The following is a 72,089-nucleotide window of genomic DNA, read 5'->3' as shown; positions in this document are numbered from 1 at the left end:
TACCCCCATGAGCTCCGTGTGCCAGCGCTCCGAGTCCGCGGACATGTCCTCGAGGAGGCGCAGCTCTTCGGCGTTGACCGTCTCCGGACTGGAGGCCGGACTCTCCCTCTGGGGAGAATGCCGCCGAGCTGCCCGACCCTTCCTGCGTTGCTGGACGCCGCTGGGCCCAGCAATTGGACTCCCCTCCGACCCTTCCCCCCTCTGGGGAGAAGGCCGCTGAGCTTCCACCCCCCTCCCGCGTTTCTGCAGGCCGCTGGTCCCAGGAGCTACACTCCCCTCCGACACTTCCCCCAGGCTCCCCTCCAGGGAAGACGTGTCCCCTACATTGGCATGGCATGTCACGGCTGAGGGTTCCCCTGATGGGCCGCCTTCCTCTTCGTCCTCCTCCTCCTCCTCTTCTGAGGGGCTGTCACTGGCAACTTCAGGGACCTCCTCCTCACCGTCTGAAAGCAGGAAGGCACAAGAGTAGCTTTAGAGTGAGGAGAGGGCATCAGCGAGGGATGCATGAGTGGTGGCATTCAGTGCATTGGTCGGACAGTGGCAAAGGATGTAGATCTGATGCGCAAGTGGGACGAGAGAGGTTCAGAAGGTGATGTCCTTACCATTGGTGCCCAGAACAGGGTCGCCATCTCCAGATGCAACGGGGCCAATCACCTGGGCACCCATGATGCGCTCCACGCGCTGTTGCAGCTCGGTGAGCTGCTGGATCTGGGGTCCGCCTCCCCCGGTCTCAGTCCGGCTCCTCTTATTATTGGCCAGCTTGGCCTGCAAGAGAAAGGACGGCCTCTAAGTACAGTTTGTAGCCCTGATCTTGTGTTCACTGCCTCCCATGGTGGAATAGCCTGGCCAGTGTGTAGCCCTGATCTTGTGTGCACTGCCTCCCATGGTGGAATAGCCTGGCCAGTGTGTAGCCCTGATCTTGTGCGCACTGCCTCCCATGGTCGAATAGCCTGGCCAGTGTGTTAAGTGCAGAATGTGCAATTGATGTTCATGACCGTCCCATAGATGCTGCATGAGGGCTGGCCATTACGGCTTTCAGGTCCCTTTGCCCATAATGTGAGGTGCACATGCAAGGATGAGGCGGACACTGGCAAGGGTACTCACCCTGACAGTCCTGGCGAGGTCATTTAGCATTTTGCAGCATTGTACAGAGCTCCTGGGGACCTCACTGTTGGATGTCACCCTGGTGGCGACATGCCTCCAGGCTTTCCGGTAGACGCGGTCCACCGGCTTCTTCCCATTGTCTGGAAACAAAATATGGGGTCTCTTCTCCACAGCGCCAACCAGCACACTCAGATCATGCTCTGAGAAGCGCTGCACTCGTTCTCGGGCCTTCTCCATCCTTTCAGGCGCTATTTGGGTCCAGCAGCAGCGTTCAGGCCTAGCTGGAGGGCTGCAGTGTCCAGGGCGTGGCAGCAGACCAACTCGACACTTCCCCCTTAAGAGCTGGCCGGCGCCAGGGTGTCTGCTGTCAATCAAGAAATGACCGCACCTGCACTGCGCCCAGCCTCGGCGGTATCGCTCAGCACCGCCGGCTTAGCACCTAAAGAGAGCCGTGCATCGCCAGTTTTAGTGCTCGAGCAAACTCTTAGGGTGAAGCTAATGAATATCGGCGAAGTTCCCTCGAATTTGCGCCAGGCGCAAACTTTAGCGGCCGCCCGACTTTTCCACCCCAAAAGTGGCTATAATGAATTTCTAGGCCCTAGTGTTTTGGAATTTGTGGTCAACGGCGAAGGGATGGTACTCGCCACTGAACTTGAAGTAAGCTGCCCACAAAGATCTAGTGATAACTGTGGCGTGAATTTCACCTTTCCTGATGTTACTTTGAATCCGCCGCCAAATCAATGGAATCCACAGCGTCCAGTAACAGAGATAGCATCAAGAGCCTAAGCAGCCAATCTTATTGAAGAATTCTCAAAGATGGAAATCCAGCAGGTAAAATGCAGAGATTATAAATTACAATAAGGTCGTGACAGACACATAGGATTGAGAGAGAATCTGAAATATCATTAAAAAAATCTTTCATAAAATTATTACCTTAAAAACAATGTTATGCTTAAAATATTAATGTTATAAATTGACATTCCACTATTATGAAATTATTTTTTCAGGCTCAGAAAGGTTGTTCAGTTGTCACTACGACGTTAAAAAGCCAATATTTTTGTATTATATTTAAAAAGCGATATTCCAGCCGAATTGGGTAAGTGTTCGCAAGGAACTAGATTTCAGTGTGATTTGAATTGATCGTCGGCTTCGGGGAGTTCCACAGCGCGACCTGTGGAGAAGCCTAGAATCACTGACAGCAGTTTCTGTATTTCCGCGTCGATTTACGCATGCGCTGAATTTAGCAGTTGCTGTCACTTTCAGAGGAGGACTGGCGGTGAACGCTGAGAGTTTCGCCGTCATTACCATCACAAAATCTGGCTGGGCCGATGCGTTTTTGTAGAAGGCGATCAGCTATGATATTCTCGATAACTGATACCTTCTCGACACTCACACTCTAGGCCTATGAGTGTTAAACACGTAAGAGCATAAGAAATTGGAGCAGGAGTCGGCCACAAGGCCCCTCGAGCCTGCTCCACCATTCAATAAGATCATGGCTGATCATCGACCTCAACTCCACTTTCCTGCCTGATCTCCATATCACTTGATTCCCCTAGAGGTAAAAATCTATCTATCGCAGACTTGAATACACTCAAAGGCTTTGCATCCGCAACTTACTGGGAAAGACAATTCCAAAGATTCACAACCCTCTGAGTGAAGAACTTACTTCTCACCTCGGTGTTAAATGGCCTACCCCTTATCCAGAGAGTATGCCCCTAGTTCTAGACACGCCATCCAGGGGAAACAAGCTCTCAGCATCTACCCTGCCAATCCCCTTCAGAATCTTGTATGTTTCAATGAGATCACCTCTCATTCCTCTGAACTGCAGAGTCTCGGCCCATTCTACACAATCTCACATCATAGGACAGCCCTCTCATCCAGAGAAGCAATCTAGAGAACCTTCGGTGCAACGCCTCCAAGGCAAGTATATTCTTCCTTAGATATGTGCACCAAAACTGTGCACAATGCTCCGAGTGTGGTCTCACCAAGGCCCTGTATAATTGACTGCAATAGAACTGAATATCAGGCGCTGCGTACAACGGGCGGCCAAACTGATACCACCCGCTTTGCACCATGGCCCGAGAAGAATTTCTAGCCCTCTAGACGGTATTAAGCTTTGAAGCAGGAAACAGTCGATTAATTTCCGGTAAACTACTGGACATACAAAATTGGCATGTGTACTTGAAGCTGCTGGAAGACAGATAGCACGATTTCCGGGTTTCAATATGGCAGATCTCATGCTTAGCCTTCAGTAAGGTATTTCCAAAGCAAGGTGCTGACATTCCGTACCTTCATCTATTAATCATAAAAGCACAAATACACTTCCAATAGTGTTCAATGGATAATAATTTGGAAGCATATCCCGGGCTGATTTTCAGTCTTCCCAGCTTGCGGGCTGTCAAGTAATTTCATCAGCCCCACCTTCACTATGCGGACAGCTCAGCTAACCCAGCACGCTTGAGACCGAATCTGGGCTTGAGATCCACTCTAAGATATTGCTTAATATTGCTTAAAAATATCTTCCGTAAATCACCTGTGAATTTGATTTACGGAAGGAACGACACAAAAATTTAAAGACATGTATTTCCTATCTTTCCCAAATATCCAGGATAATAAACTTTACCAACATTCAATTGCATTGCAAATTTAGAATAAAACAACACGATCGGTTTGTTTGTGCAACCAGGGGAACTAATATCACTCTGATTCTGGTTGTGTGACCTACATCACATCCTCTGAGATCAACGGACGGATGAAACGAGGATGAATTCTAGATTTCCATCTCTGTGTAGCTCTGTATAAGAAAAGACCTTGGGTCAGAATTAGTGGTGGGTGGTCCGCCATCATACCGCCTTTGAAATGGATCACAAGTTGCGAACTGTCAGTGTACGCATTGACAAATCATCCGTACGGCCAAAGAAAAAACAATTTCTGGCACAGAGTTGAGCTATTCGCCCCCAAACTGTCCAGCAATTGCTTCCAAAAATATTTACAGTTGATGTAAACAGGCCCAGGGCATGTTTGCATCAGTGTAAGGGGATACCTCAGACATGTTGTAATCATTTTCATCGGGGAAATCGAATAGTTTAATTGTATCTCGTTAGTTTTTCTTGTTTTTGCAAAAGATTGGAGTTTTAATGATGTCAATAATAATTATCTGCAAAATTATGTTTTTACTAACAGAACCAATATATAGTGAAGCTGGTGGAATGAAGCTAATTAGGAATTAAATTCCAATCCTGGAAAGTAATTATAATTTTAAATGATTACGGGATTCCCTTCCGTATTTATTAGAATAAATATTTCTAATCCATTTGAAACACTTATGTTTCATTTCAGAATCAGCGTTGCTTCTTCTTATGACTTCCAAATATCATGTTACCTTTGCCCAGAACATTTCAATTTTCGGTTGATTTTCAAATGTTATGATTTGAAACCTATATTTACTAGAAAGCTGTATCCATGTGGGATGCAGTAACAGGGGTAGATCTTGACTTTGAGAGTGTAAAAGGAGTGGTAATGAGTCTGCAGTCCATTTTACATCTCCCCCGATTTGTATTTCCTTTGACTTTAATGGGGAGAGATGTAACACGGGCTGCTGAATCGATATCACCCAATTAACACTGTCGCTAAAAGTCACGATCTACCCCAATTTCTGATTTGCACACATACTGTTTCTTTTCAGTAAAGTCCGCCAATAATAAACTTCCTTTCCTACCCTTCCCTACAGTTAACATGTAGGCGATTGTGATCCTGTCCCAGGGAAAGTGCGGTCTCTCCAAATACATCACTCTCTACCTGGTGGCCATGGCAGCAGCGGATCACTGGCATTATACTCAATTCGTTCATCGACATTTACTTTCCAGGAAATTATCTGTTGCTTACTTTGGTATGTCGGACCAAAACAGTCCTAGATTATGTACCCAGAGACTGTTCTGTCTGGTTAACCGTCGCCTCCACTTTTGACCGCCTTATAGTATATTTTGCGAGAAGCTGACAAACAAATATTGCACCAAGGAAAGGAACGCTGTGATTGTAGTCAAGGTGCTCACTCTGACCTGTTTAAAAAACATCCCTTGATGCTGTGTATATGAACCTCTGTATAGAATTAACAAAGTGCACAGTTATAGCCGGATACGATCCAAATTATATCCTTCACCCCGATGGAAAGCATTTTCTCCCATTATTCGCTATTTTGCTGCTCAATGCTCTGACTGTGAGATATATATTATTGGCGAGCAGAGTCCGCAGGCCATTGCGGGGCAATGCCAGCCCTGAAAATAACCCTGATCTGAGATGGAGAACCGCAGAAAATCCATAATTTTACTTTTCAGTATATCCGGCAATTTTACACAGTTATGGCTGAAGTACATGGCCCATTACCTGTGTTACCTAATTAGTAATACCTATTCATACAAAGGTTACAATAACCCGGTTTATATCCTTCAAGAAACCGGATATATGCTCCTGCTGTTGAGCTGCTGCACAAAATTGTTGCAGTGACACAGACTAAATTCAGAGAAGAGCTAAAAAAAATGATGAAATATCCATTAAATATGAATGTTGAGCTGTAGATGGTTAGAAACACCATGAATTTGCTGGTATTATAATTCAAATTAGAAGATCAGAACAAAAGGAACACAGGCAGACGTAGGCCTTACAGCCCCTGCAGCCTGCTCCAGTATTCAACAACAGCATGACTAAACATTTACATCAACTCCATCTTTCCCGCCATATTTAATTTCCTTTAATTCCCTTAGAGTCCAAAAATCTATCGATCTCAGTCTTGAATATATGCAAAGACTGAGCATCCACCGCCCCCTGGCTTACATAATTCCAAAGAGCCACAACCCTCCGTGAACTCAGTCCATAATGGCCGATACCTTATTCTGAGACTCCGCCCCATCTTTCCGATTACTGTATTTGGTCACGAGACATATGAGCTTACAGACCAGATTCACTCTCTCCAGTTACGTCGTAGTTTAACTTGCCGCTAATGTTGCAACGCCGTGCTTTTTCGCTAGGTAGTTCGTTTTAATAAAACCATGTTAATGACTATTCTACTGCTCTGCTCACCGGCTTCCAACCCTGGTACCCTCACTAAACTTGAGCTCATCCAAAATTTATGCTGTCGATATCCTGACTCACACCAGGTCCTGCTCAACCTAAAACCCTGTGCTTGCTGACTTACATGGCTCCCAGTTGGACATCGCTTCTTTTTAAAAAAATCATCAATTTGCCCTGTTCCCTCGACTTCTTCGCCCCTCCCAATCTTTGTCAGCTCCAGTAGCCCTACATCCCTCAAATTCTGGTCTCTTGGACATCCCATCTTTTCGTTGCCGAACCATTGCTGACAGTGCCTACTCTGGAATTGCCTCCCTAAAATTATCTGCCTCTATACGTCTGTCTCCTCCTTTAAGACGTTGCATAAAACCTATATCGTTGACAAAGCTGTTGGTCAACTGTGCAATTTCTTCCTATGTGGCTGCGTGTCAAATTTTGCTTGATAAATCTACCGTGAATCATCTTGGGATATGTTACGAAGTTCAATGCGTTACTTCAAGGCCATTTGTTGTTGTTATACTTGTTCTTCAGCTATAGATCTGATTCACAGCATCACAGCATCAACAATGCAGATAGAGGCCATTTCGGCCCATCGAGCCTGCACCGACACATATCCCACTCTATCCCCGTAACCCCACGTATTTAATCCCCTAACACTAAGGGTCAATTTATCATAGCCAAATCAACCTAACCTGCACATCTTTGGACTGTGGGAGGAAACCGGAGCACCCGGAGGAAACCCACGCAGACACAGGGAGAATGTGCAAACTCCACACAGACAGTCGCCCGAGGCCCAGATTTGAACCCGGGTCCCTGGCGCTGTGAGGCAACAGTGCTAACCACTATGCCACCGTGCTTTTGATTAGAACAGGCCATTATTTAACTCCTATCTGATTCCGAGAGTGAAATTGGTCTTCTGCAACAACGCAAAACGGGCGACAGCGAATCAGCGGGCTGTATTACCCACCCCCCCCTTTCTCCTTTCATGTGAATTGACTTCAAACCGCAACACATCCTGCTGATTGGCTGTGGTCACTTCGCGGTTTCATGGACTACCAATTTCATCTGCACTCGTATAATAAGGAGGTAGCATTACTGGTTAAAGAAGGGAATAACACAATTGTAATGAAGGATATTAGCTCTGATGAGGTGGAATCTGTATGGGTAGAATTGAGAAATACTAAGGGGAAAGAAACGTTAGTGGGAGTGGTTTATAGACCTCCAAACAGTAAGGCGGAGGTTGGGGATGGCATTAAATGAGAAATTAAAGAAGCGTGCAATAAGGGCACAGCAGTCATCATGGGTGACTTTAATCTACATATAGATTGGGCCAACCAAATGAGTAACAATACTGTGGAGGAGGAATTCCTGGAGTGTTTACGGGATGGTTTCCTGGACCAATATTTCGAGGAAACAACCAGAGATCAGGCCATCTTAGACTGGGTATTATGTAACGAGCACGGATTAATTAGCAATCTTGTTGTAAGAGGCCCTTTGGGTCAGAGCGATCATAATATGATCGAATTCTTCATTAAGATGGAGAATGAAGTAGTTGACTCGGAGACTAGGGTCCTCAATTTAAATAAAGGAAACTATGATGGTCTGAGGAGCGAGTGGGAAGGATTGATTGGGGAATGGCACTCAAAGGGTTGACAGTGGATAGGCAATGGCAAACATTCAAAGACCGAATGGATGAACGACAGAATTTGTTCATCCCAGTTTGGCATAAAAATAAAACAAAAAAGGTGACCCAACCGTGGCTAACAAGGGAAATTAGGGATAGCATAAGGTCCAAGGAGAGGGCATATAACTTGGCCAGAAACAGCAACAATCCTGAGGATTGGGAGCAGTTTAGGATTCAACAAAGGAGGACAAAGGGATTAATTAAGAAAGGGAAAATAGAATATGAGAGTAAGCTTGCAGAGAACATAAAATCTGACTGTAAAAGCTTTTATAGATATGTGAAGAGAAAGAGATTGGTGAAGTCAAGCATAGGTCCCTTGCAGTCAGAATCGGGGGAATTTATAATGGGGAACAAAGAAAAGGCAGACTAACTGAATACATATTTTGTTTCTGTCTTCATAAAGGAGGACAGAAATAACCTCCCATAGATGCCGGGGAACATAGGGTCTGATGAGAGGGTGGAATTGAAAGAAATCATTATTTGTAGGGAAATGGTGTTCGGAAAATTGATGGGACTGAAGGCCGATAAATCCCCAGGGCCTGATAATCTACATCCCAGGGTACTTAAGGAAGTGGCCCTAGAAATATTAGATGCATTTCTGGTCATCTTCCAGAACTCAATAGACTCTGGAACGGTACCCATGGATTGGCGGGTAGCTAATTTTACCCCACTATTCAAAAGAGGTGTTAGAGAAAAGGCGGGGAATTATAGACTGGTAAGCTTGACATCAGTGGTGGGGATAATGCTATAGTCCATTATAAAAGATGTAAAAGCAGAGCACTTGGAAAGCAGTGACTGGATCGGACAAAGTCAACATGGATTTACAAAAGATAAATCATGCTTGACTAATCCACTGGAATTTTTTGAGGATGCAACTGATAAAATTGATATGGGAGAACCAGTGGATGTGGTGTATTTGCACTTTCAGAAGGCTTTCGATAAGGTCCCACATAAGAGATTAGCGTGCAAAATTAAGGCACATGGGATTGGGGGCAAGGTATTGACTTGGATAGAGAACTGGTTGGCGGACAGAAAGCAAAGAGTTGGAATAAACGGGACGTTTTCCGAGTGGCAGGCAGTGACTAGTGGGGTACCGCAAGGATCGGTCCTAGGACCCCAGCTGTTCACAAAATATATTAATGATCTGGACGAGGGAATTGGATGTAATATCTCCAAATTTGCAGATTACGTAAAGCTGGGGGGGATGGTATGCTGTGAGGAGGATGTCGTGAATCTCCAGCACAATTTGGACAGGTTGGTTGATTAGGCAGAAACATGGCAAATGCACTATAATGTGGATAAATGTGAGGTTATCCACATTGGTGGCAAAAACAGGAAGGCAGATTATTATTTGAATGGTAATTGATTGGGAGAAGGGGAAGTGCAAAGAGACCTGGGTGTTCTTGTACACCAGTCGCTGAAGGTAAGCATGCAGGTGCAGCAGGCGTTTAAGAAGGCCTTCGTAGCAAGAGAGTTCGGGTACAAGAACAAGGATGTCTTGCTGCAGTTGTACAGGGCCTTGGTGAGTCCACACCTTGAGTATTGTGTGACGTTTTCTTCGCCTTACCTGAGGAAGGACGTTCTTGCCATGGAAGGAGTGCAGCGAAGATTCACCAGGCTGATACCTGGGATGGCAGGAATGACATATGAACATAAGAACATAAGAACATAAGAAATAGGAGCAGGAGTAGGCCAATCAGCCCCTCGAGCCTGCTCCACCATTCAATAAGATCATGGCTGATCTGATCCTAACCTCAAATCTTCTATCTCTCTGCATCCACCCGAACCCATGTGATCTCCCGGGAGAGGTGAAAAACCAGATAAAGACCCAATGGCCAATTTGGGAGAAAAAATCTGGGAAATTCCTCTCCGACCCATCTAGGCGATCGAAATTTTTCCAGGAGATCATTCTGTCCCTATATTTTCGACAGTACTTACCTTCTGTAAAGGCGATCTCCACCCCAGCCAGGAACAGGAATAAAACCATTTCCTGAAATCTAACACAGAATTAGAACACAGTAGGAGCAGAACAAGGCTACACGGCGCCTAGGCCCACTCTACTACCCACAGGGCCATGACCATTCCGAACCCAGACTCATGTCCAATTTCCTGCCCGCTCCCCGTAACCCTTAATTCCCTTTACTTCTAGGAAACTGTCTATTTCTGTTATAAATGTATTTAATGATGTAGCTTCCACAGCTTTCTGGGGCAGCAAATTCCACAAACCTTCCACCCTCTGAGTGATGAAGTTTCTCCTCATCTCAGTTTTGAATGAGCAGCCCCTTATTTTAAGATTTTGCCCCCTAGCTCTAGTTTCACCCATCATTGGGAACATCCTCACCGCATCCACCCGATCAAGCCCCTTCACAATCTTATATGTTTCAATAAGATCGCATCTCAATCTTCTGAACTCCAATGAGTAGAGTCCCAATCTACGCAACCTCTCCTCATATGACCACCCCCTCATCCCCGGGATAAACCGAGTGAACCTTCTTTGTACTGATTCGAGAGCAAGTATGACTTTTCTTAAGTATGGACACCAAAACTGTATGCAATATTCCAGGTGCGGTCTCACCAATACCTTGACCAACTGCAGCAATACCACCCTGTTTTTATATTCCATCCCCCTAGCAACAAAAGCCAACATCCATTGGCCTTCTTAATCACTTGCTGCACCTGCATACTAACTTTTTGAGTTTCGTGCACCAGGACCCCCAGATCCCTTTGTACTACAGTACTTCCAGTTTCTTGCCATTAAGATAATAACTTGCTCTATGATTTTTCCTGCCAAAGTGCATAACCTCATACTTTCCAGTATTGTATTCCATCTGCCAAATCTCTGCCCACTTATTTAGCCTGTCTATGTCCCTCTGCAGGTTTTTTATGTCCTCCTCAGTCACTACTTTCCGTCCCATCTTTGTATCATCTGCAAACTTTGATATGTTACACTCGGTCCCCTCCTCCAAATCGTTAATATAGATTGTAAAGAGTTGGGGACCCAGCACTGACTCCTGCGGAACACCACTAGTAACTGGTTGCCAATCTGAGAACGAACCATTTATCCCATCTCTCTGCTTTCTGTTAGAGAGCCAATCCTCCACCCACGCCAGAATATTACCCCCAATCCCGTGATTTTTTATCTTGAACAATAATCTTTTGTGTGGCACCTTGTCAAATGCCTTTTGGAAGTCTAAATACACTACGTCCACTGGTTCCCCTTTATCCACCCTGTATATTAATTCCTCAAAAAACTCAAGCAACTTTGTCAAACATGACTTCCCCTTCATGAAACCATGCTGAGTTTGTCCTATTAAATTATGTTTATTCAAATGTCCCGTTACTGTCTCCTTAATAATGGACTCTAACATTTTACCAACCACAGATGTTAGGCTAACGGGTCTATAGTTTCCAGCCTTCTGCCTACTACCCTTTTTAAATAAGGGTGTTACATTAGCAGTTTTCCAATCTGCCGGGACCTTTGCTGAGTCCAGTGAGTTTTTGAAAATTATTACCAATGCATCCACAATCCCTACCGCCACTTCCGTCAAGACCCTAGGATGCAAGCCATCAGGTCCAGGGGATTTATCCGCCTTGAGTCCCGTTATTTTACCAAGTACCACTTCCTTAGTGATTTTAATCGTATTTACTTCCTCCCCCCCTAGAGCCCCCTGTTTGTCCAGTGTTGGGATATTCTTAGTGTCCTCTACTGTAAAGACTGATACAAAATAATTGTTCTGTGTTTTTGCCATCTCCATGTTTCCCACCATTAATTTCCCGGTCTCATCCTCTAAGGGACCAACATTTCCTTTAGCCACCCTTTTTCTTTTTATATAACTATAGAAACTTTTACTGTCTGTTTTTATATTTTTTGCTAATTTACTTTCATAATCTATCTTCCCTTTCTTAATCAATCTTTCAGTTATTTTTTGCTATCTTTTAAAGACTTCCCAATCTTCCATCCTCCCACTAGATTTGGCTACCTTATATGCCCTTGTTTTTAGTCGGATACTATCCTTAATTACTTTACTTAGCCACGGATGGCTATCTTTTCTTTTACACCCTTTTTTCCTCAGTGGAATATATATTTTTTGGAAGTTGTAAAATAACTCCTTAAATCTACACCACTGATCATTTACCGTCTTACCCTTTAATCTATTTTCCCAGTCCACTCTAATTAATTCCGCTCTCATACCTTCATAGTCTCCTTTATTCAAGCTCAGCACGCTTGTTTGAGATCCTACCTTCTCAACCTCTAATTGAATATGGAACTCAAACATGTTATGGTCACTCATTCCAAGGGGATCCTTTAATAGGACATTTTTAATTAATCCTGTCTTATTACAAAGGACCAAATCTAAGGTTGCTTGCCCTCTGGTCGGTTCAGTTACATACTTCTCAAGAAACCCATCCCTAATACACTCAATGAACTCATCGTCAAGGCTGCTCTGCCCAATTTGATTTGACCAGTTAATATGATAATTAAAATCCCCCATAATTATAGCTGTTCCCTTATTACAAGCCTCAACTATTTCCTGATTAATACTCCATCCAACAGAGAGACTGTGTCGTTTGGGCTTATACTCACTGGTGTTTAGAAGATTGAGAGGGGATCTCATCGAAACCTATAAAATTCTGTCAGGCCTGGACAGACTAGATGCAGGAAGGATGTTTCTGATGGCCGATGAGTCCAGAGCCAGGGGTCATAGTCTAAGGATAAGGGGTAAGCCATTTAGGACTGAAATGAGGAGGAACTTCTTCACCCAGAGAGTGGTGAACCTGTAGAATTCTCTGCCACAGAGGGCGGTGAAGGCCAGTTCATTAAGTATATTCAAGAAAGAGTTGGATATATTTCTTGAGGCTAAAGGGAACATGGGATATGGGGAGAAGGCAGGGACCGGTTACTGAATTTGGATGATCAGCCATGATCTCATTGAATGGCGGAGCAGGCTCGAAGGGCCGAATGGCCTACTCCTGCTCCTCTCTTCTATGTATCTATGTATTGTATTGTTCCTTTAAAAGCCTTCATTTTTTCAGGTGCGTTAAATGAAAGGAGCAACTATCAATAATGTTTGGAGTGAATGCTGACAGCACAGTTTGCAGACAGAGCCTGAAGTCTCCCAGCACTATGTGGGCCTCAGTACCACACTGGTTGCGATCAGCTTACTGAACTCAGTCCAGGGATGGAGCCTGGGCTCTTCCAACTCTGTCTGGGGTTCAGTACCACACGGGATTAGAAGTGACCGGGAATGAAACCAGGGCCCTACCTGCTGTTCATGTTTGACCCAGTCCAGTACCATATTCATATAATCATATAAATTTACGGCGGCGAAGGAGACAATTTTGCCCATCGTATCTGTGCCAGCCGAAAAAGTGGTATTCATCCTAATCCCACATTCCAGCGCTTGGTCCGCAGCTTTGCTACGTGCCTGCATCGTCCCGCTCTTTTGTGAAAACAGACACAAAGAATTAACACACAGGTTAATGTTTGCTCTCTCATAGGCCATACTATTGCCTCAGTTATCGTCTTGCTGTTTATGTAGTTATAGAACATCTTTGGGTTTTCCTAGAGCTTGCTTGCCAATATTTTCAGGCCCTCTCTTTACTTTCCTGATTTCATCTTTAACTTCAACCATGTGCCACAGGCCTTTAATAAAGTCTGGGCCCTTCCTACTATTTGTGAGTCTCAGTAACACAGAGGGTGAGATCAGTTAATTGTTCAGGTCGTAGATAGTATTTGGGCACTTTCTGCTTGGTGTCGGGCTCAGTACCAAATTAAGCACTGGCTGGAATGAAGCTTCGGCCCTTTGTTGGCTGTGCGGGCCAGCACCGTTTGTCTGTGCTCAGTTAGTTCAGTGTAGGCTGGACCTGGCTCCTTCCTGCTCTATGCGTTTGGCCCAGTACCTAATTCAGCACAGGCCTTGGTACATCGTGCCTTCGTGCCACATCGAGTGAAATCAGCTAACAGCACAGTCTGATGGTTGGATTCTGGGGGATTCCTAGCACTGTGAGGGGCTCAGCACCACATGGTTGACTTCAGCTAACTGATCAAACATCGGGGATGGAGTCTGCTCTGTCTGGCTCAGTATCACACCGGATTAGATCAGAACATTCAGCACAGACCTGTAATAAAGCATGTGTCCACCCTACTCCGCATGCAGCGCAGTACCAATCTGGAAGAGCTCAGTTAAATCCGCAGTGGCTCTTCCAGATCTGGGAAGGAGCTCATTACTACACAGGTTAATATTAGATAACAGCAAAGGCTGCGAAAGTAACATAGTCCATTCTTAGTATTTTATCGACTCAACAACACAGCGGGTGAGATGAGCGAACAGCACAGTTACGGAGACGATCGCAGGGCAGGGAGGGCCTTAGTTTTATCCCCAGCCTGCACTGTAGGCTGATCTCAGATTTTGTGGTACTGAGAATTTCACAGAGCACAACGTGTTTAGCTTGCAACCCCGACCTGTGTTGTTATCTCATGGCAGCCCGATTGGTGCTGAGTCTCACAAAGAACAGGAAGGACCCAGGCTTCGTTAAAGATCTGTGGTGAATTTGGTACTGGGGCACACACCAGCGGGAGAGCCCCACGTGATATTCCCGATCTGTGCAAATTAAGCAGACCTCACCCGGTGTGGTGCTGACTCTCACTCAGAGCTGTGAGTCTCCACTGTCCACCCGCAGCCTGGGCTGTTAACTCATGTCAGCCGGTGTGGTGCTGGTGAGGTCAACTACCTGTCCAAGCCGGGGATCTAACTAAAAACCCTCCCTGCTCTGTGTGTGGCTCAGTAACACAGAGGGTGAGATCAGTTCACTGTACAAGCCAGGGATATAACTAAGGACCTTCTTGCTCAATGTGTCACTCAGTAACACAGAGGGCGAGGTCAGCTATTTGTCCGAGTCGGGGATCGAACTTAAGACCCTCCCCGCTTTGTGTGTGGCTTGGTAACATAGAGAGTGAGATCAGCTCACTTTACAAGCCAGGGATGGAACTGAGGTCCACCCCCCCCCGCTCTGTGATATTCTCAGTAACACAGAGGGTGAGATCAGCTACTTCTACAGGCCAGGGATGGAACATGGGCCCTCCCTGCTCTGTGAAACTCTCAGTAACACAGAGGATGAGATGAGCTACCTGTACAATCCGAGGATGGAACTCGGGTCTTCCCTGCTCTTTGCGTCTCAGAAGCACAGAGGGTGAGATCAGCTCATTTAAGACAGGCCGTATATGGAGCTTGAGTCCTTCCAGCTCTGTATCTGACTGAGTGCCACGCTGGTTAAGATGAGCCAGCAACACAGGCTGCGAGTAGCTCTAGGGCCCTTTCTGCTATGTGTGGGACTCATTATCAAAGTGGGTGAAATCAGGTAGTTCGGCGCATGACGGGGATGATGCCAGGGACCCTGCTGCTCCATGTTGGCCTAGGTAACGAGCATTTTGATCAGCTAACAGCGCAATGCAATGATGGAAACTTTGTCCTTCTGCTCTGTTTAGAGCTCAGTACCAAACTGGGTGATATCAGCTAAATCAGCACTGTCCGTGGATAGAACCCGGGCCCTTTCTCCTCTACTTTTGACTCAGTACAACACCGGGTGAGATCAGTTAATTCAGTATAGGACGGGATTGCAACCTGGGCCCATTTTTCTCCATATTGGGCTCTGTACCACATTAGGTGAAATCAGTTAATTCAGTATAGGGCGTTATTGTATGTTGGGCTTATCCTTTTCCTTGTTGGGCTCAGTACCACATCGGGTGAGATCAGTTAATTTAGTATAAGATGGGATTGTATCCTGGGCCTAAACTTCTCCATGCTGGCCTCAGTTCCACACTGGATGAGTTCAGCTAATTCAGTTTATGGCAGGCTAGAAATTCGGGCCCCCACGGGTGAGTACGCGCTGGGTACTCACGAGTAGGTCCAACGAAAGTTCCAGTTTCATGCATGCACTGAGCATGCGTGGAAAACCAGAACTTCCGTTCCCATGAAGGAAGGGGTTCACAGATCGAACGCATGTGCAGGAGAGGCAGCGCATGCGCCTGGAATTTCTGTTTCTTTTACAGGTTTCTCTGGGAGGGTAAGTCTCCACCAGCTACGCTTTTAAAAAGCAGTCACAAGGCCTGCTTTTAACAAGGTAAGTGCTGAAATAAGTAAAATTGAAACATTTTTTCCACAGGTTTATTCATTTTAAACAATTTAAAGAAAGGTAATTTTATTTTTAGCCCTGTTAAAAAGTGTAATTCTTTTTTTGACAAATTTAAATTATTGTTTAAAATAGTTATTTTATGTAATTTACAGTTATTTTTAAAATATCCTTTTTTACAATTTACTTGAAGTTTTAGTTAGGTTTTGGAGCCGATCTCTACTCAAGATTTGACAGGTCCTCCTGCGCCGGCAGTTGGAGGAGGCCCAGGATCGGAATCCTACGCGGGCTCACAGCTCAACGGCCAGCCTGCAAGGTAAGTGCAGGTCGGGGGCTTACACCCGCGGGAAGCCTCCAATCCGTATTTGTGGCTCATTATATCTTCTCCTAATTCAGTACAGATCGAGAATGGAACCTGGGTCCTTCCTGCTCTGTGTGGTCAGTAATTCAGCATGTATGGTAGAGCCAATCTGCACCTTATAATTCACTTTTTTTCATGCCTAAAACCTGTTGTTCATTTGGGGTACTCCTCCTAAATTTGGCCTCCTGATCTTTACAGTACTGAAAATATATGATGTCTTCACCGTGAGTTAGTTCATTTCTAGTGTCTGGGAGGTAATCGAGTTGTTTTCTGACGGAGAGCAGTACCGTATACGCTAAAACGATCGCCAACAGTGAGCAGTGGGGTGTAGATTTAATTGAGTTCTTCTTTTGGCACCTGGATAATCAATTCAAGCAGAGGTTGTGTCAATGGGCTCGAATTTCCAAGCCCCATGGAGGCGGGTTTGGAGGCAGGAGTGGGGGGACAATTGCAGAATCGGGGGGCACGGACCCTTCCCGCCACCAACCCGCCTCCATGCCCGTTTCCCAGGAGCCGGGTACCCGAACTGTGCTGGGAGCCACCTCCCTGAGGCGGGAGGGGAATCGTGCCAATTAACTGCCTGTTAACAGGTAGTTAACAGGCAGTTAATGGCCTAATCCCTATTTTTAGCCCTGAATTGTGGACTGCCAGACGGCGCCGAACCACGCCAAGTTAGCGAGGTGGACCGTCGGGCTGAAGGGCTTGGAGGGTTCGAGATGTCCGGTATTCAGGTGAGTGATGGGTGCATGAGTGCAAAGGTAAGGGTGTTTGGTGTGTGTATGTTGTATAAATAAGTTTTAGTTACCTTTACTTACTAATGCCAGCTTCCTTCCTTCAGGTCTTGGGAGTCCCTCATCTCACCGGCACAGAAAGCAGAATGGCCACGAGCTTTCAAAAGTTGCAGCATTCTGCTTTCTGTTCTGGAGAGATTTCGAATTGAGTCTGTGGAGAAGGACTCATAATCATAATAATAATAATCATAATCAACTTTATTGTCATTGTTAGTGCACAAGTGCAGTACAACGAAATGTAGGCTTGCGGCTCCCGAGAGTGTACATTTAGATTAAGACATTTAAACATTCAACATACATTTGGCTTGTAATACATTAACATAAACATAACCATAATAACGTGCATTGGCCGCTGCGCAGGCTTTAGAGTTAATTTGTGGAGTTCAGTAGGATGACAGCCCTGGGAAAGAAGCTGTTCCTAAATCTGGTCATACTGGTGTGAATGCATCTGTAGCTTCTCCCAGATGGCAGGAGGGCAAACAGACTGTGGCTGGGGTGGGTAGGGTCTTTGATGATGGACCGTGACCTCCGTAAACAGCGTTTCTGGTATTTGTGCTCTATGGTCGGTAGCCGGGTGCCGGTAATGCATTGGGCAGTTTTGACTACCCGCTGCAGGGCTTTCCAGTCATAGTAGCTACAGCTGCCATACCATACTGTGATACAGTTCGTCAGGATGCTCTCTATTGTGCAGCGGTAAAAGTTAGAGAGGATCAGGGGTGACAGGTTATATCCCTTCAGCCTCCTTAGGAAATATAGGCGCTGCTGGGCCTTCTTCACCAGAGAGGAGGTATTGAGGGACCAGGAGAGGTCTTCCATGATGTGGACTCCGAGGAACTTGAAGCTGTCCACTCTTTCCACCACAGCCCCATTGATGTGGATGGGGGTGTGACTTCTGCCTTTAGACTTCCTGAAGTCCACAATGATTTCTTTGGTTCTCTTGATGTTAAGGGCCAGGTTGGTATCGGTGCACCACTTCACGAGATGCTGGACCTCCTCCCTGTAGGCCCCATTGTTGTTGGTGATCTGGCCTACTACCGTGGTATCATCTGCAAACTTGATGATGGTGTTGGAACCATGAACAGCCACACAGTCGTGGGTGAAGAGGGAGTAGAGGAGGGGGCTCAGCACACATCTTTGTGGGGCTCCCGTGTTCAGGGTCAGAGGGGGGGGGTGGTTACCTAATTTGACAGACTGGGGTCTGTATGTTAGGAAGTCGATGATCCAGTTGCAGAGGGAAGTGTTCAGGCCAAGAGTGTGAAGTTTGGTGGCCAGCTTGTTGGGGACGATAGTGTTGAATGCTGAGCTGCAGTCTATGAACAGCATTTGTTTGAAGTTTGAAGTCAAATTGTCAATGTTTGACAGCTTCACAGAGCTGTCAAACGCTGATATTTCATCTGTCAAAACGTCTTGACAGATGAAATGTCAATCTCTGAATTCACCTGTAAGCGGGTGTCCCTTAGTTGGCATGCTGAGCCCGCTGGGCAATCAAGGGGAAATGGCGTGGGTTGGCCTCAAATCAATGGAGGCGGGACTACAACCAAAATTGTAGGAGTCCCGCCTCCATTACGTCCCCATTGACAAAATCCAGCCCAATGTGTCCCCAGGCTGCTTAGAGTTGGGTTAAATAATCAAGTTAGTTAATGTTTTTATCACAGAATGTTAGTGCAGAAATACCCGCCCATTGGCCCATTGTGTCTCTGCCAGGAAAGAGTAGTGTGTTCCCAGCTCGACAAAGAGCAGCGAGTTTACATGCGGACGATCTGGGTTGCTGCCATTTGTGCACAAGCAACATCCCCTCACAGCTGCGAGGGAACCTTTGCCTTGAATGTTAACCAGATAAGTAACTCGGGCCTTATGGTGTGAGGGACAATGTGAGACCAGGACAGGCAACTGTAACCTGTGTGATTCCACATGGGTCAGTAAATGTGTTTGGAAACGGTTATACATGGTGATCTGTTTACACAGATGTAGAGATCCATCAAAACAAAGCCCATCTTGTTAAACAAGGTGGAAGTTGGGTTACTGCTTTTGCAAAAGTATACTTACTTCCTATGCCCTTGATCTTCTCGTTGACACTCATAATATCCTAAATAATGTAGCCGTATCATAATAATATCTAGTTCAGGGAACTGTATCATGTTCAGCCTTGCAAATGAATAATAAGGCAATAGATAAGTCTGTTTGTTTATTTCCTGAAATCGACCTCTACCTCTGCCTTTATACTTGAGAGTCGATTTACAGGGAATTGCAAAGACTCCACTTGAAGAACCGCACATAAAACAAAGGAAACAGGCTAACATGATATGAAAGATTAATCTTCGAAACGGAGCAAGGAAGAGATCAAGGTAAAACTGGAGGGACACGGATGTGAGGTTTTATCCCAGTACCATCAGATTCAGAGACGAGAGAGCTACCACAGAACCACTGCTAAAACTTTTTTATATATAGCAACTTTCAAAAGGGAACTGGATGGATACGTAAAAAGGCAAGGGTTGCTGGGCTGTGAGGGAAAATACGGGAGTTGAACTAATTGGTTACCTAGTTCACGGAGCCGGGAGGGGCATATTAGGCCACATGTTCTCCTTATGTGCTTTCTGATGCTATGAGAGAGGCCCAGTGTCGGTAGCAGCCGGTGAGTATTCATACTCAGTTTCACAGGTTTATTTAGAGGCCCCATGTCGGGAGTAACTGGTGAGTGTTTATACTCAGTTTGTCGGGTTTTTTCAGAGGCCCAGTGTCGGGAGCAGCCGGTGAGTATTTATGTTCAGTTTTATGGGTTTGTTCAGAGGCTTACCGATCTCACAGACTGGCGGCGGCATTCCAGAGCCATGTCACGATTCAAAAAGTGATGCGGGCAAGAGGCAGCAGCTGATTGGGTGAGTACAGCCAGGTGTGTAATTATACTACTCTATAGTTTGAATGTTAAGTTTAATAGTGTATAAGGTTTAGAACGTCTATATTTTGTGGTTTATAGTTTCTAAGTTCACTGTTGTGTAGTGGGGAGTGACAGTAATGAAGAGCCCTTGAGTAATTATGGGGGCTGAAATTCAATTCCCAATAGATGTGTACGCGCTGTGTACTCATGCATTGGGACAAAGGAAGTATTAGTTTCACGCATGCGCTGCGCATGCGCTGGAAACCGGAACTTACGATCTCCTGAAGAAAGGGGTTCCAAGCTCAACTGCGTGCGCTGGAGAGGCAGTGCGTATGCATCGAACTTCCACTTTTTTCTCAGTTTGTTAAGTGCAGGTAAGTCCCTAGAAGCTGCGCATTGAAAAGCAGGTGCAAGGTCTGCTTTTAACAAGGTAAGAGATGAAGTGGGAGGATAGAAGATTGGGAAGCATTTAAAAGCCAGCAAAGAATAACTAACAGATTAATTAAGAAAGGGAAGTTAGATTATGAAAGTAAACTAGCAAAAAATGTAAAAACAGATAGCAGGAGTTTCTACAGATATATAAAAAGAAAAAGGGCGGCTAAAGTGAATGTTTGTCCCTTAGAGTGTTAAGCTAGATTAATCCCATACTGCTGTACCAATGCCTCGCAAGGCATGATGGACTACTTGACATGGGTGAATGGTTTAAATGTAAAAAAACTGATGCAGGACTGTGGGAATGCAGTACAAATAGATAAGAAAGAACAGAAACAGAATGTTTATAGAACAGAGTAGAGACAGTTTCAGGGCTGAATTTTGTTGAAAGCTAGTGAATTTTAAACAGAACTCTGTAAAAAGAAACAAATGACTTATGTAGCATGTGATCGCCTAGTTTTCTGTATTCTCATGATGACTTGCAATTTATGAAAATGTATAAATATTGTAGCCCCGTGAGTCTAAGGGCGCACTCTTTGGGAGGCATACTTGTGTGCAAATGCAATTGGGTTTCTCAGAGTGAAGTCCACTACCAGTTACCGGAATAAAACTTTACTTATTTTAAAGTTTCTGACTTCGTATATTACTGTGAAAGTGATGGACTGACCGGCATGTTTAGTCTCCTAAAGCAGCGAACCCTGACCCCCAAGTTAGGGGTAGATCCTCCTCACAGAAGCGAGGGGTTAACAATTCTGGTGATGAGGATGGGATTCCAAAGCACTTCGGTCCAAACCACAGCGGTCCAGACTGACGAGTCGCTTTCAGACTACTGAGCAACTAAGTGGCCACAGGTAAGATTTTTACCTTTTTGCTCTGTCTGTTACGAAGTGACTTGGTGCATTCGCTGATGATCCTGGCCTAGTGCTGACAGAATCCTTTAGGTAGGAATTCGGAAGATAACACTTTCTCAAAGTCAGATTACCCTAAACCGCAGAGTCAGATAAAGCATATGGTAGGTTAAAGGCCTTTGGGTGTGAGTCCCATAAAAAGGTTCAAGTCCTTTGGGTTCGTAGTCCCATAAACAGGTTAAAGGCCTTTGGGTTCATAGTCCCATAAACAGGTTAAAGGCCTTTGGGATCATAGTCCCATAAACAGGTTAAAGGCGCGTTGAAACGGTTGGATCAAGTACGTACAAAATTGGAATAAATCAAGCACGTATAAGGAAAAAATTGGAAAATGGGGGCAGGAAATATAATAATTGAACAAAATAAGAAAAAGGGGAAAAAGATGGGGGCAGCAAATAGTAAATTGATGGAGATCGGGTGTTTGAAAACTCCGTTGGATATAATAATTGAAAATAAAAGGAAAAGAAATAATAAACTTAAAGCTTTACCGACATGAAAGTTATTAACATCTGTGCCGGGACAAATAATACACAAGATTTGCTGAGTGAAAGGATCCTTAAAAAATAAGCTGGAATTTCAGTTTGTGTGAAAGTGTAACTGTTTTCCTGACTATGAATGTTTAAGATGTTATAGTATTTTTGTCTGAAAAGTCTGTCTTTAAAAGAAAGATTCTGTTATGCGTGTTTTAGCTCCACCCAATTCTCTGCGTTAAAAGCATTTTGATTTGATTTTGGAAGTTTTAAGAATGTGCGAGTAAGATTATGCCCCAAGAATTGAAAGAAACCTTTGAACTACAATTTAAATTAAGCTGGTGTGTAAAAACTGAGAAGAACAACAAAAAGGTTGTTTTCCAATAGATTAAGTTTCAGTCTAAAATTTGACCTCGGAATCGCGGTTGCTATGATGAAATCTTCTAAAGCAGTTTGATTCGTTTAAATGTGAAAAACTAAACTTTCTCCGGTTATACTCCATGTTTTTACAGTATTTTGGAAAGACATCTGAAGAAAGAACAATAAGGAAATATCAAGTAATTTACTGTTTTCTGCAAGTGTGTGCTATTTTGTTTTATTTGTCTCTTCATAGATTTACAAAAGATGGGCTTCTGCCTTAATGTTACAGTTGCCGATGTGCTTGGAAGAAAATTAATTTGAATGTTTACAAGATCTGGATTAAATTGGAGTTATGAGGTTAATTAACCTATTAAAACCAAACTTTCATTGTGGCCACGGTGAAATTCTGGTTGGTGTGAATTTGTGTAGGCCGCATTGAATAATACTTAGCTTGTGAATTTTGCTCAATCCCGTCTTTGTCCATATTACCTCCGTATTCACGTTTGGTTAAAGTGTAAAAACACAACTGTCTTTTTCGATTGGGAAGATGTTTTTAAGTTTACGTGAAGTAACATAATGACGTGCATTTGATAATGTTTTTCTCCACTTTCTTAGAATCCTGCAAAGGAGTTAACCCTTCCCACTGACAGCTGTTTAAGTTCTCCAAGCAACAACTTTAGTATGAAGTTGAAAGATATTGGTCATTAAATAATTTAAGTTTCTTAATTTTAAGTTAATGTTTCCCCAGTGACAGAAGGAATTTATGATTTGATAACTTAACCTTGGGCTCTAAGGAGAGTCACAATGGAGTCTCTTCCTTCTTTTGTTATATGAAGTTAGCTTGTAATCTAATTGCAGCACTTCTGTCACTAATGTTAAAACACTGTGTAAGCTGCCTAGCCTGAAAATTACTTGTTTCTGAAATTGACAAAACCTGCCGGTACAATAATACTGCTGCTTAGATTTTGGGATAATTTTGTAATATCACAATGGACTCAGGCATTATATATTTGGTTACTTTTGGGAAAATAAAAGATCCTCTAAAATAATGATAAATACAAAGTGTTAATAACTTGGATCAAGTGAGAACGTTTGATCTATGTTTTCAATGTTAAATGTTGTATTGGACAGTAGCGTTTCTCCAGGACTCATGAATGAGATGGTAATTAAAGGAGAGTGTAAGATTGAAACAGGAGAATTAAACCAAAGAATGGGAATTTTCAAAATTTTCCAGTGAAAGTCAGAAAAATGTAGTTAAGAATAATAAAAAAACTGCCGAGTGTGTGCTCATTCATTTTCAGTGTACTGTCCCTTTAAAAGCCTGTGCTTCCCTCTTTAAGGTCACAGGCTGCGCACTCTCTCTCTCTCTCTCTCTCTCTCTCTCGCGATCGTGACTGCGGCTAGAAGTTGTGATTGCAATGTGCGATGAATTACGGAATGAGAATGTACCCAATGGCTGAGAAATCGGCTAAAGACGCGAAGGCAGCTGCGGATAAAATAGAGCAGGGCATGTTAATTACGAAACAAGCTTTTGAACAATTGCCATACGATGGAGCATCAGAGTATGATGAAATTATCAATAAACGTTGGTGAGATTGGGGGAATTATTGGCTTCAGCTCAGCCTCGGCAACAGCGATGAATTGTCAAATGGATACAAAATTAATTTTGAACCATTTGTCAAGGGAAGGGTATGTAGTATCAAAAGCAAAGATTCAATTTTGCAAAAAGAGTGTCACGTATTCAGGGCACATTCTGACACCAGATGAAGAAGTCCTGCACTCAGAAAGTACCCAAACAATATCCCAATATCCGGAACCTACCACTAAAAGAGGAATACGAGCATTTTTAGGATTAATACATTTCTGCATGCAATGGATACCAGAAATCACTAAACATACGAGGCCCCTAACTATACCAACAGGATCATAGGTTAGAGAATCGTTCGTTTCATCAGAAGCACAAAGAGATGCGTTTAATTCTATAAAACAAACCTTAAGAGTGGCCCCACCCTTAGGAAGACCATTGTATGATAGACCATAGCACATGACGTCGGCAAGGATAAGTAGATATGAGATTAAGTTAATACAGAATCCCTTGTTGACCTTCAACTTTGCAAAAAACATAAACCTAGCCGAATTTTTACAATTACCCACAGAACATGTAGGTGAACCAATACATGACTGTGTAACAAAAATTGAGACCCAAACAATAAACAAACCTGATTTAAAGGACGTGCCTTTGAATACCCCAGGCCATGAGTACTTTGTGGACAGATCGGCCTCTAGATCAGATACAGGTGAAGGACAGATAGGATACGCAATTATAGAATCACCAAATGTGGTAGAATCAGGTAGACTTCCAAATCATTGGTTAGCACAGAAAGCAGAATTACACGCACTAGCAAGAGCATACGAATTATCAGAAGGGATGAGAGTAAATATTTATACGGACTCGAGATATGCGTTCGGATTAGCGCTTGCTTTCGGAATTATATGGAAAATGAAGGGTTTTTTGACCACATCTGGAACACCCATATTGAACCAAGTACAGGTAGAAAGATTGACGCAGGCAGTGTTACTACCCAGGGAATTAGCCATAGTAAAATGCCAAGCACACACACGGTTACATACACAGGTTGCTGAGGGGCATAGATTGGCAGATGAAGCTGCAAAATAAGCCGGTATGTATATGGACCAAAAACAAATGCCCCAGTTGGAACAAAAGGAGGGAGGGAAGTAAGTATCCCTCTTGTGCCCCATCGTTGGAAGATGTACAAAAGCACCAGGAGGATGCTCCTGAAAATGAAAATCTAAAGTGGATAAAAGAAAATTGTAAAAAGGATCCTTTGACACAACTATATGCCGACCCAAAGGGAAGGATAGTTGCTCCAAATTGGAAAATTCTTGGTACAACCCAAATTGGGAAAAAGTGGCACAGCAGACAATTGATCACTGTCTGATATGTCAGCAACACAACCCAGGAAAAGCCATACCAACAGTAACAGCAACGACTCCTATCCCAGATGGTCCATTTCAAATACTACAGTTAGATTTTGTACAATTAGAATCAGCTTACGGATATAAATATGTACTAGTTATCATTGATGTATTTAGTAAATGGATAGAAGCCTTTCCAACAAGGAACAATACCGCAAAGACTGTGTGCAAAATAATACTAAAAAATATTGTGCCAAGGTTCGGAGTGCCAATACAATTGAGTTCTGACAATGGACCACATTTTGTTGCAGAAATTAATGCTGAACTTTGCGATGTTCTCACTATTAGACAACATTTACATTGCCTGCTCCATCCACAATCAGCAGGACTGGTGGAAAGGGCTAATGGAGCCTTAAAACTAAAATTGGCCAAACTTTGTGTAGAAACCAAAGTAAAATGGCCAGAAATATTACCAATGAAAGACAGGATTATCACCAGCAGCAATTATCTTCGGAAAACCTTTAAGAACCCCGTTCTCGGCTCCCATCCAAGACGAGAGACAAATAGATATTCATGTAATGGACAATCAGATGATGTCTTATTGTATGCCACTAACCTCTGCTTTAAAGTTGTCTCATCAACAGGTAACAGCCGTGACTAAACCAGCACCAGAGGATGCCTGTCATCGACTCAAACCGGGTGATTATGTCTTCGTAAAGAACTTCTATCAGAAAGGAATGGAACCCAGGTGTAAGGGACCCGATCAAGTACTATTAACCACGCATACCGCAGTGAAGGTCGAAGGAAAGACAAAATGGATTCACGCTTCACACTGCAAGTTGTCATCACCGCTCTTGTCATAATGGACATAACTTTAACAGCGACAGAGGGACAATGCATCAAATGCTGCTCCAAACAGCATGGGTGCACTGTATTTTCTTGCGGATGGGGATGTCGTGACTATTTTAATATTAACCGAGGGAACTGCATGAATTACTCTGCCAATGATGATAAAATTAAGACTTCCGCAATGTATTGTAAACAGGGACAGAGTACATTGTGCACCTGTACCCAGAGGCTTCCCAAGGGATGCAAATGGTGCACCATAATTGACAAATGGTCAACCATCAGCACAACAGCCAGTCCGAGAGATAACACTCAGAAAAGGGGTTACAACCAAGCAAAATATGAGTGCAGAGAAGGGTATAGAGCTAACGTACCAGGAATGGATAAAAACTGAGCTGATGTGAATGAATGTAAAAACATCACTAGATGCCCACTGGACCCCTTTCAGGTGGTGCTATCACATCACTCAAATTTTACAGGCCAGATGTGTGTAAATGTACCGGGAACACACTGGTGTCTATGTCATTTTACCGAACACTCTTTAAATAAAACTGGAAACCACGAAGGCCAGTATGATAGCCTATGTAACATCACTGCACATAAACCAAGATGGAAAAATTCTTATAATTTCCCAGGATGGCAGAATATGTATGATCCCGGAAGAAATTGGTCCCATAAGGATGTATTTGTTTATGATCAAACCCACGTAAATGAGTGTTGTCATGGTCAGAATCGAGTACAGTTATCGGCACTAATAAATATAAATGGTTCCCTCATAAAAAGAGGAGGAAGGAAGCTCCTGGCATCTCAAGGAGTAAATCTATACCAGAAGTGGCTCGAGAGGATACAATCTCTCTACAAAAAGGCACATAATACCTAAAACCACCCATGGGAGAATAAATCAAAATTATGTAATCCAAGGCCAGTAGGAACGGCGGGTTTTTCCATTGATGGCAGTCACATCTGACGAATGTCTGATATGCGACTTAATGCATAAACAAGCCAAACTTACATATGCTTCCGATAAAGAGTGCAACTTGACAAGGCATGAAATGCGACCCTGGTCCAAAGAATATTGCACCGGAACCGATAACTGTAAAAAATGTACCAATGTAGAAGGTATATCTATAACAATTGTCCCGCATTCCAAATGGTGCATGGAATCAACAATTGGTGAAGTGGAGGTTGGGGCGATTTTCCCCACATTTTGTGACATCATGATCTCCATAAATGGTAAAAGAGAGGGACAACACAACGAAATTATGTGGCCTACCAAACCCCATGATAATTCAAAAGGACATACCAAATGTCTGCAAACTGCAGAATGGAATCTAGAGAACCTAGCCAGACGATCATACCAGTGTTCTCTGAGAGCACTTGAAGGGACTGTGTGGGTGTGCAATCATACTGGATACCCATATTTACCAAATAATTTTAAAGGAAGATGTGCTATCGCATTTATTGTTCCAGCCTTCAGACTTGAAGATGAAATTCCGGGTGAAGATCCAACCTACAGTCAATGGAAAAAAAGAAATTTTGGGACTAATTTCGCCATGCGCAAACTCTTGGGCTCAGATCCTTTCAAAACACACCACCAAAACTGGTGGACCCGACTCCTAGGAAGTTTAATATCATCTTACGGAGCAATGATGGCATTAGATGAAATAAGAAATTTGGCACAGGATGTGGAGGATATTGCCAGAGACATAGCCATGGCGTTGAAACTGAGCAATAAGGAAATGGGCCATATAAGAATGTTTGCCCTACAAAACAGGATGGCACTAGATTATGTTTTACATGCACAAGGAAGAGCATGCGCAGTTATCGGAGCAGAATGTTGTATGGACATTAGTGATTTCTCAAAGCAGATCCAAAACGAAACTGATGAAATTGAAAGAAAGGGAAAGGAGGCCGGAGACATTGATCACACAACGGAAAATTGTGGCTGGGGACCGTTGTGTTTATTAGATGGACTATTTGGAGGACTCTTTAGAACCATCTTGGAATGGGTCATTTCTTTAGTTGTCTCATACGTACTTCTCATACGTACTAGTCTCGGTGATAATTAACAGACTGATTACGTGTGGATCAGGAGGTGAAAGCAGATGATTATAATCAATAAACCTCAAGGAAGTGTCAATGTCACACAGGAATGGACTAGGATTAACATGGAAGAGCTGCAAGATTTGGAGGAAGGTGATAGCATTTACGAAGATCCGGCATAGTACAAGATTAAAATGGGACCCCTCCAACCCCTGGACATTGATGACGGGTTACCTTTGCTTGATTGTATGCTTCATTTAACTCCCAACTGAAATATGGCGACTGACTCGGATAACCATATATGTTGTATAGGTTCAAAGGAAACTATGAATGATAAAAATATAATCTTTAAACGTATATATGGAATAGTTGCCACCCTGTCCAGCATGTAGAGAAAAAGGTCGAAGTTATCATGGAATGATAAAAGGAGGGAATGTTAAGCTAGATTAATCCCATACTGCTGTACCAATGCCTCGCAAGGCATGATGGACTACTTGACATGGGTGAATGGTTTAAAAGTAAAAAAACTGATGCAGGACTGTGGGAATGCAGTACAAAAAGATAAGAAAGAATAGAAACAGAATGTTTATAGAACAGAGTAGAGACAGTCTCAGGGCTGAATTTTGTTGAAAGCTAAAGTGAATTTTAAACAGAACTCTGTAATAAGAAACAAATGACTTGTGTAGCGTGTGATCGCCTAGTTTCCTGTATTCTCATGATGACTTGCAATTTATGAAAATGTATAAATATTGTAGCCCCGTGAGTCTAAGGGTGCACTCTTTGGGAGGCATACTTGTGTGCAAACGCAATTGGGTTTCTCAGAGTGAAGTCCAGTACCGGTTATTGGTATAAAACTTTACTTATTTTACAGTTTCTGACTGTGTATTACTGAGAAAGTGAAAGACTGACCGGCGTGTTTAGTCTCCTAAAGCAGCGAACCCTGACCCCCAGCTTAGGGGTAGATCCTCCTCACAGAAGCGAGGGGTTAACAAGAGGACGAGACCGGGAAATTAGTGGTGGGGAACATGGAGATGGCAGAAATGCTGAACAAATATTTTGTATCAGTCATTACAGTAGAGGACACTAAAAATATCCCAAAACTGGACAAAAAGGGGGCTATAGGGGGGAGGAGCTAAACACGATTAAAATCACTAAGGAGATGGTACTCGGTAAGGTAATGGGACTTAAGGTGGATAAATCCCCTGGACCTGATGGCTTACATCCTAGGGTCTTGAGAGAAGTAGCAGTAGGGATTGCGGATGCATTGGTGGTAATTTTCCAAAAATCCCTGGAGTCAGGAAAGGTCCCAGCAGATTGGAAAACTGCTAATGTAACGCCCTTATTTTAAAAGGGAGGTGGACCAAAGGCTGGAATCTATAGACCAGTTAGCCTAACATCTGTGGTTGGTAAAATGTTGGAGTCCATTATTAAGGAAGCAGTAACAGGACATTTGGATAAGAATCATTTAATCAGACAGAGTCAGCATGGTTTTATGAAGGGGAAGTCATGTTTGACAAATTTGCTCGAATTCTTTGAGGATGTAACAAACAGGGTGGATAAAGGGGAACCAGTGGATGTGGTGTATTTGGACTTCCAAAAGGCATTTGAAAAGGCGCAACAGAAAAGATTACTGCACAAGATAAAAAATCACGGGATTGGGGATAATATACTGGCATGGGTGGAAGATTAGCTATCTAACGGAAAGCAGAGAGTTGGGATAAATGGTTGATTCTCGGGTTGGCAATCAGTTACTAGAGGTGTTCCGCAGGGATCAGTGCTGGGACCCCAACTCTTTATAATCTATATGAACGATTTGGAGGAGGTGACCAGGTGCAAAATATCCATGTTTGCCGACGATACAAAGATGGGCGGGAAAGCAGTGAGTGAGGAAGACATAAAAAACCTGCAAAAGGAAATAGGCAGGCTAAGTGAGTGGGCAGAAATTTGGCAGATGGAATATAATGTTGGAAAGTGTGAGGTTATGCACTTTGGCAGAAAAAATCAAAGAGCAAGTTATTATCTAAATGGAGAGAAACTGCAAAGTGCTACAGTACAAAGGGATCTGGGGGTCCTGGTACATGAAACACAGAAGGTTAGTATGCAGGTACAGCAGGTGATCAGGAAAGCCAATGGAATCTTGGCTTTCATTGCAAGGGGGATGGAGTATAAAAGCAGGGAAGTCTTGCTTCAGTTATACAGGGTACTGGTGAGGCCACACCTGGAATATTGCGTACAGTTTTGGTGTCCATATTTAAGAAAAGATATACTTGCTCTCGAGGCAGTTCAGAGAAGGTTCACTCAGTTGATTCCAGAGATGAGGGGGTTGACTTATGAGGAAAGGTTGAGTAGGTTGGGCCTCTACTCAGAAGAATGAGAGGCGATCTTAATGAAATATATAAGATTGTGAGGGGGCTTGATCATTTGGATGCGGGGAGGGTGTTTCCACTGATGGGTGAGACTAGAACTAGGGGGCATAATCTTAGAATAAGGGGCTGCCGTTTCAAAACTGAGATGAGGAGAAACATCTTCACTCAGAGGGTAGTAAATCTATGGAATTTGCTACCTCAGAGAGCTGTGGAAGCTGCGACATTAAATAAATTTAAAAAGGAGATAGACAAATTCCTAGCTGATAAGGGAATTAGGGGTTACGGGGAGCGGGTAGGGAAGTGGATGTGAGTCTAGGTTCGGATCAGCCATGATCCTGTTGACTGGCGGAGCAGGCTTGAGGGGCCGTATGGCCTACTCCTGCTCTTACTTCTTATGTTCTTATGTTTTATATATAAGTAGAATTAAAACAGTTTTTCCACTTTAAAGAGAGGTAAGTTTATTTTTAGCCCCGTTACAAACTTTAATTATTTTTCTTTAAAATAGTAAATTTATTAAAGTTATAGTTATTTTAAATATATCATGTTTTTATTAATTTATTTGAAAATTTACTTAGGTTTTAAGGGGCTGAGTACTATTCATAGATTTGACAGGACTTCCTGTCAAATCCATGAATGGAGATTCCCTGCTCCCATTGTTTCCCCATGTCCCACGTGATCCCAGGGAAGCTGCGAACTAACTGAGCCCTTGGGATACGCGTGCACTGCACACCAGCAGCTGGAGCAGGCACAGCAATGGAATTCAGCACGGGCCCAGAGCATAAAAGTAGGCGTGCTTCTTAAGTGCATGTCGAGGGCTTGCGCCCGTGGGAAGCCTCCAACTGGAAATTCTGGCCCAATATCATTTAATTGTAGTGTAATTAGTGGTCTTCGATTTGATGTCATTTAATTTCAGTTAATTAAAGGGTCATTCATGGCAGCACACTCGACCCCGTGGCATGCTCCTTTTGCGCTATGTGGGAATTCAGGGACATTTCCTGAGTCCCTGATGACCATGGGTGCAGGAAGTTTATCCGGATGCAGCTACTGGTAGACCGCATTGCGGCGCTGGAGCTGCGAATGGATATACACTGGAGCATCTGCAAAGCTGAGGACGTCGTGGATAGCATATTTAGTGAGCTGGTCACACCGGAGGTAAAGGCTGCACAGGCAGGAAGGGAATGGGTGACCGTCAGGCAGTGTATTCAGTGCAGGCACGTAGTGCTGGAGTCCCTGTGGACATCACCATCTCAAACAGGTATACTGCTTTGAATATTGTTGGGTGGGGTGCCTTGTTGGGGAAGGCTGCAGAAGCCAAGTTGATGGCAATCTGCTGCACAGGACAGGAGGGAAAAGCGCTGGAGAGCTATAGTGATAGGGGTTTCTATTGTAAGGGAAATAGACCAGTGTTTCTGCGGCTGCAAACGCGACTCCAGGATGGTATATTGCCTCCCTGGTGCTAGGGTCAAGGATGTCTCGGAGCGGCTGCAGGGCACTCTGGAGGGGGAGGGTGGACAGCCTTTTGGTGTGGTGCATATAGTTACCAATGTTACCGGTAAAAAACGGAATGTGGTCCTAAAATTTGAATATAGGGAGTTAGGATGAAAATTAAAGAATAGGACGTCAAAGTTAGTAATCTCAGGATTGCTATCAGTGCCACGTGCTTATCAGAGTCGATGTAGCAGGATTATTCAGATGAATATGTAGCTAAAGAAATGGTGCATGGGGGAGGGGTTCACTTTTCTGGGACATTGGAACCGGTTCTGGGGTAGGTGGGACCAGTACAAACTGGATGGATTTCACCTGGGCAGGACCGGGCCTGATGTCCTAGGGGGAGTGTTTGCTAGTGCTGTTGGGGAGGGTTTAAAATAAAATGGCCGTGTGTTGGGAACCTGTGCAGGGAGACAGAGAAAATGGAAACAAGAATAAAAGCAAAAGATAGGAAGGAGAAAAGCAAATGTGAAAGGCAAAAAATTCAAGGGTGTAAATTAAACAGGACCACAGTTATAAATAGTTCTAAAAGGACTAAGAGTGTTAAAAAAACAAGCCTGAAGGCTTTGTGGCTTAATGCGATGAGCACTCGCAATAAAGTGGATGAATTAGATGCGCAAATTGGTGTGAACAGATACGATATAATTGGGATAACGGAGACATGGCTCCAGAATGAACAAGGCTGGGAATGCAACATCCAAGGGCATTGAATATTCGGGAAGGACAGGCAAAAAGGAAATGGAGTTCTAGTAGCGTTGCTAGTTAAAGAGGAGATGAACACAATAGTAAGCAAGCATATTATCTCAGATGCAGTAGAATCTGTATGGGTAGAGGTGCGATATACCAAGCGGCAGAAAACGTTAGTGGGAGTCGTATACAGACCCCAAACAGTACTGGTGTGGTTGGGGATGGCATTAAACAGGAAATTAGAGATGCGTGCAATAAGGTCACAGAAATTGTCATGGTTGACTTTAATCGGCATATAGCTTGGGCTAACAAAATATGTAACAATACTGTGGAGGAGGAATTCCTAGATTAAATATGGGATGGTTTCCTGGACAAATATGTCGAGGAACCAACTAGAGAACAAGCCATCTTAGACTGGGTATTATATAATGAGAAAGGATTTATTATCAATCTTGTTGTGGGAGGACCCTTGGGGAAAAGCGATCATAATATAATAGAATTCTTCATTAAGATGGAGAGAGAGGTAGATAACTCAGAGACTAGGGACCTGAATTTAAATAAAGGAAACTACGATGGCATGAGGCACGATTTGGCAAGGATGGATTGGGGAATATTTGTTAAATGTTTGACGGTGGATAGAGAATGGCAAGTTTTTAAAGATCACATAGATAAACTACAGAATGTGTTCATCACTGCTTGGCATCAAAATAAAACCGAAAAGTTGGCTCAACCGTGGCTAGCAAGGGAAATTAGGGCTAGCATAAGATCCAAGGAGCAGACATATAAATTGGCCAGAAAAAGCAACAAACCTGAGGATTGGGAGCAGTTTAGGATTGAGCAAAAGAGGAAAATGGGATTATTTAAGAGGGGGGAAATAGAGCATGAGAGTGAGCTTGCAGGGAAAATAAAAACTGACTTTAAAATCTTCTATAGATATGTGAAAAGAAAAACTTTAGTGTAGTCAATCGTAGGTACCTTGCAGTCAGAATCCGGGGAATTTATAATGGGAAGAAAGAAATGGCAGCCAATTAAATACATACTTTAGTTCTGTCTTCACAAAGTAGGACACAGATAACCTCCCAGAGAGGGCGTGGAACATAGGGTCTAATGAGAGGGATGTACTCAATGAAATCAGTATTTTTAGGGAAATGTTGTTAGGGAAATTGATGGGATTGAAGGCCGATAATCCCCAGGGCCTAATAATCCACATCCCAGGGAACTTAAGGAAGTGGCCATAGAAATAGTAGATGCATTGCTGGTCATCTTCCAAATTTTTTTAGACTCTGGAACAATTCCCATGGATTGGAGGGCAGAAAATGTAACCCCACTATTTAAAAAACTTGTTAGAAGAAAAAGCGGGGGATTATAGACTGGTGAACCTGACATCAGTAGTGGAGAAAATGCTAGAGTCCATTATAAAATATGTAATGGCAGATCAATTGGAAAACAGTGACAGGATCGAACAAAGTCAACATGGATTTACAAAAGGTAAATCAGGCTTGACAAATCTACTGGAACTTTTTGAGGATGTTGCTCATAGAATTGATAAGGGAGAACCAGTGGATGTGGTGTATTTGGGCTTTCAGAAGGCCTTCGACAAGGTCCCGCATAAGAGATTAGCATGAAAAGTTAAAGCACATGGGATTGGAGGTAATGTACTGACTTGGATAGATAACTGGTTAGTAGACAGGAAGTAAGAGTTGGAATAAATGGGTCTTTTTCCGAGTAGCAGGCAGTGACTGGTGGGATACCGCAGGGATTGGTGCTAGTACCCCAGCGTTTCACAATATATATTAATCATTTAGATGAGGGAACTAGATGTAATATCTCCATGTTTGCAGATGACACAAAGCTGGGTGGGCGAGTGTGCTGTGAGGAGGATGAAGAGAAAATCCAGTATGATTTGGACAGGTTGAGTGATTGGGCAGCTGCATGGCAGATGTAGTAAAATGTGGATAAATGTGAGGTTATCCACTTTGGTGTCAAAAATAGGAAGGCAGATTATTTTCTGAACGGCAATAGATTGGGAAAAGGGGAAGTGCAGCGAGACATGGGTGTCCTTGTGCACCAGTCCCTGAAGCTAAGCATGCAGATGCAGCAGGCGGTTAAGAAGGCAAATTGTATGTTGGCCTTCATTGTGGGTAGATTCAAGTACAGGAACAAAGGTTGTCTTGCTGCAGTTGTACAGGGCCTTGATGAGACCACATCTTGAGTATTGTGTGCAGTTTTCGTCGCCTTATCTGAGGAAGGATGTTCTTGCCATGGAGGGAGTGCAGCGAAGATTCACCAGACTGATATCTGGGATGGCAGGGATGAAGTATGAACAGATATTGGTTCGATTAGGATTATATTCGCTAGAGTTTAGAAGAATGAGAGGAGATCTCATTGAAACTTATAATATTCTAACAGGACTAGACAGACTAGATGCGTAAAGGATGTTCCCGATGGCGGGTGAGTCCAGGAGCAGAGGTCACACTCTAAGGATAAGAGTTAAGCCAATTAGGAATGAGATGAGGAGGAATTTATTCACCCAGAGAGTGGTGAACCTGTGGAATTCTCTACCACAGAAGGCAGTTGAGGACAAATCATTAAATATATGCAAGAAAGAGTTAGATATAGTTCTTAAGGCTAAAGGCAGGGATATGGGGAGAAAGCAGGGACAGGGTACTGAATTTGGATGATCAGCCATGATCTCATTGAATGGCAGAGCAGGCTTCAAGGGCCGAATGGCCTACTCCTGCTCCTATCTTCCTTGCTTCTATGATTCTATGCCACTTGCGTTGCCCGCAATTTTCCGCCCAATAATGTAAATGGAATTAAAGCTGACGAAATGCATCCATAATTTTACAATAATTCGCCAGTTGTGTGTGTGAGACTCCGGTCGTGGTTTAGGTCTGGGAGATGGTAATGCAGGTCTGGTAGATCCTAGCGCTGGAGTAGAAAAGCGGAATGTGGTTAAGAAAGAGCTTGTGGGTGTGGAATTAATAGAGAATAGGAAACACCGTAGATCCAAGATTGTATGCAGGGAGCGATATTCATGATTAAGGAAAAGCATATTAATTATCCAAGGAATCTAACAGGTAGATAGTAAGGCCCAGCAAAGGCCGTTAGAAAATATTCGGAGTAGAACACGAGTGAATCCTTGCAGGCTTGTATGAGAGGCAGTAAGCAAGTTTTTTTTTAATCTGCTACAGTATTCAACCGCATAACATGGGAATCAAGAATCCAAGGACCCAGATACCGCGAAATAAAGCAAGGGGGACTGACAGGAGAGAAGGTTAACTGCCACTGCTGCAAGTTTCCTCAATTAGAGAAGATTCCTGAGGATCCGACAACGGCTGATATAATCCCAGTGTTTAAATTAAGCCCAGGAGATGGACACCTGGGAGAGGAGCAATGTAAAAGGGAATTATATTGCTCTGAGGGACGATTTGTCATCTTTAACTAACCTGCTGGAGTTTCTGAAGCACATCACTGGCCTGTAGGGCAGGGAAAATGCAGTTGGAATGACCCAGTCGGATTTTAAGGAAGCAACGGACAAGGTTCCACATCTGCCAACAGTGAGTAATTATGGGATGGGGTGGGAGATCTGGCACTGCACAGACAGCTCATTGCAACATGAAAGAAGGTTATCGACAAATGGGAACATTTACGACTGTAAGGGATGGATGACGATTAAACCTCTGGAATCTTCCTCGGCAACAGTTTAATTTTTATATTCTGTTAGAATCAAAACGGGGATGAGGTTACGTAAGAAACAAGAACATGAAATTGATACCAACAAACCGTAGAGGTTTATTGGGTGGGAGTGGACCATTCTATTGGTACTTGCACTCTGATACAACAATCAAAAACTAGCCAAACTGCCCCCCTCTCTCCGCAGGCATTTTTCTTCCTCTGCTTCAAATATTCATCCAACTTTCCCTTAACTATTCCCTGAGGCAAAACATTCCATTTTTCAGCAACCCTTTGCATAAAGAAGTTGCTACTAACCTCTCTGCTCATTCCCTTTTTGATCATTTTAAGTGTATCACCCTTAAACACTCACTCACCAACTAAAAGGAATTATCCCTCCTTCTACACTGTGCCAAAGTTGTTGATAATGTCTAAAACCTCAGTTGAATCTCCTCTTAGCTTTCGCTGCTCCAATGCAAACAGTCCCAATATCTTGCCCCTCATCACCAGTATAGTCCTGAGCCACGACACCGTCCTGGTGTATCTACAATGCCCGCTCTCAGTGGATTTAATGGCCTTTACACAATGGGGGACTGAATCTGTACCTGGTGTTGTAACGGCATTTTGTCAAGGTTTATCATCACTTATTTTTTCTGTTGATCTACGACCATATGTATAATACTCAAATTTCCTTTGGTTTATTCCTGCACTTTTCTACCCAAAAAAGTGCTTTTTTAGTATTAAGTATTTGGTCCCCTTTCGCTCGCTGTTATCCACACCCTTCAGCTCCTTCCCATTGAGATTTTGCTCCCATTCCTTGGCGTTTCTCTCACAATCAGGGGATATCATCGATGTAGAATTTGTAACTGATTCAAAGTTGTTGGTATTTTTAATTATTATTTGGAACAATGTGCAAACTCATAATAAGATGGTAATGACCAAAGCTTCTTTCTGACCGTCTGCAAATGTTCAAGCAAATATAGAAGACTTAATATCAGTTTTATTTTTGCTGAATTTCTGGCAGTGTTTTTAACAGATCACTTGAAACAATTGAATAGTTAATAATTTTATGAAGAATCATTCATTTTACATTCCTTTACTTTTTGGGGGGAGACCGATTGAGACAGAATATCAATAATATTACTCATGACTCTTTTATCGACAGCACAAAACAAGAGCAGACTCCATCTTTGTGCTGAGTGAGAGACACCAGTCAGCGCGCAATCGAGATTTTAAGTACATATCTGGGGCGAAAGAGTTGAAAGGTCACATCGATCAGCCGCTTTCCGACTGTTTCAGCCATTCGATCACTACTCACGTGACAAGAGCCGGCTCTATTTGTCAAAGAGGAATGGAGTCCGGTAGAGCTACACGCGCCTGCAATAATTACTCCAAAATTCCAGGAAATTACCAATATCGGCGATCGCAACACCTTTGATTTTTTCGGCACCCAATGAAATATTGTAAATGATTTTAACCTGGAGCGCCCGATCCCAGTATCTGCAGTGTAAGGTGGATTCCTCTTTTGCCCAAATGTCCGACTCCACGGCGGAACCTCATTATTGTTAACTTTGATTCCTGAACCTGAAATTTGCCAAATCTGCAGGAATAGGCTATGTATACGCAGGGAAAGAAGCAGGATAAACTAAAGCAATGCAGATATCAAATGCATGCTACAAAATGGAAGACATGTTTACACAAGAACTTTCCCATTTTTCACATTACCGGAAAGAATGACCTTCCACGGTGGGAAAGTAATTGAAATAGGGCTTTTCTTATGAAGAAGCTTTCAGATGTCACGATTCCTTTTATTCTAATTTTCTAACTAATCTCTGAATCCGTTCCAGGGAGATTTCAACGCATTTTTCAGCTCTTCTCTGTATTTCCTCTGGGTTGCTGCATAAATACACGGGTGTGAAAGTCACTCAAAAATTTAACATGACTCCGGTTTATTTGGCGATATATCCAGGGTCTGTGCGGTCACCTCGGTAATAAGTGGGGTTTGTCAGTCTGGTAGTTACCAAAGTCACGGCAGCTCTCAACCACAACAGAACAAAACTGCCCGATGTAGTGAGGAGTAAATTGATGGATTTTCTTCGGTTCTCTGTCTCTGTATGTCTCTGATTCTCACCCCTGTTTCCCCGGAGTCCCCTGTGGGCTCTGCCGGCCACTGAAATATATCTGATTGTCAAATAATTTAACAAGACAATTAAAGTTAATGCAAGGCAAATGCCCCAGGCGCTGTGAAACCAGAGGTAGGCTACACCTAGAGGTAAGGAAAAAAAACACACTATTACGGCAAAAGCAAAAAAAATGCGTATGTCCTTTAAAAAGATTAGGACCGTGAACGCTGTTATAACCGGGGCCGCAATTCTCTTGGTACAATACTTTACTTTAAACGTCTGGCAGCGGATAACTACAAATCGAACAAATGTGAAGGAGACAGTGAACCAAACATACAAATCGAGGGCGACAGCAGTCATGTATAGAATTAACTTACACACGGGAGCCTGGGACAGGAATGAAAATGGAAAGTGATAACATAAAACATGATACACTATTACATTGATGATCATAACCAGTAGATCTGCTGTTGCCATGGCCACCATGTAGCCAGAGATACATTTGGAAAGGCCGCAGTTTCCTCGGGAGAGAATCACAATTGTCACCAAGTTCGCTGTAAGAAAGAGAGAGAAGAGAAATAATTTTCCAGTATCTGATTGAAATAGATATGGAGATACCTGTTGAGAGCATTTTACTCCATTCAGTGTGATTATCAACACGGAGCAGTGTGAGAACAGGATTAATATTGGAGCCATTACCTGGGAAACCCACCCACACAGTTTAATGAGCTGCTGCAGCACTCACTCTGCACGGGGTGAAAAGACTGTCTAGAAATCCGCTAAATCCTTGTGTTGGAACTTCAAAGAACATAGTAACACTGGTGAGGTTATCGGATTACACAGAGCACGTGATTCACAAGTTGGTTCCGGTATCTGCCTACTGTGTAATGCTGACACCTGGAAAAAAAAGTTACCTTATCAAACATGTTGCGTGTACGTGGTTACAGTTAATGCTGATTAACAACAAACAAGTTAACATGGCTCACCGGATATACAGAAGGCTGCGAGAATGGGGTAGTAAATCTATTTTTTCAGCAGCATCTATAGTTGCCCCATTTTTTGTGAGAATGGATGAATTCTGTCGGAGCTAAAGGACGTTGACGGGCGCACGGCTGAGGCAATGGGAGGGAACCGATATTTATCCACACATCAATCCTCCAGGGAGTCAATCAGGTTAAATCTTAATTAGCATTAATTACAGTCTTTTAACAAATGGACTCAAGCAAGTTTTTATTGTCTGACACGTCAGATTAAAATAAATTGTACAAATTGTTATTAGATAGTTTAATAAAGTCATGCATCTGTTAGCTCTCTTTACAATTAGCGAGGTCAATCTCCCAGAACTGCTGCGGCCCCTATCACTACAGGAGCAGTGAAGGCAGCACTACACGTCCTGGCCCTAACCTTGATTAATCTTAATGGCTCCAACCCCTCCAGAACAGGCGGTTACCCAAATCTTGTGGTATTGGTTATGACTGCAGTCATATGGCATTAAAGTTAACCATGTTCCTCTGGTAGTTGTCGTAAACGAACACTGACACTAGAGGTGAGAGTGCTCCTCCTGTATTTGTGGATACCCTACACCTAAACTCGAGGTGACCATGCTTCTCCGGTAATATTGGTAGCCCAAACATAAACTAGAGGAGATAGTGCTCCCCTTGTACTAGTGGTACCCCTGCATTTACACTAGAGGAGACAGTGCTCCTTCAGTACTAGTGGTACACTACACAAATACTCGAGGTGATGTTGCTCCTCCTGTATTGGGAGACCCCTGCACGTAGACTAGTGCTGGACGTGAACGTTCTGTTAAAGTGGTTCCCCACACTTACACCAGCAGTGCACCTGCTTCTACTGTACGAGTGGTGCCCTTACACATACACTGGACTTGACCGTGTTTCTCCAGTAGTAGTGGTAACCCCACACTTACAATGGTAGTGACAGTGATCTTCTGGTATTAGTGGTAACCTACAATTACACAGGATCTGGCCGTGCTCCTCTGGTACGCGAGCTACCCCTGCACATACACAAGAGGTGGCCATGTTCCTCTTGTAATAGTGGTAATCCTATACTTATATTAGAGGTGACAATGCTCCTCTGGGTCTAGTGGTAAATGTAAACTATAGGAGACCAGTACATCTTCGATACTAGTAATACCCTACACTTATACTAGGTGTGACAGTCCTCCTCCTGTAATCGTGGTGTACATACACTTCCGCTGGTAGTGGCAGTGCTCTTCTGGTATTAGTGGCAACGTACATTTACACAAGAGCTGACCGTCCTCCTCTGGTACCAGCAGTACCCCTACACTTACACTAGTGGTGAACGTAGTCGTGCTTTACCAGTGGTTCCGTTCACTTACACCAGCGGTGATCCTGCTTCTATGGTACTTGTGGTACCCCTACACATACACTGGATGGGTCCGTGCTCCGCTGGTAATACGGTGCCTACAGTAACAGGAGACGTGACAATGCTCTTCCACTGCTATAGCTGATTCTATTCCTGTTCGAGACCCCACTCTTGCTGCAGTGACGGAGACCCATCTTCAGCACTACTGGTGAGGACTCTGCTTTTTCAGCACTGTTGTAATACCTACTGCTGGGAAACAATTAGTGAGCAGGTTTGCAGCACCAGTAGTAGATGTACTAGAGGACATAAGAAATTACGAGGGTCCTAGATAGATTGGATAGGAAGGGCCTATATCATTTAGCAGAGCGGTCAATAACGAGAGGGCATAAATTTAATGTAATTGGTAGGAGGATTGGAGGCGTGATGACGATAACCTTTTTCAGCCAGAGGGGGTCTGTTACTCACTGCCTGAACGAGTGGTAGAGGCAAACACACTGATCACATTTTAAAAGTACTTGGATATGTACTTGAAGTGCCATAACCTACTAGGCTACGGACCAGGAGCTGGAAAGTGGGGTGTGGCAGTCTGGCACTTTCTCGGCCGGCACACACACGATGGGTCGAATGACCTCCTTCTGTGCCATAAAGTTCTATATTCTATTACTCTATTCGGACTTTCGAGCCTGCTCCGCCAATCAATATGGTCATGGTGGATTTTCTACCTCAACTCCAACACAATTCCGAAATCCCTTGGTTCCCTGAGTATCCAAAAATCTCTCTCAGCCTTGAATACAGTCAACAGAAGAGTTTCCACAGTCCTCTGGGGTAGCGCATTCCAAAGATTCACAACAGTTTGAGTGTAGAAATGTTTACTCATCTCACTCCTAAATGGCTAATCCTATATTCTAATATTGTGACCCCTAGTTCTAGACGCTCCAGCCAGGGGAAACAACATGCGACATATCCCAAGAATCAGTCATGGGAACCTTTGTTGCACCCCATCGAAGGCAAGTGTATCCATCCTTAGGTAAGGAAAGAAAGACTTGCATTTATATAGGGCCGATTCATGACCACCAGACGCCTCAAAGTGCTTTACAGTCAGTGAAGAACTTTTGAAATTGAGTCACTGTTGTAATGTGGAATACTCAGCATGACCCCATAACAGCAATGATATGTGCTTGTAATGGGGATACACCGGGAATAACTCCCTTACTCTTATTCGAAATAGTCCATCTGACAGGGCAGACGGGACCTCGGGTTAACGTCTCATCTGAAATACGGCACTTCTGACAGTGCAGCACTCCACAGGAGTGTCAGCCTAGCTTTATGTGCTCAAGTTCCTTGGATTGGGACTTGAAACCACAACCTTCATGACTCAGAGGCGAGTGTGCTACCAACTGTGCCACAGCTGGCACTGATCAAAATTGTACACAGTACTCAAGGTGTGGTCTCGCCAAGGCCCTATGCAATTGCAGTAAGACTTCTCTAATCTTTTACTCCACTCCGTTTGTAATGAAGGTAAAAAAAAATGGCTTTCCTATTTTCTTGCTGCACCTTCATGTTAACTTTCCGTGATTTGTTTACAAGAGCACCCAGGTCCCTCTGAATATCAACATTTTCCAATTTCCCACCATTTAAAAATATTCTGCTTTTCTATTGATCCCACCAAAGTGGATAACTTCAGATTTTTCCACAGTGAATGCCATCTGCCAAGCTATTGCCCACTCACTTAATCTATCGATATCAATTTGCAGCCTCTTTGCATCTTCCTCACAACTTACGTTCCCACTTAGCTTTGTTTCATCAGCAAACTTGGTTACATTACACTCGTACCCTCATTTAAGCCATTGATATAGATTGTAAACAGCTGTGGGCCAAGCACGGATCCTTGCGGTACCCCACATGTTACAGCCCGCCAATCTGAAAATTACCTGGTTAATTCCTACTCTCTGTTTTCTGTCGGTTAACCAATCCTCTATCCATGCTAATAGATTACCCCAAACCCATGAGCCCTTATTTTGCATAGCAAAAGTTTATTTGGCAACATATCGAATGCCTTTTTGAAATCCATATATTACATCCACTGTTATCCCATTATCTACCTTGTTAGTTACAACCTCAAGAAACTCTACTAGTTTTGTCAAATACAGCTTGACTTTCATAAATCCGTGTTGACTATGCCCAATCATATTATGCTTTTCTAAGTGCCCTGTTTCCAAGTCCCAAATAATAAATTATTTGTTTAGCATTTTCACTACTACTGATGTCAGGATAACTGGCCTGTCGTGACCAATTGTCTCTCTTGCTCTTTTCTTGAATAGCTGGGTTACTTTTGACACTTTCCAATTGGTGAGGACCGTTATTGAATCTAAGAAATTCAGGAAGATAAAAACCAATGCATCCACTATCTCTCTGGCCACCTGTATTAAAACCCTAGGTAGCAGGCCACAAAGTCCAAGGGATTGTCGGCATTTCATCCCATTATTTTATCCCATCTATTTATTTACTAAAACTAATTTCTTTAAGTTCCTCATTCCCGCTAGACCCGTGGTTCCCCACTATTTCCGGAATGTTATTTATGTCTTCTTCCGTGCGGACAGATAGAAAATATTTGTTCAATGTCTCTGCCATTTCCATATTACCCATTATAATTTGTCCTCTCTATGTCGGTAATGATCTTCAATGGGACCGTGGGAGGCCACCAAGCGAAGGTAAGTAAAACAGTTTTTCATTTGCCTTTATGTGGAGGCAGATGATGCAGGATTGGGAACTGGGCTCATCCTCTTACCTTTTGCCTCCCTCCATTCCCCAAGGGCTGACTCGCTCTCGGTGCAGCCGAATTTTCCTTTGTCTCGACCTCCGTGCTACATCGGACAATTGGTGTCTGAAGCTCGGAGAATTTAATTGGAGAAAAAAGGAATCCCAATTTTCAGTGAGCTTCGGACTTACGTCTTTGAGAGTATGGTCAGCTTGGCGATCATTTCTGGCACTAGATCAATGTCTCCCGCAGAGTAGACAAGGTGTAACGAAACTCTGACGGTGCTAATGAAGGACGGCTGATCCACATTATCCTCAAAAACATCCTACATATACATCGCGCCTTTAACATAGCAAAATGGTCCAAAGCGCTTTACAGGAGCGATTATCATCAAAAATTGATACCGATGCACATAAGCAGCTATTAGGACAGGTTGCCAAAAGGCTGGTCAAAGAGTTAAATTATAAGCAGCGCTTTAGTGAAGGAGAGAGAGAGCCCTACAGGTTTAGGGAAATTATATCAGGGTATATGACTATTGCAGCTGAAGGAACGGCCGCCAATGGTGGAGTCATAAAAAATGGAGCTACATATCTCGGAGGGTTGTGGGGTTGGAGCAGATTACAGAGATGGAGAGGGCGTGGCTAAGGAGGGATTTGAATACATGGATGAGCATTCTCAATTCGAGGCATTGCCAGACCGTGAGTCAATGTATTTAAGCTTGTTCAGGGGATGATTTGCGAACGGCAATTGACGCGAGTTAGAATGCAGGCAGCGGAAGTTTGAATGAGCAGAAGTTTACCGAGGGTGCAAGGGGGAAGGCCGGCCAGGAGAGCATCGAAATAGTCCAGACATGATGTACAAAAGCATGGCTGAGTGTCTCAACGCCTGTTTTAGGCCCCTATATTTAGCTGATAATCTGTCACACAGAAACAGAAATCGGTTTGTGCAACTGAATAATGCGTTGTGAGTCTAGAAATTACTGTTTACGATATTAGCACATTAATTCGTAATATTTACAATAGAATCCCTCTGTACAGTTTTTATGGTGGTTTGACCTTGCTATCCTGAATGACAGGTGAAGTTGCTTGAAATGATTGAGTTAACGATACAAATACAAATACTGTACAGCTAAGCATAGGAGAGAAATACTGCGCTAATCATAACCTGATTTCAATGGAAAGGAAAATCGGGCGGCTTATAAAACGAACGGGAATCCAGAACCCGCCAGTTTACCGCCCAACTAGTTTGGTAAAATTACCCCACCTGGTGTGTTGTCAGATACTTTGATAAAGAACGCCAGTGCCATGTTGCTCCTTCTGAATAACTTTGTTGACTCGCTGGTAGTTTCCTCCTAAATTACCCAGCACTGTTTCATATCCACAACCTGCCTGAAGAGCCCAGTCATTTCCCTGTAGATTCCTGTGTCTCTGTGAGCCGGAGGTCACCGCATGTGATCATAGAGGAAGAATGCAACCGCTAACATTCCTCTTCTTTAGTTGAGGTGTTCACCAACTTAAAATGGAAATAACGTTTTCCAATTAGGCATCTGCTTAGTGTAAGGCCTCTCCCCAGGCTTTCAGTGTAGAACCGGAAATCCGGTACAGTACCTTATAACCCGTGACAGAGCCGTGAAATTGGATACAGGGATATGGGCACAATACGTGCACCAGCTAACGTTTGCATTTCCTGTTCCATAGATCAGTCCCTTTAGGTAGCTGATTGCTAAGGCACACAGAGTAGGAATGTCCCAGGTTCTAGACTGGCGTAGACTTCATTGGGATGGGGAACGACAAAATGATTGGAGTCAATTTTAACCTAACCTGGCAGTCTGGAATCTGAGGGAATCGGGTGAACGCGGGTTTTGCACCCCGCCTGAGATACTCTAATTGAAGACAACGGAGAGTAATATAGAGGGAGCGGGGTGGGGAGGATGTCAATCTGGGTTTCTGCCCGATCCTTTCAATTTCCCGCCCGGCCTGTTATGTTAAAATTACCCCAGTGCGAGGGCTGTGTGGGAGAAAGTCCAGGACCAGGTATGAGTGAAAACTCTCCGAAAATCTGAGAAATGTCGAGTTGACACCCACCTGATTGCCTGACTGATCGCCGCCACCATTAAGTAATGAAGCTCATCAGAAGTGAAAGGTGAGGCGGGGTGGAGGGATTGACAGGATGTGCAGGAAGAAAACCAGATCGTCTAAAGTCAAGAAAGTAATAGCGTCATTGGTAGTTTATTTCAATCGTTTACGCAGCACATTCATGACTGCATCAAAGCACAACAAGGTGGTTCACTGCAGAATCAGAGCTGGAATCTATTGTATTCCAGGGTAATTTTTGTGAAATGTCACAAATTTCTCTTTACTCTGTTAATTTATGCGCTGTTTTTTCTGTTAATGCCTCTGGCTTCACACGTGTTGATCGATAGAATAAACTGTCGTCATTCATTCATGAATTGGATTTGGACGCTACTGCACCAAATAGTATTCTTGCTGAATCATAGAATCACAGAATGATACAGCACAGAAAGAGGCCATTCGGTAAATGTACCTGTACCGAATTTCTGAAACAGCAATTCAATTATACCCACTCTCCTGCTCTTTCCCCATAGCCCTGCATTTATTTCCAGTTGAAGTTTATATCCACTTCCCTTTTGAAAGTTACGATTAGATCTGCTTCGACCGTCCTTTCAGGCAGTGTGTTCCAGATCATAACAACACGCTGTGTAAACAAATTTCTCCTCATCTCCACTCTTGCTCTTTTGCTAATTACATTGAAACTGTTTCCATTGATTACCGACTCTTGTGTCACTGGACAAAAAGAAAAGACTGCGGATGCTGGAAATCTGAAATATAAACAGAAAATGCTGGAGATACTCAGCAGGTCAGGCAGCATCTGTGAAGAGAGAAACATAGTTAACGTTTCAGGTCAATGACCTTTCATCAGAACTGGAAAAAAGCAGGAAATGGAACAGATTTTTAAGCATGTGTAGGGGCTGGGAAATGGGGCAGGGGATGAAAGAACAAAAGGGAAGGTCTGTGATAGGATAGAAGGCAGGAGAAGTTAAGAGTCATTGAGAGATATTCAAGGCAAAAGGAGATGGAAATGGGACAGGTTAAGAAACAAAGGATGGTTCTGGATGAAATGTCAATTGCGCTGGCAAAATGAAAGACAGCTGCCATGTGGGAGAGAAGAACAGAAGGCACTAACAAAAAGTGTAGATAAAAAATATATATATGATAGGGTCAGGTTTTCATCTGAAATTGTTGAACTCTATGTTGAGTCCAGAAGGCTGTAAAGTGCCTATTCGAAAGATGAGGTGCTGTTCCTCGAGCTTACGCTGAGCTTCTGTGGAATAATGCAAGAGGCCGAGGACGCTGAGGTCTGAGTGGGAATGGAGCGATGATTTAAAGTAACAGGCGACCGGAAGCTCGGGGTCCCCCTTACTGACTGAACGGAGGTGTTCTGCAAATCAGTCACCCAATCTGCATTTCGTCTCCCCACTGTAGATGAGACCACATCGTAAGCAGCGAATACAGTATACTAAATTGAAAGAAGTACAAGTAAATCGCTGTTTCACCTGGAAGGGGTGTTTGCTGCCCTGGACCATGGGAAGGGGGGGAGGTATAAGGGCTTGTGTTGCATCTCCTGTGCTTGCACGGGATGGTGCCAGGCGAGGAGGAAGGGGTGTTGGGGGTGACAGAGGACTGGCCTAGGGTGTTGCAGAGGGAGCGTTCCCAATGGAATGCTGAAAGGGGAGGTGATGGGAAGATGCATTTGGTGGTGGGATATCATTTGAGGTGCTGAAAATGGCGGAGGATGACCCGTTGAATGTGGAGGCTTGTGGGTGAAAGGTGAGGACAAGTGCAACTCTATCGTGGTTCCGGGAGGGAGAGGCAGGGGTGAGGGCAGAAGTGCGGGAGATAGAACGGACATGGTCAAGGGCCATGTCAACCACTGTAGAGGGGAATCCTCGGTTGAGGAAAAAGGAAGACATGTCGGAAGCACTGGTATGGAAGGCGGAATCGTCAGAGCAGATGCGGCGGAGAAGGAGAAACTGGGAGAATGCAATAGAGTCCTTAAAGGAGGCAGGTGGGAGGCAGTGTAGTCCAGGTAGCTGTGGGAGTCAGTGGGCTTGTAGTGAATGTTTGTCAATAAATCCAAAGATGTGCGGGTTAGGTTGATTGGCCATGATAAAAAAATTGGCCCTGAATGTTAGGGGGGATTTAATACGTGGGGATACGGGGTTACGGGGATAAGGCTTGTGTGGTATGGCTGTCGGTGTAGGGACCGGGTGCTAGGGTTTGGATGATCAGCCATGATCTCGTTGAATGGCGGAGCAGGCTCGAGGGGCCGAATGTCCTACTCCTGCTCCTATCTTCTATGTTTCTATGTTTCTATATTTCTATCCCCAGAGATGGAGACGGAGAAGTCGAGGAAGGGAAAGGAAGAGTTGGAGATGGGCCATGTGAAGGTGAGTGAAGGGTGGAAATTGGAAGCAAAGTGAATTAAATTATATAGTTCAGGGCGAGAGCAGGAAGCAGCACCGATACAGTCATCAATGTATGGAAAAAGAGGCGAGGGAGGGGACCCGAGTAGGACTGGAACAAAGAGTATTCCACATATCCCACGAAAAGGCAGGCATAGCTAGGCCCCATGCGGGTTCTCACAGGAACACCATTGATTTGGAGGAAGTGAGTGGAGTCAAAGAAGAAGTTGTTCAATGTGAGAAAAAGTTTAGCCACGCGGAGGATGGTTGTGGTGGATGGGGATTGGTTGGGCCTCTGTTCAAAGAAGAAGTGGAGCGCCCTCAGATCATCCTGGTGGGGGATAGAGGTGTAGAGGGATTGTATGTCCATAGTGAAACGGAGGCGGTTGGGGCCAGGATATTGGAAACTGTTAAAGTGGCAGAAGGCATCGGATGAGTCGCGGATGTAAGTGCGAAGAGATTGGACAAGGGCAGAAAAAATAGAGTCGAGATAGCAAGTGATATGTTACATGGGGGAAGAACAAGCTGAAACGATGGGTCTATGAGGGCAGTCCCCGCCCCCATTTCCCAGCCTCTACACTTGCTTAAAAATCTGTTCTATTTCCTGCTTTTTTTAAGATCTGATGAAAGGTCGTCGACCTGAAACTTTAACTCTGTTTCTCTTTTCACAGATGCTGCCTGACCTGCTGAGTATCTCCAGTATTTTCTGTTTTTACTTCTGTTCGTGGAAAGAGTTTCTCCTAATTTATTCTATCAAAACAGCTCATAATTTTCAACATCTCTATTAAAGCTCCCCTTATCCTTCACTGCTCCAAGGAAAATAATCCCACATAACTGAAACCCCTCATCCCTGCTAACATTCTAATAAATCTCCTCTGCAAAATGAATGACATTTTCTAGTTCAGGGCGAGAGCAGGAAACGGCACTGATACAGTCATCAATGTACTGCAAGCAGAGGTGAGGGTGGTGTTCAGAATTGGAGACAATGCTCCAGTGGAGGCCTAATCATCAATTTACTGCGATTTAGCATAGCTACCATGCTTTTGTACGCTGTACCTCTATTTACAAAGCAAATGATCCCGTATGCTGTTAACAGCTCTTCTGCCACATTCAAAGTTCAGTGTCTCTGAACCCCAGGACTTTCAGTTCCTGCACTCCCTCGAAGATTGGACAATTTAGTTTATATAAAACTCTCCTCATTCTTCCTTTACAATGCATTAATTCACACTTCACTGCATTAACTTTCATCTGTAGGTGTCCCATTGTAAGATCTCCATTTGTACCATTGAAAACCATTCTATAACAGTGGTGGCATCAGGCTGTTGTAGGTTGGACCTTGAGGATTCGTGTTTGAGAGTGGTTGTCCTGATCAGTAGGCTCATGGGAAGGCTGGGAATTAAAACAGAATTGTTGGAAAACAGTAAATAAATAAACATATAAATAAAAAATAAGAAAATAAGCACTCACCAAGCAGAGGTAAATGATGCTGATTTCTTACTGGTAATGTTTGAAATTCCTCGATAAATGAGAATTGCGGCACACGTTATAATGAGCTAGAATTTACTTTAACAACAATGGTGAGGCTGTTATTTATTCACAAATCAGACAGCTACTTCCAGCCAGCACAAATGTGCAGTTCAACGCGAAAACCTGTAGTTACTGTCTGCGATCCACCGCTCTTCACTAAGCTGCTCGAAAATGGCCTCTGCTGACTGGCTCTCCTTTCAAATGTGCGGAGCTGCGTGAATTTCCTGTACTTGCACGGTAGAGAGGGACATATATCCCCACAGGAAGCTAGGGATTGCCCATATCAGTCTAAAATCTTTTTTAAAAGCGTGATAATTTGTAATTCCTGCTGATTAACTTGTACTAATGTGAAGTCTCATTCCTTATGATTTACATTTTTGATGGAGAGTATATTAAAAATTTAAAATTTAAAATAATTAGTTTATCTTTCTTTTTGTCTCTTTTCTCTCTCTCTGAAAGCTATCTGTCATTCCCTTTCTTTATTTCGCTTTCAATACCTGGTTTGACAGTGGACACACTATTCTAACTTACACTTCTTGCTTCAGAATCTGCACTGTTCAACCTTCAGTCATTCAATATGATTGGTGAAGGAGATACACAGTTGCTTGCTCGGTTCATGCAGGGCATATATGCCCTGTAGAGGGCGCCACAGCGTTGAATCTCTTACTGCAGCCTGCGATACAAAAGGTCATAGAAATTTGAATAGACACAGGCAAGTCTAACGAATGGTGGTCGCCGTTCATCCGCTGGACAGTAAATCCTGGCACAATATTTCACATTGCCATATCTTTGGGAGGGGGATACCAATTTCAGAATTTTTACAGTCAATATTCAGCAGAGCCGTTAAAATTGCTTGGTTATTTCGCCTTGTAATTACACACCTTATTGAGTTGTATTTTGGAATGTTTCCCGAACTCCTTGCCTACGAATATGGAAACGACAATTGAGAGCATCAGCTCCAAAATTGCCAGCTGGTAGAGAACGAGTACGAGACTGGAACCATATATCTGTGGATCAGTGGCAAGAACATGTTCAGGGCAATCAGAAATAACACTACTTCAGGCAACGAGAACTGCCGTATATACAGCAGCAGCACAATTCAAGGAGCATCTTAAATCGAAGAGTAAAAATTAGCCAATTTTGGGGCAATGAAGAATATTGCGAGTAGTGCTAAACGGGCATCTGGAGCCCATTTTTGCTCCTCCCGATTTTCCTCTCCAGTTGACTTCACTGGAAAAGAAAATCGGGAAGAGTGTTACGCAGACTGATATCAGTCCCATTGACTCAATATCAGGCGACTACCCACAGGGCATCAAAAATATGTCTTCAGCTGAAAGCATATTTCAATGTGGGGGAGGGAATTAATGAACCAGGGCGTGGAAATATTAGGCAGTTACCGTTTGCAAGTCTAAACATTGCCTTTCAATTTCAAAACTGACCGCAGTGTTGGAAGTCTAGAAGAACAATTCATTGAAACTTCTCTTCACTCCAGGCTGAGGAGGGAGAAGTCGCAAAACACAGGCGCTACAGCGCCGCCACAGGCCGGCTGGTGCAATTACAGCAAGACGTCTGCTCGTTACAAACGTGAACAGATGGAAACATAACTGGAAATGATATAGCAGCGTGTGCACAAAGAATCTATGAACAGGCCGAAGATTTCTTTAATCTCCACAGTACCAGTTAATAGAATCATAGAATGATACAGCACAGAAATAGGCCATTCGGCCCATTGTGACTGCTTGCTCCTTGAAAGAGATAACCAATTAGACACACACCCCTGCCCTTTCCCCATAGTCCCGCATTTTTTCATTCAATTATTTATCCAATTCCCTTTTGAAAGTTATTTTTGAATCTGCTTCCACCACCTTTTCAGGCAGTGCATTCCAGATCATAGCAATCCGATGTGTAAAAAACGAATTATCCACATCTCTCCGCTGGTTCTTTTCCCAATTATCTTCAATCTGTGTCCTCTGGTTACCGACCCTCTGCCTCTGGGATCAGATTCTCCTTATCTGCTCTGTAAAAAAAATAATTCACATGATCCATGCATTACATGTTTCTGTTACGTATTTGGAGATTTTAAGCATATTTGTTTTGTATCTCTAAACATTTATTAGCTTCAAGCTTGTTTTCTTTAAATATGACTTCACAGGATATCCCCTCATCGCATTGAAACGCTGAATTGACGCTGTATTCTGGTTAGACTACGTAAGATGGAAACCCAAACCCGCCTTAGAAAGCCTCTTAACAGGATTTCTCACTGCTTCTCTCTCATGCTGGTCCGCCGATTGGTTTTATTACGTCTGTGTGTGCCTGGAAAATGGAAAGTGATGCAAAGTTGTACTTTGAAGGGCAATCCCAATTGTTTAATGTGTGAAATTATTTAATTGTGCCATCAACCATAACAGGGCCAGAGGGAGTGCAGATTAGAAACTGTTATTGATGTATTAAGGGTGTTATGGTAACCCTGTATAAAGCATTGATTAGGCTTCAGCTGGAGTACTCTGGCCAATACTGGGCACCAAACTTTCGGAACGATGTCAACGCCTTGGAGAGGGTGGAAATGAGATTATATAGAAAGATACCTCGGATGAAAAACTTCAGTTATGTGGATAGATTAGACAAACTGGGGTTGTTCTCCATAGAGCAAAGAATTTTAAGGGGAATTTTGAAAGAGATCTCCAAAATGATGAAGGCATTTGATAGCTAAAATAAGGAGAAACTGTTTGCAGTGGCAGAGCGGTCGGTGTCCAGAGACACAGATTTAAGTTAATTGGAAAATTAACCAGAGGTGACGTGAGGACAAAAAATATGCAACGAGTTGTTTTAATCTGGAATGCACTGTCTGAAACGGCGGTGGGTGCAGATTATATAATACCTTTCCAAACGGAATTGGATAAATATAATGCTGTACTTGTGCGAAAATAATGGGCCACGAACCGCAGATACAACCGGAAGGCAGAGAATCAGCGGGGTCCTAACCTCGATGTAAATGTAAAACAGGATCAGATTGGCTACGCCAAGAAGGACATTGAATGCACTCAGCGCCAGACAGGTCGCCACCTTCGAAGATTAAGCATAAGATTAATAAAACATCTGAATTTGGTAGATCTTCACAATGCCATTATTTTTCTGGCTGCAGAAACTAATTCAAAGCATCCATCTAAAGACATTAATGAGTTCCAAATACAATATGAACCGGATGTATTGCAAAATAACAGTATCATAGAATCTTACAGCACACAAAGTGGCCTTTCCTTCATGTCTGTGCTGGTTCTTGAAAGAGCTGTCAGATAAGAGTATTTTCTTTTCCTTCTAAAAATAAAATTTGTCCTATTATGGCAGCATACGTAGTTGGCATCAAGACAAATTTATTTCAATCCAATTTGTAGAGGAAATCGTTTTTCTATTTTGGGTTTCGCAGTGAGCAGTGTGAGCAGTTGGAAACTCCACGGATCAGGGGTAGAGTCAAATGAACAAACAATGAAATAAAGGCATTGTGGTAAACCACTTTTATCGTTCAGTATCGTTACACTATAGTTATCACTGTTATATCGTTACTCTATGGATATCACTGTTCACAATGTTGTATCACTATACGAGGTCGCCTCTTGTCACGCTGCTATACCTGGGCTGACCACTGCTGACTCCGCCCATGACTCCACCTACCTGCCCAGGTATAAAGGTAGTCGACTGGCTTGCATTCCTCCTTGTTGTATCCGATCACCCACGAGGGTGGGCTCTGTTATTTAGCCAATAAAAACCTATAGTTACTTTCTTAACTCGTCGCTTTTCATTGGATGAATTGATAGGTATATCAGGCATAAACAATCTCTTCTAACAATCATTAGGAAGACAGGAACATAGGAACAGGAGAAGGCCAGTCAGCCGCTGGAAACCGTTCCGCCAATCAATTAGATTATTTCTGATCTTTAGCTTAACTCCATCTGCCCGTTTTGTGTCCCAAGGCCTTAACACTCCTGCCTAGTTAAAGTGCAATGAGAGCAAGTGTCTGGAATTACAACTGGAACTAATGGATAAAAGAAATTGTGGCAAATCTTAAAGCTGGGTGCCGAATTATTTTAATACCTACAACGTCCAAATTTACCACCAGTGAGGGTAAGACTGGCATTATCGGTTATGAAATCAATCGAATTGGATAAATATAATGCTGTACTTGCAGTGAAAATAATGGGCCACGAATCGCAGATACAACCAGAAGGCAGAGAATGACGTCAGACGTCTATTGGGTGACTGATGCACGACCGCTTGTTTTTCCACCCTGCAATTCTCCAATTTCATCCCCGAGACCCACCCAATTATACAGGTTACCACATATCTGAACAATCCCAGTTAAAGGTAACTTTTCCAATATATCCATAATCAGCTCAGCATCCAGAATCTCAAATTAGAGCAGGATTCCGGTGTTTACATTCCAGTGTAAACTGTGGTGTTTACATAGTGAGTCATTGTGGAGACACTTAAAAGGCCTGTAGATGATTTCTTTTCCACAAAGTATAAACTGGGAAAGAAATGTGTCATATTAATTCCACATGATAAAGCCTGTGTATAGTTATTGGAACACAGAATCACGCCTAGCTCATTCAGCCCCTCGAGCCTGCTCCACCAGTTAAATCGATTATGGCTGACCTGTAACTTAACATCATCTGCCTGCCTTGGTTCTGTAACCCTTAATAAACTCATGCATCATACATCGAGCAGCCTCAGTGTTGAAATCCTCAATTGACCCCTACCCTCCACAGCGTTTGGAGGGAGACAGTACCGGATTGTCAATATCCTTTACGTGAAGAAGTGCTTTCTGACATCAGCCCTGAATGGCCCAGTACTAATTGTAAAGTTATGTTCTGGACTCCCCCACCAGAGGGAGTAGTTTCTCTCTATCAACCAGATTAGATCATTTAATCAACTTAAACACCTCAGTTGGATGAACGCTTAATCTTCTATACTCGAGGGAATACAAGTTTAGTCTATGCAACCCGTCCTCATATTGAAATGAGTTTAACCCCAGTATCATTCTGGTGAACTATAACAACAGTCTCATATTCTGAAGCATAATTTTCTGGCTGATTATTCACAGACCATAAAACGTTGAATATGTTATCAATAAATAAATAACGATCTCGGCACATGACAATATTAAATGAATCTGGGTGCAGATATTAGTGTTTCTTCCTTTACCTTCGGATTTCTTTTTCATCCGACATCCCATTTGTTCGCTATTTTAATGGGAATGTTATTCCCTTTAGAATAGTTGATTCCTCCGATAATATAGTGAGAATCAGAGGAATATTAAAGCAAGGTGCTACAATTCAATGCATACAATTGCAACAAACAGTCTAACATCTCATCCAATATATTCTAACAAGATTTAAATTCCTCCAAACATTTTCTACTGCAGACATTGGACAGAAACTCACCGACAGCCCGCGACACCAGTGTGTTTTGTCTGCTCCTGCCACCGATCTCGGACTCAGAAATAAAGCCATCCACATTGTTATGAGTACAATTCCCAACAGAAACTGCATAATCTAAAAGAGAACAAGTATCGCACTGTGGAAACAAACTAACATGTACTAAACAACACAAAATATAACAGTGTGTGAGAGTGAGAGAGGGGGGAGGTAGCGAAAGAGAGGGGTGAGTGATAGAGAGGGAGAGGTGGAGAGAGAGTGTGATCAAGGTAAGAGACAAGTAAAACTTTGTTGAAAGCTGACTGAGATGATTCGATTAACACATAGTTAGAATGATTTAAGATCATTTAAATCGTCAAGGTGTCCCAGCATTCTTTCTGTTAGAAGATTTACTGTTAGAGCAGATGTGGGAGTAAGGGAAACGTGAATCTTGTCTCTATCTATGAACCATAAAGAATTAGAAAACTCAAGGACATAAATTGAAAAAAACCCAGGTCGGGAAAAAGGCTGATAAGAGATTAGTTGCCAAGACGCTCTATACCACGGTAAAAGATAAAAATTGACCTACATACTGCCTTATGAACAAAGATTGTACAACAGAGGCAAAGTCCGAAAAATGAACTAGACATTCCTCTCTGGGGGGTGATACAATACGGGCGCTATCGGAGCGGCGGCCCACTTATGCGCAGCGCCTGATATTCAGCAATATTGACTGCGATAGAACTGAATCCGATACCACCCGTTTTACGCAACCTCCCGAGATGAATTCCTAGGAAAAGCTGGGTAAACTCCTAAAAACGCAGCCTCAGCAAAACATGCAACTAAGTAATACGTAGGCACAGACGAAGCTTTAACAAGGCACAAGTAAGGAGTGCGATGGAATATTCTCCACTCGCCTGGATGACTGCAGCTCCAATAACACTTAAGAAGCTCAACACCATCTAGGACAAAGCAGCCAGCTTGGTTGACATGCCAACCACCACCTTAAACTTTCACTCACTCCACCACTGGTGTACCATGGCTGCAGTGAGTACAATCTACAGGATGCAATAGGGCAACTCGCCAAGGTTTCTTCGGTAGCACCTCCCAAACTTGCAAGCTCTATCACGTAGACGGACAAGGACAGCCTGCACATGGGAACACCACCACCTCCAAGTTCATCTCCAAGTCACACACCGTCCTGACGTACAGGTATATTGCCGATCCTTCATCGTCACTGGATCAAAATCCTGGAACTCCCTCCCAAACAGCACTGTGGGAGTACCTGCACCACAGGAAAGACAGCGGTTGAAGAAGGTAGCTCATGACCACCTTCTCAAGGGCAATTAGGGATGGGCAATAAATGCTGGCCTTGCCAGCAACGCACACATCCCACAAAGAATATTTAAAAAATAGAACCCGGTTGCCCCCAAGGGTTCCTGATTTGGCCAGGAGCCACGCACCCACGCAGTAGGCCTGGAGGGAAGGAGCTAGTAGCCTGGGAAACACGAGCTGGGTGGTACTCTTGGGGTGGGAGCACTCACTGGGCCAGTTGGAATCCCGCAGACATGCAGTTAGCCTAGAGCGGATAGTGATCACTCCGACCCAGGGAATAATGTTGCATTAATTACAATAACACCGGAAATGCTGGAAACACTCAGCAGGTCAGGCAGCATCCGTGTTGAGAGAAATAGAGTTAACGAATGTGGATGTCATCTTGTCATTTACCATAACACTGTAGAACAGTTATAAAGAGCTTAATACTGTTATTGTTCAATGTAATACAGCTTGATTTTATAAAAAAACACACTCGTGCAAGAGTCATGAGCTGAGGTATTATCACTGGACTAACAACCCTTTTTTACGACAATAACCATGGAGGAAATTCTGCAGCACACATACGCCTGTGGTCCACCACATTAAACATTCACTCTGTCCACCACCGTGGCTGCAGTGTGTACCATGATGTTTTGCAGCAACTCGCCAAGGCTTCTTCAACAGCTCCGCCCAAACCCATGAACTCCAGAACCCAAAAAGACAACGGCAGCAGGCACATGGTTACACCATCAACTCCCCTCCAAGCCACACACCACCTTGACATGGGCAGATATCTGCCATTCCTTCATTGTCGCTGGGTGAAAACACTTGAAATCCTTGGCTGACAGCACTTTGGGAGCCCCTTAACCACATGGACTGCATCTGTTCAACAAGAAGGTGAACCATGATTTTCTCAAGGGGAAATGGTCTGGGAAATAAATGCTGACCTTGTTAGCGAGGCCTATTTCCCCAGCATTAATTTTAAAAAGAATAGTTCATAAATATACTCAGGCACATATCTCCAGGTTGGTAGTTGCAGCGAAGTTCTACATGTGATCACACTGAAGTTGTTTAAAATTTCGCTACGAGTAGTGATGGGAACTAACCTCCTTCAGCTAATTGATGATTTCCCTACATTTGCGGATTGAACCCATTTTACTCAAGGTATGTTGAAAGTAAAACATTGCATCTTGAAATTGTGATCTATTTGAGAAGGAATAAATCAATAAAATAAATGCTTTCATCTTACACCCAGAGTTTTTACTTTTCCCATCTGAATTCCTGAACTGTTTCCTCTTCTGGTTGGTGAATGAGTCTGGGAGCCTCCCCGTCTCACCAGGGCTTCCCTAGTACCGGATTGCGGATTAATATTGGGACTGATGACGCTTTCTTCTATGCCCAGTGAAGTTGCCATGTTCCAAATAAGGACTGGGCAATCGACCCTTAGTGAATAAGAAGGTACTTCCTCAGACATTAGAACGCCAACATTTCACTTAATAGTGACTAAACAACACTCTTTATAACATTATAATCTGGCAATGGAAATTTGTGACATGTTAGCCATCCTGGCACCGAATCTATAACTATGTTCCACTGCATCAATTTATTTCGATTGAACAGATCAATTTGACACTTTCACGTCATGTTCATAAGGTTCTTTTCTTTGAAACTTCAGGACTGCTTTGTTTTCACGAATCACAAGTTGTGGATTTTAATAGTTCAGTACAAAAACCAAAAAGATACTAAACGTCTGAAGGAAACTTTCTACCCAGTCGTCAAATTTATTTGGGGCAATGGATTTGGGCAAAATCAATGACGGTATTTTTCCTGTGGCGATGAAGAGCTTTGTTCTACCTTATATTCAACCTGAAATCGCAAGCATCTTTTTATCGTTAATTTCGTTATAATTACAATCCATAATAAATTTCCAAGCACAACTAGGCAGTTCTTGCAATCCAGCAGAGCACAAATCTTCCCACTTAATTTTCATCCCGTTCTCTATATTTATAGCAATAAAGCACTGACCAAATATATATTATAAATATATGAGTTTAAACGGATCATTGAACTAAAACGAAACTTAAGTACATCAATGTAAACATCAGTGTCCTATTTCGGATGAATGCTAAGGCGTTGTTTTAATTCTGCATTGTGAAAAATGCAAATTGAATAATCAGTTTTGTTTTAAATAATCTTACGGGACATGTTCCTTGTGTTTGCCGAACAGACACAGATTTCAGTGCAAATAACTTCACTCTCTTCTACTTTCAGAAAGCACCATTACCTGAAGCAGGGATTGTAATTTACTTATGTCGTTACAATGCACATTGCTGCAATAACCAGATAGAGAAATACAATGCATAGAAGTTGCAAAAGACAGGTGAGCCAGCCTAACGGTCTCTGTCTGTGTTTAACGTCGAAACGAGCAAATTACAGCAAAACAAAATTTAAGCGAAAATAACAGGTTTGAAACCTGATAACTACGTTCAGTGTATCTACATCTGATCCATACATCCAGTCTCTGGAGCAGATTCGATGGTTCGAATGGCCTCCTTCTGTGCTGCACAATTCTATGATTCTATAAGCAGTTGTGAAGTTTACAGCCACAGGTCGGAATTCCAATCCATAATTATTAGTGCAGGAAATTCTCATCAATTCACATGGGACTTTTCCATCTGATCTCCTGGACTGCTACTGATCGACGGAGGGGGACGCAGAGCGGTTTTCCTGCTTATGTTTTCCTTATTGGCCCTTTCTTTTTTACACTGGTGTTGTGCCTCTACCAGGAGACTACATGGCTGTCAGGGTGGGAGGCGGGGACAGGCGATGATGCTCCAGCCAGCGTGGTGTGGGGAAAGCTTGACGGAGCATCTGGTCTTTTCCTGCACGCACATTTCATGTGATTGTGTGATATTGTATATAATGGTTGGATTGTGTTTGAGGACAGGACCTCAACTGACAATTTCGGACTGAAGATATCCATCAATCCGATAACATACCATAATATTTATGCAGGTAAATTTGTCTCAATTCTATTAACGTTGGGGCATTTTTACCTTAGACCGATGGTTTAAAACGGGCGGTATCGAATGGGCCGTTTTCAGCCCTCGCCAGATTTTGCCTTCAATGGATCTCAATGGAAAGGAACATCTGCCGGGCATGTAACGGGGGCTAATTCCCCATCGCCCATTTCACACCATCGCCCAGGGTTTAAATTGCCCCCATTGATCGCAACAAAAGCCATGTTTGGTAAAATGAATCACATGGACAATATGAAGTCGGCTTAAATTACCCGTGAGTATCGGTCATCGATCGGGACTCTGTGTCCTCCTTCAGAGCTCGCCGGCCTTTCTGACGGGACCGTTGTGTAACACTGCAGGGTGAGTCTGATATAACCAGTTAGCCGGGGGTGGAGTTTGGCCCTGTTCTCTCACTAGCTTCTCAAAGCAACAGTCCAAACGTTCTATCTTCTCTGTAGCTATTTTCGTCAGTTCAGTTCCGTGAAGAACAGCTGATATTTGGAGGATAGAATGCGGGAATGCTGACCTGTTATGTGTGTCTAAATATTACTTGGTCCTATAATGATGTTCTTGCCATGGAGGGAGTGCAGCGAAGATTCACCAGACTGATACCTGGGATGGCAGGACTGACGTATGAGGAGAGTTTGGGTCGGTTGGGCTTATACTCGCTGGAGTTTAGAAGAATGAGAGGGGATCTCATTGATACTTATAAAATTCTAACAGGATGAGACAGACTAGATGCAGGAAGGATGTGCCCGATGGCGGGGGAGTCCAGAACCAGGTGTCACTGTCTAAAGATAAGGGGTTGGCCATTTAGGACAGGCATGAGGAGGAATTTCTTCACCCAGAGAGTGGTGAACCTGTGGAATTCTCTACCACAGAAAGCAGTTGAGGCCAATTCATTAAGTATACTCAAGACGGAGTTAGATATATTTCTTAAGGCTAAACGGATCAAGGGATATGGGGAGAAGGCAGGGACAGGGTACTGAGTTTGATGATCAGCCATGATCTCATTGAATGGTGGAACAGGCTCGAGGGTCCGTATGGCCTACTTCTGCTCCTATCTTCTTTGTATCTATGTTTCTATGGCATTTAATGCCAATCCCTAGTTGTCCTGGATACAGCTAACAGGCTCGCCAGTCCTCTTCAGAGGGGCCGTTAAGACTCAGCCACTGGGGTCACACAGAGGCCCAGACCGGGTTAGGAATGTAGATTTCCTTCTCTAAAGGACATCAGTGAACCAGTTGTGTTTTTGCAACAACCCACAGCTTCATGATTAGTTTTACTGAGGCCAGCCTTTTATTTCCAGAACTTTTCGGAAACAAAATTCAAATTCTCATGCTCGATGGTGGGATTTCAGCTCACTGTCTCTGGATTATTACTCGAAGACTCCAAGTCAGTAGTCCAGTAGAATTAACATGACATTACCATACCCGAGCAAATTGGCTGAATTGTGATAATATTCATCGAACACCAGAACTCGTGGTCCGTGTTGACTGAACTTATGGTATAGCGAAATTATGAGTTATTAAATATGTGTATATAAACGCAAACACATTCTCAATATACGGGTTAACGATTCGGTGAGACATAGGGAGCAGGGGAACTTTTGGAGATTGCATATAACTGGTTTTGTCTCCTTCCCACTAATGACCTAGAACAGAACTGTGATGTCTGGCGTCTGTTCCTACTCAGACTGACGGTGCAATTAACTTTGTCAGTGTCAATGCAGAATGGAAATTTGCACAGATTTATACAAACACTTTACAGAAATGTAGTTCGAGACGATTAATTTATTTACCTTTCGGGTCTGGATGGAAGAAGGAGATCAGGGCGTTGAACTCCCTTCTTTCCCACTTTAGTGTCAGCTGCCACTCAGCTGGTTTCTCCCTCGCCTTTGAATCAGAAGGTTATCAGTTCAAGTCCCACTTCAGAGACTTGAGCACACAAATCGTGACTGACACTCCAGTGGAGTGCTGTATTGTCGGTGGTGCCGTCCTTCAGGGCAGAACACGTTTGTGGGTGTGGTATATAGACCTCCAAACAGTAATGCAGAGGTTGGGAATGGCATTAAATGGGAAATTAGAGACGCGTGCAATAAGGGCACAGCAGTGATCATGGGTGACTTTAATCTACATATAGATTGGGCTAACCAAATTAGTAATAATGCTGTGGAGGAGGAATTCCTGGAGTGTATACGGGATCGTTTGCTGGACCAGTATGTCGAGGAACCAACTGGAGATCAGGCCATCTTAGACTGGGTATTATATAATGAGAAAGGATTAATTAGCAATCTTGTTGTGCGAGAACCCTTGGTTCGGAGTGATCATAATATTATAGAATTCTTCATTAAGATGGAGAGTGAAGTAATGGACTCAGAGACTAGGGTCCTGAATTTAAACAAAGGAAAATATGATGGTATGAGGCAGGAGTTGGGTAGGATTGATTGGGGAATGTTACTCAAAGTGTTGACGGTGGATAGGCAATGGAAAGCATTCAAAGATCGCATGGATGAATTTCAGAATTTGTTCATCCCACTTTGGCATAAAAAAAAGGTGATTCAACCGTGGTTAAGAAGGGAAATTAGGGATAGCATAAGATCCAAGGAGAGGACATATAAATTGGCTAGATAAAGCAGTAAGCCTGAGGATTGGGAGCAGTTTAGAATTCAGTAAATGAGGAGAAAGGGATTAATTAAGAGGGGGGAAATAGGATATGAGTGTAAGGTTGCAGGGAACATAAAAACTGACTGTAAAATCTTTTATAGATATGTGAAGAGAAAAACTTTGGTGAAGTAAAGCGTAGGACCCTTGCAGTCATAATCAGGGGAATTTATAATGCGGAACAAAGAAATAGCATACCAATTAAATGCATACTTTGTTTCTGTCTTCACAAAGGAGGACACAAATAACCTCCCAGAGATGTCGGAGAATATAGGGTCTAATTAGAGGGAGGACCTGAAAGAAATCAGTAGTTGTAGGGAAAAGTTGTTACGGAAATTGATGCGATTGAAGGCCGATAAATCCCCAGGGCCTGATAATCTACATCCTAGGCTTCTTAAGGAAGTGGCCCCAGAAATAGTAGATGCATTGCTGGTCATCTTCCAAAATTCGATAGAGTCTGGAAGAGTTCCCATGGATTGGAGGGTAGCTAATTTTACCTTACTATTCAAAAAGGTGTTAGAGAGAAAACGGGCAATTTTAGACTGGTAAGCCTGACTTCGGTAGTGGGGAAAATGCTAGAGTCCATTATAAAAGATGTAATAGCAGAGCACTTGGAAAACAGTGACAGGATTGGACAAAGTCAAAATGGATTTACAAAAGGTGCAGCAGGCGGTTAAGAAGGCAAAGGTGCTTGACTAATCTACTGGAATTTTTTGAGGCTGTAACTGGTAGAATAGATAAGGGAGAACAAGTGGACTTTCAGAAGGCTTTCGATAAGTTTCTGCATAAGGGATTAGCGTCTAAAGTTAAGGCACAAGTGATTGGGGGCAAGGTATTGACTTGGATAAAGAACTGGTTGGCAGACAGGAAGCAAAGAGGTGGAATAAATGGCTCTTCTTCCGAGTGGCAGGCAGTGACTAGTGGTGTACCGCAGGGATTGGTCCTGGGCCCCCAGCTATTCCCAATATATATAAATGATCTATACGAGGGAACTAGATGTAATATCTCCAAGTTTGCAGATGAAACAAAGCTGGGTGGGCGTCTGTGCTGTGAGGAGGATGCTGAGAAAGTCCAGTACGATTTGGGCACGTTGGGTGGTTGGGCAGAAGCATGGCAGATGCTGTATAATGTGGATAAATGCGAGTTTATCCACTTTGGTGGCAAAATCAGGAAGGCAGATTATTATCCGAACGGCAATAGATTGGGAGAAGGGGAAGTGCAACGAGACCTGGGTGTCCTTGTGCACCAGTCACTGAAGTTAAGCATGCAGGTGCAGCAGGCGGTTAAGAAGGCAAATGGTATGTTGGCCTCCGTAGCGAGAGAGTTTGAGTACAGGAACAAGGATGTCTTGCTGCAGTTGTACAGGGCCTTGGTGAAACCACACCTTGAGTATTGTGTGCAGGTTTGGTCGACTTATCTGAGGAAGGATGCTCTTGCCATGGAGGGAGTGCAGCAAAGATTCACCAGACTGATACCTGGGATGGCAGGGATGACCTATGAGGAGAGATTGGCTCGATTGGGCTTATACTCGCTGGAGTTTAGAAGAATGAGAGGGGATCGCATTGAATGTTATAAAATTCTAAAAGGACAGACTAGATGCAGGAAGGATGTTCTCGATGTTTGGGGAGTCCAAAACCAGGGGGCACAATCTAAGGATAAGGGGTTAGCAATTTAGGACAGAGATGAGGAGGAATTTCTTCACCCATAGAGTGGTGAGCCTGTGGAATTCTCTAGCACAGAAGGCAGTGGAGCCAATTCATTAAATATATTCAAGAAGGAGTTAGATACATTTGTTAAGGCTAAAGGGATCAAGGAATATCAGGAGAAGGCAGGGGCAGCGTACTGAATTTGGATTATCAGCCATCATCTCATTGAATGGCAGAGCAGCCTCGAGGGGCCGAATGGCCTATTCCTGCTCCTATCTTCTATGTTTCTATGATACATAGGCTACATAGAATATACGGCACAGAAACAGGCTATTCGGCCCAATCAATCCATGCCGGCATTTATACTCTGCTCGAAACTCCTCCCATCGTTCCTCATCGAAGTCTGTCAGCACAATCTCTGTTCCCTTCTCCCTCATGTGCTTGTCTAGCCACCCCTTAAAAACATCTATGCTATTTGCCTCAACTACTCACGGTGGTAACGAGTTCCACATTCTCACAACACTTTGGGTAAAGTATTATTTTTCTGAATTCCCTATTTGATTTCTTTGTGACAGTCTTATATTGATGGCCTCCAGTTATGATCTTCCCCGCAAGTGGAAACAATATTAAGTGGATACGTTAGCCCGAGGCCCCGCCATCCCTCCCAAGTGGACATTATATATGCCTACGCATTATTTCGAACAAGAGTAGGAGAGATATCACCGTGTCCTGGTTAATATTTATCCATCAATCAACATCACTGAAAACAGATTATCAGATCATTATGATTAGTATTTGTGGGAGTTTGCTGTGTGCATATTGGCTGCAGTCATTCCTAAATTACAAAAGTGACTACCCATAAAAAAAACATTTATTGGATGTAAAGCGCTGTGGGATGTCCGGTGATTGTGAAAGGCGCTATATAAATGCAAGCCTTTCTCTTTGTTAACATTTTCTCTGCCCGGGCTGTTGCTGGAAGTTGGTTTCTCGCAGCCTGACTTCAGATGATCGATTATCTCAATGTATGTCAGAGATATGGGCTGTCCAGCAAGCTGTCACTGCTTTCCACTTCGGCAGTTCAAGTGGGTCAAGTGGAGAATATCACAGTGCGGGAGCATCTCTGAAATATTCACCATTGTATCATAATGTTTAGATTAGCTATTGAGAAGGACAATGAGCAATACAGAATTTTAAAAAAATTAACTGAATGAGGGCTATTTTCAGCGAATTGAGGAGGAATCTGTTCCAGGTAAACTGGAGTCAAAGACTGGCAGGCAGAAATATAATAGATCAATGGGCGGCCTTTAAAGAGGAGATGTTTCGTGTACAGTCTAGGTACATTCGCACAAGGCGGAAAGAGCAAGTGTTCGCTGGAAAACGAAGGAATTAGAATAGGATGAAGCATAAAACAGAGCGTATGACAGATGCTAGCTTGATAGCTAGCCTGCACATCTGCCAATGCACTTTATTATGGTCATATTTATGTTAATATACTACAAGCCAAATGTATGTTGAATGTTTAAATGTCTTAATCCAAATGTACACTCTCGGGAGCCGCAAGCTTACACTTCGTTGTACTGCACTTGTGCACTAACAAAGACAAAAAATGTTGATTTGATTTGATTTGATTTGATTTTGATTTGATAATGTTAGCGAGATTCCGGCTGAATATAAAAAGCAAAGAGAAGTGAAAAAGGAAATAATAGAGGGAAAGTGACAGTACGAGAATAGATTGGCAGGTAACATAAAATGGAATCCAAACGTCTCCTATCGGCATAATAACAGAAACAAAGTTATGTCATATGAGCGGTGGAGACAATTGGGCAAAAATGTTGATCTATTGGTGGAGGCAGAAGGCATTGCTGAGTTACTAAATGAGTACTATGCATTAGTGTTTAATAGCAAGAGGACTTTGCCAAAGTTATGGTAAACACGAAATTTGTTGGGGTACTGGATGAGCTATTATAGATCAAGAGAATGTAATAGAAAGGCTGGCTGCAGTTAAAATGTATATGTCACCGGGTCTGGATGGGACCCATCCTAGGTTGCTGAGTGAAGTAAGGAAGCAATTGCTGCGTTGCTGGTCACAATCTTCCAATCCTCTTTAGATATGTAGAATTATACAATCATGTAAACTTACGGCATGGTAGGAGGCCATTCGGCTTGTCGCTTCTGTGCAGCCGAAAAAGAGCTATCTAGCCTAATCCCAATTTGCAGCTCTTGGTCCGTAGCCTTGTACGTTACAGCACTTCAAGTGCATATCCAAGTACTTATAAAATGTGATGAACGTTTCTGCCTCTACCACCCTTTCAGGCAGTGAGTTCCAGAGTCCAACCACCAACCGATTGTAAAGTAGCCAAGATTGCGGATGATAAAAGCAGGGTGGGAAAGCAAGCTGTGCTGAGGACTCAAAGAATCTGCAAAGCGATATAGATAGGCTATGTTAGTAGGCAAACATTTGGCAGATGGAGTATAATGTGGGAAAGTGCGATGGTTATCCACTTTGGAAGGAAAAATCAAAAAGATAATTATTATTTAAATGGAGGGAGATTGCATAATGCTACAGTTGAGAGGGTCCTGTGTGTTCCTGTGCATGAAACACAACAAGTTAGCACGCAGGTTCAACAAGTAATCAAAAAGGCAAATGGGAGTGATAGCCTAGATTTTGCACTGGTGTGGGAATCTAGACTTCAATCTTCTAACTCAACGGTATGTATGCAATCACTTGCCAATTGCTGACTCTTAGTTACCGAGAACGCGAAAAAAACGAACTCTCCCTTTTTAACAGATACAACGCACGGCCAATGCACCTCTCGATTGGTCCAGTACGCTGTAGGTAGATAATGGCGGAGTTCAAGGTGTCAGCACTCTGGCACTGACGCATTACTTGCACATTAGTTTTGTTAATTAGTTTTCAAAACAGAATGTGACAGATATTTGCTGGGATCCGAATGGCCTCCATTTGTGCTGCTCCATTCTCTGATTCCTGGGATGGCGGGGCTGTCGTACGAGAAGAGATTGAGTAAACTAGGCCTGTATTCTCTTGAATTCAGATGAATGAGAGGGGATCTCATGGAAGCATACAAAATTTTTACAGGGCTTGATAGGGTGGATGCTGGGAGAATGCTTCCCTTGGCTGGGGAGTCCAGAACCAGGGGCCACAGCCTCAAGGTAATGGGTAGGACATTCAGGACAGAGACGAGAAGAAAATTCTTCATACAGAGGATGGTAAATCTTTGGAATTCTCTACCCCAGAGGGCTGTGGAGGCTCAGGCAGTGGATATATTCAAAACAGAGGTCGATAGATTTCTGACTGGTAAGGGCATCACGGGATATGGCGATAGGGCCGGAGAATGGAGTTGAGGCAGAAGATCAGCCATGATCGCATTGAATGGCGGAGCAGGCTCGAAGGGCCGAATGGCCTACTCCTGCTCCTATTTCTTATGTTCTTAATTCATATTCCATTTAGTTGGGGAAAGATGCTGTCTGTGCCCGAGTGTTGGATGGTATACAGGGACGTTTTTATCAAATAATTGTCTGCCTGTGAGAACGAGTAAATGTTAATTTTCTTGCTTCCTGTTCTCACCTCCACTCGCTACTTTCGATCAATCAATAACCCATCAGGGTTCAGGTGGTGAGTGACAAAGTGAATCTAAGACATCGGGACACGCCCATCCGCATGAAATTATCTGGGTCAGGCCTGTGCTTTGCAGCAGTTTCTGCACATTGTCAATAGCAACCCAGCCACAGCCAATGGTTTCAGCAGCTGCACATCTGTTGGAGGTTTGCAGTTTGAGTTAAGGTTGTCCACTCTATCAGTGGGAGAGTTGCCCCGCAGAAGAACAGCAAAGGGAGGGAAGGTTATTATTTTTTGTTCATTTCTGTGGATTTGAGTCAGTTTGGTTTATTTTGAGACTCTGCAAGGTTTTCTGGTAATTGGCAATTTTGATCTGATGACTCAGTTTGAGCCCATTTTCGAAGTTGGGTCGCTGGGGTTTGATCTGAACTTTGCGCCAATCTGTAAACCGAGTGCAGACCTGTTTGTGTAATGTCAGTTGTTGGGCAAATGCTCCAAATCAAGAACCCGAGATAAAATTAGTGAGCATTTAGAAATGGGAAGATTAATATAAGGGCTGCCTGCGAGTGTAATTTGGCCCAATTATGCGGATGTTACAAAGATGGGTGGGTAAGTAAGTTGTGACGAGGGCACAAATAATCTGCAAAGGGATATAGACAGGCTAAGTGAGTGGGAAACCATTTGGCAGATGGAGTATAATGTAGAAATTGCGAGGTTATCCAGTTTGGCAGGAAAAATAAAAAAAGAATCTGTTTTTTAAATGGATAGAGATTACAAAATGCTACAGTTCAGAGGGACCTGGGGTTCCTTGTGCATTAAACACCAAAAGTTAACATGCAGGTACAGCAAATAATCAAAAAGGCAAATGGAATTCTGGCCTTTATTTCAAGGGGGTTGGAGTATAAAAGTAGCGAATTCCTGCTACAACTGTACAGGGTATTGGTGAGAAACATATTGAGTACTGCGTGCAGTTTTGGTTTCCTTATTTAAGGAAGATTATATTTGCATTCGAACAAGTTCAGAGACGATTCAAATGGTTGATTCCAGAGATGAGGGGGTTGACTTATGAAGAAAGGTTGAGCAGGTTGGGCGTATACTCATTGGAATTTAGAACAATGAGAGGTCATCCTTTTGAATCATATGAGAACTGAGCGGCCTCGACAAGGTAGATGTAGACAGAATGTTTCCCCTAGTGGGGAAATCTAGAACACGAGCGCAAAGTTTCAGAATAAAGGGTCGCCCTTTTAGAACTGAGATGAGGAGGAATTTCTTCTCTCAGAGGGTCGTAAATCCATGGAATTCTCTGCCCCAGAGAGCCATGGGGGCTGGGCCATTAAATACATTTAAGGTGGAGATAGACAGATTTTTGCAAGATAGGGGAATGAAGGGTTATGGGGAGTGGGCAGGGAGGTGACTTTGGGCACAAGATCCTCCATGATCTTATTGAATGATGGAGCAGGCTCGAGGAGTCAAGTGTTCTTATGCAAGGATTTAAGAAAGTCAAGTCAGGTTTGATAACCTGTACAGTGTCTTTCAAAAAGTAACCTATTGCATAGATGGAGGGGATGAAGTAAAGACATAGTATGAATTATTGTCAGGTGTTTGGTAAGGTTTTCCACAAGAGGTGTGTTAGGAATATACGAGAACAGGCGACCAGGAAGCGACCTACTGGTCCATCCATCCTGTCCCGTACCATTGTGATGCATACATAATAATATAAGAGCATAAGAAATAGGAGCAGGATTCGGCCATTCGGTCCTCGAGCCTGCTCCTCCTTTCAATGAGATCATGGCTGATCTTCTACCTCATCTCCACTTTCCTGAACTGCCACATATCCAATGGTTCCCTTAATAGTCAAAAATCTATCGATCCCTGTCGTGCATATACTCAACGACGAGTCACCACAGCCCTCTGGGGTAGAGAATTCCAAAGATTCACCACCCTCTGAGAGAAGAAATTTCTCCTCATCTCAGTTCTAAATGGCCGACCCCTTATTCTGAGACTGTGACCCTTAGTTCTAGCCTCCCTAGCCAGGGGAAACACCCTCCCTTCATCGACTAGGCCTATATTCTCTGCAGTTCCCTGTCAAGCCCTGTAAAATTTTATATGTTTCTATGAGCTCCCCTCTCATTCTTCTAAAGTCCAGAGTATATAGACCGTGTAGATTCCATCTGTCCTGATAGGGCAACCACCCCTCACCCCCACAGCCCTGTCACAAGAACCAGTCTGGTGAACCTTCGTTCCTCTACCTTTTCAGCAAGTATATGCTTCATTAGGTAAGGATGCCAAAACTGTACACAATACTCCAGGTGTGGTCTCACAAGGGGCCTAATTAATTGCAGTAAGACGTCTTTACTCTTATAAACAAATCCCATTGTAAAAAGGCCAACATAGCATTTGCTTTCCTAATTGCTTGCTGTACCTGCATGTTAACTTTCAGGGATTCGTGTAAAAGGACACACAGGTCCCTCTGAACGCCAACATCTTCCAATCTCTCACCAATTTAAAAATACTCATCTTTTCTGTTTTTGCTGCCAAAGTGGTTACTTCACATTTCACCATATTATATTCCATTTGCCATTTCTTCCCCATTCATTTAGCCTGTCTATGTCCCCTTTAAGCCTCTTTGCATCCTCCTCACAACTTACATTCACACCCAGCTTTGTATCATCAGCAAACTTGAATATATATCCCCTCATGCCTCGTGCATCCTAATATATAAAAGCGTCTCCCCAACTGAAAGCAAGTGATCTATGGAAGAGGCGACAAAGCAGATTAAAACCCAGGCTCATGAGTGTTTAAAAAATCGGGAAAATGCCTCTCGCACCCCTTTATGGGACAAAAATTTGTCCATGAGATTACACTGGCCAGGATTAACGTTACCAGGTACATTCCGTTGTACGAGGTGACCTCCTCACCAGCCCACAGCACATCTAGCCCTCGCTTAATGGAATTCAGTGACTCAACATCTACTGCAAACGCCAACAGTCTGTTCCGCAGGTCCACTAGTCTTTGACAAAATAAGTATATCCTGAAATCGTGTCTAGATCTGGCAGAATACAACTAGAGATTGTGACTCCTTGTCCACTCTAACCAAGTTGAATCATTTTGTCCAGAAAAACGATATTTAATCCCATCATCATCTTATAAATCATAACCAATTCACGACCATGTCTACACTTCTCCAAAGTTTACAGACCAATCACTTTGAGCCTATTGTGTTAACTAGGATGCGTCAAACAGAGTATCAGTCATTTGGCCCTGCTCTCCAAATATTCCATCCTCAAGTTCGCCCATCATGTGAGGGATCCAAAATTGGACACATTTTTCTAACTAAGGCCTGACCAAGGCTTTGTACAAGAACAAAATGTTTCGCTTCTTTTTATAGTTAATTGTCCTGTAACGAGACCCGAGCAAAATCAGAACTTTTGGTTCAGAGAAGATGTAGCAGCGTGGATATAATGGCGGTTGATTAACAGGTACCAAAACTTTAGTTTCAATTAATGTTAGTTAGAGTGAGAAAGGGTGGTGATAGGTTCGAAGTGTACAACAAGAAACCAGTTTTGTGCTTTGTGTATTTAGGAGATGTAAGTTTGGAAATAGTAGGAAGAATCTGGAAATGTACTTACAACACAAAAGGAAGGAGTTTGTTAAACAGCGAGGAGGACTGTCAGCACCTTCAGGAAATAGCTTGGAGCACTGGGGATAGAAATTTTAGATGCTGTTAAATGTGGATAAGTGTGACATAATGCCTAGAAATTCAGTTGTTAGCGCCAGCCGCTAGTGCCTTAAGAGGCCGAGAAGCGGGGTGCGAGGTGGCTAGCGCCCGAGCGCGGCATGATCTGTGCTTCTCGTGAACTTCAGTCAAGAATTAGCAGTGGCGCAAAACCGTTAGACCCGCTCAGCTGTGCACACAGAGCCTGACATCATTTCATGGTGCAACGCCCTTTGTGTGCCCCGAACAGGAACTTCAGTGGCACTGCCCTTTTTTGCACCTGGCGACCCCAGCGACTGGTTGAGGGGAACCGTTCCCAATCGCTGCGGGGCGCACGGGGTGCTATTTAAAGGGGACTCCCCCTGCATTATAAGTGGCAGCCATTTTGTGCCAATCCTTCTGTGTGAGAGTGAGATATTTGGAGAGAGACAAAGGCAGAGTGCTTTCTGCTTTGAATCAGCACTCGCACAGGTACTTCTGGCTTCAGGCCAGAGCTATGCACTTGGATTTCACTTTCAGTGCCATAGCCTTGAGTCATCACATATAATGGGGGCTGTAATGGGTGGGAAAGTTGGGTTTCTGCAGTGCATTCAAAGGGATCAGAGATGCCGTGAGAGAGTGCCAGTCATGGCCATATGGAGAAGGGCCCACAGGCCTTGGCACAGGAGGTCTTACCCACCTAGGGCATACCGCCAGCAGTTCTCATATCTGAACATGTCTGAGGAGCAGTGTGTTCAGAGGCTGCGATTCAGAAGGGAGGTGGTCACTGAGATCTGCCACCTGCTTTGCAGAGATCTGCAGCCACAGCTGAGGAGCAGGACGTCTCTGTCGGTGGCAGTGAAGGTGATGGTGGCTCCCAACTTCAATGCCAACGGCTCCATCCAATCCGCTACTGGGGACATTGCCAACATCCCCCAGTTCGCGGAACAATGCTGCATCCGTCAGGTGAACAATGCCCTTTTCAGAAGGAGACGTCAGTACATCTCCTTCCCCATGACCCTGGACAAGCAACAAGAGCATGCAATGGGATTTGGAAGAATAGCGGGCTTCCCCATGGTCCAAGGCGTAGAACTAATGAACCAGCAATGTTCAGGCCTTGTTTCAGGGTTGCAGTGTGCAGGGCATGGCGGCCAAACAAGTCGACCCTCCCCCTTTAAGAGCTGACTGGCACCAGCGTGTCAGCCTTCATTCAGAAACTCGCCGCACCTGCGCTGCACCCGCCCTCGGTGTTCGCACCACGGCACGCCGGCTTAGTGCCTTATGATAGTCATGCATCACCTGCTTT

Source organism: Somniosus microcephalus, unplaced genomic scaffold (assembly GCF_052327205.1).
Source record: "Somniosus microcephalus isolate GS21.2 unplaced genomic scaffold, FLI_Smic_1.0 unresolved_chr2, whole genome shotgun sequence".
NCBI lineage: Eukaryota > Metazoa > Chordata > Chondrichthyes > Squaliformes > Somniosidae > Somniosus > Somniosus microcephalus.
This window is presented reverse-complemented; position numbering follows the sequence as displayed.